This window comes from Homalodisca vitripennis, chromosome 1 (genome assembly GCF_021130785.1).
Source record: "Homalodisca vitripennis isolate AUS2020 chromosome 1, UT_GWSS_2.1, whole genome shotgun sequence".
NCBI lineage: Eukaryota > Metazoa > Arthropoda > Insecta > Hemiptera > Cicadellidae > Homalodisca > Homalodisca vitripennis.
In genome coordinates this window covers 106,950,530-107,022,618 of record NC_060207.1, presented here as the reverse complement: position 1 = coordinate 107,022,618, position 72,089 = coordinate 106,950,530, and the positions used below count along the sequence as shown (strand labels likewise).

The window sequence follows — 72,089 nt, the reverse complement described above, 5'->3', positions numbered from 1 at the left end:
GAGTCTCTTTGTTTCATTAAAGTTCTCTGCTGAAACGGCTCACTCTCGATTGTGTCTATATCCCTTTTGGGACTCCACTCTCGACGTATGGAGATTACTCCGAAGAAGTCTAGTCTAAGATTACCATTAAATTTTTGTGTAAAACGGTGTATCTAAAGCAGTTAAAAACAACAACAACAAAAATGAGGAATTTTAAAAGAATAACCAATCTACAGATATTTTATCAACATGTTAATTATGTAAGGACTAAAGTTATTGAATTTAAAAAATCCGTAACCCTTTAAACTCACAACATAATTATTCTTAATTACGTTCTGAACCTAATTTAACTCTTAATATTGCGATATATGAACTTGGTTTTTCCAATTACCACATGTACAGTAAAGATATCTGTAAATATTATCATTAACTGCAATAACCTGCAGGCTCACAATCTGTCCGGACGGGCCACAAATTTGCCAGTTGGGTTGCTGCTGATACTAGCACTGTGGTAATTATCGCACGAGCTCTGTCAGCGTAGACCAGACCATCATTACCGTCGCTCGCCTGCTTTTCTTGTGCAGCTACACGCACTACATTTCAAACAATCGGTTGTATCGCCTGAGCTGTAGGCACTACACAATATCTGAAATCGCTGCTGTCTGACAGAACGGATTACAGCTGTCACTGGAGATTCAACTTTAGACTATAGTTTGTTGTTGTATGTTTGTATTAAACTGTAAATAACTCCCTGTATTATATGTATATACGGTTGTTAACCCTCCAGGTGCTGACATCGCGTAGCGCGATGTTAGCGTACCTGTTTCCAGTGCTGACCTCGCGGAGCGCGATGTCAGAAACGCGATCTCTTTAAACCACGCTAGTGGCTATATATTACGGAATATCACGAACTATTTTATATAGTATTAAACTAGAAGAAATGCGGAACTCGTTATACTCTATGGAGCACGTCTTTGCTCAAAGACCGGCGCTATACGACAGCTGTTTCTAAGCGTATGTTTATTTCCAAGTCATACGGTTCGGTCGTTCTGTTTATTGCTGTTCCGTCGTTGTTTGCATCATACCTTTGGTGTTGTAGTTGACTATTACTGTTTTATATTGTGTTTTATTGTAAAAATGAGTGAATTAAGTAGGTCTAGTGCAATAAGGAATGTGAAAGGTGTTACAATGTAGTACACAATGTTTCAAATATCACTGATTTTTTTACGTGTTACAATTTATCGTTTTTTGCTCTGAGTGAATTCTGTCAATATGTAAACCCATAAGATGTATATACTTTTGGGTTCATTATTAAATTACCTACAACTTGTATATCTTGGATTTTTATTTTCATAACTTTGGTGAAATGATATCTAAGCTCAAAGTGAAAAAATAAAAACTTTTTTTTTTTTTTTGTCAAGATTTACATTCAGCAATATTTTACCATGTAAAGGTAAGTCATATAAGTATTATTATCATATTCTGTGATCTTTCCTGAAAATAATGATATATAATATGTAGTATTTACATTAAGGTAACAGTATATAAAAAAAAAACTTTCTAAACGCTTGCAAACATACTGAAAAATGCCCAGCACTTAAGGCAGTTCTAACCAGCACTTGGAGGGTTAAATTAAATATACCTTCCGGCTCAGTCAGAAGAAAGGTAGATCGCAATGGACCGTGGTCTCTAAATAATTTCAAACTGAAGACGCATTACTAGTTTAGATGTTTGATTAACACAGCACCGATTGGACAATAACCTTCAATATTGACTTGTTAATGTAAAATCGTAACATTTTCAAACTTTAGAAAGCCAATAATCTTGAAATGTCTTTATAAAAACAAGGATTTAATTTAGTTAAAATTAATCCAACATGGTTTGTAAATATATTAACGTATTAGGGTTCAATAAAATACTTCTATAATGTTAAACGGCCACCATTTTAAAACTCGAAAAATTATAAAAAAATAAATTGCTTGGATTACTTGACAATTTTATGAAAACTGTTGATTTTGATTTATCTCGTGAAATACACAAAATAAAAATTTGTCGAAATACGAATGCCGCCATCTAGAAACAGTGTGTATGTTAAGATTGGCTAACGAACTCATCCAAACTACGAATCCAACGCTTATTGACTAAAAAAGGTTTTTTAGATGTACACATGACGTATATATTTTCTTATAGGTCCAACAATACAAACATTATTACGACAACGGAAATACGTTACACCGAAAGAAGATTATAATTACCGAAATTTAACGCTTTATGACCGAAGTAGACTTTTCAAATTAACGTAAAGAGTTAAGAATGCCTTGTTGTACCAGGCGCAGTTAGGGCTAAGAAACCATTAATAACAAATCTGGGTATTAACGGCTAAAAGGTGATATCCGAAACACCACTAACGGCTAGGCAGGGCGCCGCTTACAAGTACAGGAATGCTCAGCGATCACCCATCCAACAGCGTCCACGCTTGACTTTGTTTGATTTGGTTATTTGACTATAACCGTCGTACCCGTTACACCATGTCATTAGCAACTTACATAATTTCTTGGTCGGATCAATAAAAATCAAACACTATTACTGCAACAAAAATAATTTAGATCGGAAATAAATTATAATCGCCGGATATTGTTTGCTTTTTGTCCGAAAAAAACACTTCAGCCCTACGACATATGTATATATTTTCCTAATTTGAGCAAACATGCAAATATCAGTTCGTTGCCAGAAATACTTTTGACAAATAGTGGATTACAATAGGAGAAGTAGAGGCTACTCAGGCATCGGGAATAACATAGATTGAAAGAAGATGTAAGCAGTGGCATAGCTACCTTGGGTGGCACCCGATGTGGAAGTTGGTGGTGTCACTCTATCGAAAGTAAAAAGCAATAAATTTTACATGATAAAGGTCATCGATCATTTATTATTTATAATATTGAAGAAATGGCAAAACAATAATAACTAAGACAGAAAAGGAATTGTTATACAATTAAAATTTCTTCTTTGTAGCTTTGACAGCTGCAAACTCAGCAATAACTTCCTTGAAATTTATATTTTGAATTGCAATTGTTCGATGGCTAATATACCAAGATTGCTAAGATGCGATTGGGTCATTGTTGCCTGCAAATAGTTTTTATTAATTTTAATTTACTGAAACACCTCTCACATAAAGCTACGGACATGCAAACCGTAATGAACAATTTCACTGCAATCGTAAGATTTGGAAGAGATTCTGTAAAATCCCATTCTACAATAAACTTTAAAAAATGTAGAGACACCCAATCTTCTATCACTATGGAATAATATATGTTTAACAATTCACGCCAACCAAACACAACGCACTTCACAAAACAAATGAGAAATGTCAAAACAAAACTGAACGTCAAAGATCACCAGTATGGAACGGTGAATCCCCCACGACAGCGTCAGGCTCTTTTGCGGGAATCCTCGAATTATATATAGAGCTGAGTTAGTGCTAGTGGAAGAATCCCCAAAAAAGAAATTTTTGTACTAGCGATTTATTTTTGTTTGTTTGTACATTGTTTTTAAAGTTGAGAGACCGGGTGGGTGTCACCCCAAAAAAGGCGACACCCAGTGCTGCCCGCCCCCGCCGTCCCCTTTGCTACGCCACTGGATGTAAGGGCCAAAATAGAAAATGTTTGACTAAAGTAATGTTCTTGCCTTCTACGGACTTAATATTTTTAAACTCTGGCTTAAAATAGTTCAAATGTTGCTGAAATTGGAGATATTCATTTAAATATTTATAGAATGTTACAGATAAATTTGTATATTTTATTAGTACTCATAAAAACTGCTGCACTCTCTGACTTTAGGGCCCGAAACATAGCTCTTTAAACTTTAGTTCTAAGTGTATTAGGATATTGGAATATCTTCCAGTAATCATCACTTATTTTTAGGAGTGTTTATTATACCATTTAAAAAGGATATGCATAAAAAAGGTAACTGCTAGTAAACAACAACAAAATGGGATGTGAACAGTGACATAGCCAGATAACATTTTTGGTGGAAGGGAGGATTTGAAATGTCGAAACGATTTCAGAAAGTTCTACCCCGCGGAAATTTTAGAGAATTGCAATTTTAGAATAATATTACTTTAGCAATGTTTCCTGCTTGAATAAATCCTACAGGTAAGTAAGTATTTAAAAGAAAAATTACCAGCTTGTCAATATTTTAAAGATTTGTGTTCTTAAAACTAGTTAAAAGGTTTTTTAGAAATGGACCACTCGTAGTTAAACTCAAATAAATTACTTGCTTTAAAGGAAATGTTTTTAACGTAAAGTAATACAGCTGCCCTTAATTTTACTTTACAAAGTAGTTTTTACAATCAGTCTCGATCAAATAACTATAATCTGTATGCTGTAACATGTATTCAATTTTTTTTTGTGTATTATAGAAAAATGGGATATGCAGACGCGATTAATGAATTTGAGTCGGTTGTAGAGATTTTTATCACCCTGGGAGAATTTATAGTTATTCAAATGTGTTATACTTTTTTGTAAGATAAGTTATAACAATGGCAAGTGTCTAAAATCCTACTATTGTTTCAGAATCTATAATTAATAGCAATATGACAGGCCACGTTTTTGAAAAAATATTAAATATAAATATAGCTGGAAAAAAACACAATTTTTATGTATTTTTACTTTATAGAAAATGTACTGTGCATACACTAGTATTTTGCTCGAGTTTTGTGCACACAAAGTCATTTGCAAATAAAATAAACAGCACGTATCCCTTACAGAACATTGGAGTACTCCGTAAGTGATGTTTCTAAAAATGCTCTATATAAGTCTGGTTACTGCAGTTGTGGTTAAGCCTTGTTGCTGCTAGGAGAACAAGGCTCCAACCAGCTTGAAGCAGCTGTCTACACAGCCGTCAACATGGCAATCAGAAATGCCTTGGCAATTATCTGATGGTTAATGAAAACAAGACTATTCTTGGGAAGAAAAAAAATAGCAAGGAAAATGACTAGACTTAGAGGAAGTCAATTCCACAAAATATCTTGGTTGATGAAAATCTCAATTAGACTTTGTATATAAACTCACCATACAACAAACTTAGAACAAGAGTACACGTGATTCGTAGAATTAAGCCTTTTAGTGACCCAGTGAATGCTAAGACTGCATATCACGCTCTGTATGAATTCTACTGTAATAAATGCAGTCTGGGAAATACTAAGAAAAAATACTGGGAACTATAGTGGGATATCTGCAACAAGTAATATACCATACAAAAAAGCTTGTAATCTTCGCCCAAGAAAGGCCTGCAGAGAAATCTTCAAAGCCCTAAAATTTCTCACTGAATATATATATATATATATATATATATATATATATATATATATATAGATAAATGTACAATCCATCATGTATATACCATAATCATTATTTTCATGTATTTCGTTTATTAAAAATGCAACATTTACGTGTTAAAATTGTCAAACTAATGCTATAACATATAGAAAAGTAATTAATTAAAATCTTGTACTACAACACATATTTATAAGTATTCAAGTCTATATTAAGTTTAAATACTTTACTTTATTCATTATATTTTCTTAATGTAGTTGTTTGATAAGGTCCAAATTTATTTAAATTTGGTATTCATCAGTTAGGTAATACAAATATTTGTCTATCCTCTATTTAATAGAGTAGGATCCATGATAAATTTTGAAGAATTTAGTGGTTACACTCTATGCTTTTTTATATAGGTGTTTATATAATTTTAAACTCTACTGAGAGGAAGCTGCCACAAAACCATCATGTAAATAGTAATAGTTTATCACCGACAAGGTGGCCTCATTTGACTCTATCAGTTATGAGGCCTCACTTTGACCTAATTTTCTCTTCTGTATCCTCAAGGATTCAATCCAAAAATTACTCACAATGGCCAAAGAAAACAAATGAAATAAGAATGGCTTACAATTTTTAAATTTTCGTGCTATAAATCAACAACTGGAGAGAGCTTCTCACACAATCATCCCTAAAAATATATATTTCAGCAGTTTATTAAAACATTTACATTCAAATCGAACTTAATCGATAAGCCTTAATAAAAAACCATCATGAGATCAAGAAACCAAGAGGAAATCAGTCTGAACTATATGTCAGCTGAATCATTACAAGGGTCTACAGAACTTTGTGTTGAAAACACTAATAGTAGTAGTAGCAACATGAATAAAAAATATTAAAATGGTATTGTAATCGTTTAAAGTTTGGGAAACCAGTTATTCATTTAACAATATACTGCAACACAAACTAGCTAGAAATATTATCATCTGTTATTGAAAACGAATTCCCAGGAGATCATCCTGACATTGTTTCTAAGGTACTTAAAGATAAACTTTTTGGTTGAGCGTTAGCGTAGCCTATTACTCGAGAGGGTTGACAAATTTTATTTATCTCTGTCTGTCTGTCCGCCCGTTATCTCAAAAACAAACTGACATATAGATTTGAATGTTTGCAGGATGCTTCATTTCTATTAATTTGATGGTGGTGCATGTCACTTCATGGCATTCTTCTGAGCATTAACGTATATTTTTACATAAGACTTATGGACAAGGAGACAAAGGGAGATAAATAAATTTCTAAATAGAGAACAATCATTTGAGAATTTTACATGCAACATTTTTATTCATAGAGTAAAAAATATTAAGAGTGGAAAGTCAGTGTTAAGTAGGTGACAAAAATGATTTGATTTCAGCACACTCTTGCGTTGTAATACTCTTCCTAACTCATCAGAGTGTTTATTATTTTAACACTGCTATAAAACTCAATGAACAATAATGTAAATGTATCAATTGGCAAAATATCTCGAGAAAGATTTTGCATTAAATTTTGCATGAAACCATTTTTACATATATGAATGAGTTCTATGCTGGTGCACGTCCAACCATGAAATTTGACTGAACGTAATTGAAGACTATCATTCAGTATGTTGGCATAATTCCTTTTCCTAGGGGAATGTAAATATTCTTGTGAAAGTAAAAAGCTATAGATCTGAAATTTTGCAAGCAACATATGCGAAACCTGTTAGTAATCTTGGCAAGAACACTACTTTAGTCAAAATTGTCTATTTTGGCCCTAACATCTTCTTTCAATCTACACTATTCCTAATACCCAAGTAGCGTCTACTTCTCGTGACTGTATTCCACTATCGGTCAAAAGTATTTCTGATGACGTAGTGATGTTTACAATTCTACCCTTACTAGGAAAATATATACATATGTAGGGCTGAAGAGTTTTTTCGGACAACAAGCAACTATATCTAACTAAAGTAGCTGGACAGTTCAAAGTTACAGCCTCAAACTACTAAAAAATGTAGTGATAAAATATTTATTATCATATTTTCAAGTCTGTTTTATACTTCATACTTGTATCTTAAAAACATTCTAGTTGTATAGTTCAATAGTTGAGTTATATTCAATAAATGAAGTAAAGTTTAAGTATCTAAGTTTAATGTTTACAAAAATACGTGTTAAGAAAATACCTTAACACAACTAAACTAATTTTGGTCAAACAGTAATAATAGCTTTACGTGGAAAATTCAGCTAGTAGGTCAATGAATTGAAAGAATAACAAAATTGTACTAGAAGTGGATAGTCAAATGTATGGGAGGAACTCGACGGAGGATATTTTACTGAGATCCAATGGAAAGAACAAGAAATCAAAAGACTTCATAAGACAATTAAAAACCTATACAGGATGCAAGAGATAAGACAATTACCGTATTCTGATTTTAAAGAGTTACTGGATAATGCCATGGAAGGAATTGCAGTACAATGGTGGCAAATAGCTGGGGAAGATGTTAAAATTATTGATAACATGGAAGAAGAGATAACGAATAAAAGTAGGAACAATGACATACAGAAGGGAATCAAATAAAGAAGAGAATAAAGTAGTAAAGTTTGGAAGGAGTATTAACCTGAAAAGTGTACTTTACTGATACAATCTTGATCTGCAAAATATTGCATAAAAAATGGGTGAGAGAGACATGGTGATCACTTTGAGTGAGCAGTTCAAAAGGGAAATACAAATTATTAAAGAGTACAACAAAAATTCGATAAAACAATTTGATCAAAGTTTAAACAGAGAGGATATAGATGAATGGAATGCAAAATTTAAAAGAAATTGTAAAGATATAGTTGGAAATAAATTCAGACGGCAAAAACAATTTAATTACTAAGAGAGGAGAGAACTTACACCGATAGAAAGAAACAAAAAATCACAGACTCTAGATTTAAACCAGCGGAATGGAAATCCAAGATATGAAAGAAAGATACCTTACTAGAGACATAACAATGGAAATAGGAGATACCATATTGGAGACAACCTTGAAGAAAAAGAAACGGATATTAAAAAATCTAAGTCATAATATTTATCTATCCAAAAATTAATTCAGTAATAATAAATTAAATTAATAATAAATTATAGGTGATATTTATTCTGCTAAAGAGCAAAACTGGATATGTACAAATTTCAAAATGGCCATCTTGTTATAAGTAGACTCCACAGTAAACTATAATCAGAAATTAATTTAGATTTTTTCACCTTTGTACCCAAGGAATTATACTTTATTTAATGAAATGGTATGTGCAAAATTAAATAACAAGTTCTTAGCAACAAATACAAATCTTAGAAATTATTTATAACCCACGAATTATCATAACAATATTTATTTAATGAATGTTAGAAATATTTTATTGATTGCGGTGTGGATAATGTCTGAAGCAATTACAAGAAGTTTTTAATATCTTGAAATATATGGCTAAACGAAATTTGAAAATTGATTGCAACCTGTGATAGAATGTAAATCAAATACTCATTCAACTATATAAGACTATATAGGAATTAACTGTGAGGGAAGAGATGATAAATTGGCATGTGATTTTGTCAAAATTTTACCAACAAGCACAGGAGGCGTGAAATATATCTCTGTCATCTCATATGTTTTACCAAGGTTATTTAGTTATATCCAGTTAAGAAGATAAACACGAATACAGTTCTAAATAAGGTTTTCAATGAATGTATTCCAATGTATGTAATACCTGACAGAGTTCAATCAGATAATAAAACTCAATTTATAAATAGTTAATATATTAGGAAATTAGGGAGCAGTGATGTTATATTTATATTTAGTACCATAAAGGAACCTCAAATAAACATGTCTGAGAAACATAGTTGTTCAATATACATGTCTAACAAATATTCAAAACATTTAAAGAAAAATTAGGAATATATGTTGTAGAGATAAGAAACAATTGTTTAATCATACACTCTGGATTAATAACTGTTTCAGCCAAATGGCATAGCAATACTACAGGATTTACTCCTAATGACAGTAAAGTTACTAGATTTTGGGAACCACATATTCATATGTTGCAAAATTTTTAATGTTACTTTTTTAATGTTACTAAATTTATTTTTCTCAGTAGGGAACTAAGAAGATACCAGATATGTATGTTAAATTAAACATACATGAGAAATGTACAGAATGAATTGTTATCAGTTCTCTCCTTCTCGTACAATTTTGTTTTTCTTTCAATCCATTGACCTCCTGTTTGATATTTTCTGTAATTTATTTTTGTTTGTCTAGTTTATATTTTCTTCTATGTGTTTGTCATTCGGGTTATATAGCATTTCAGCATTCTGCATGTGTTCTTATTTAACATAATTTTCAATGTATTTTATTTCTCAACTTATTTCCTCCTGAATTTTAGTGATCTTCCTTTCAATTTTCTAATCTTGCTCTTTCAACCTCTCTTCGACCACTTCCTTGAATACCATCTGCTCTGTTCATCGGTAATGATCCAGAAGTACTTAATAATTATTATTATATTTGTTACTTTCAAGATCTAACAGTGTCCTTTTTAGTGAAATCATTTATGATGTAATATGATGGAATCTTATGAAAATTTTTTCACTCAAATGCAGGCATATATCAGGTAATTTTTATTTTAGTGCCCATGGTTAAGAGGTTGAAAAGTTAAATAAAAGTTTTACTGGCTCATTTCAGATTTTGCATGTGTTGAAGTATACATTTTTAGTTTAATTAAGTTACATTTCTAATACCACAGTTGAGTCCCTATCCTAATATCCCAATCAAGGAAATACATACAAATAAAGGTCTCAGAAACTTGTTTTGATCAAAAACATATACTTCCGGCCCTTTTAATTTATATCCGGTGTAAGATATCTTCAGGGTTTAAGTTAAGTTTGTCTTATTGTCCCATTAAGAAAATATATATACCTATGAAGGATTGAAAAGATGGTCTATGACCTTTAACGAACGGTCTAAAAGTGTCTATGCCCACTGTTCATATAGTCTAATGCGGTGCCACAGTTATGTTTGCATTGTCCTTATAAAGAAAATGTATACATATGTTGCATATGTTGGTTTTTAAGCCCTACTCAAAAGTCTACTATCAATCCTTGTAATCTATTTCAGGTCTAAGATACTTCAAATGCTATAATTGGATTTGCCATTTTAATTAAAATTAGAAAATAAATAAACTTACGAAAGAATGAAAAGTTTCAGTCTTTAATATCTATTCTTCCTTGAAATACATCAAGGGTATTGATCAGTTCGTTTTCAAGACATTTTGCGGACAGATAAACAGGCAGATAGATAGATAAAGAAAAATATATATTTTCCAGCTCCTCAAGTGATAGGCTTTACTAACGCTAAGCTATCAAATAACTTTTTGCAATAAAAAGTATACTATATCAACGTATATGTCTCCAGGAGGGTTCACTCCTGGTTGGCTTATATCTTTTGATTTAACCCACACTGGGTATAGCAAAACCTGTTACTTAAATAAAGACAATTCTATGGATGTCCAGGAGTGGCACATCATTGACCAAAAATGTCTAGATATTGGGGTGCAAGGGTAGATCAATAGGTCAATTCTACTGCCGGAGATCACTGCCATGCAGTCATAAGCTAGACTAGACATAAGGGCGCCAAGGCTGGTACAGAGCCTCCTCTTACACATCTTGAATATCCTGTCTCTATGTAAGCAAGCTTAAAAATCCTGTTAAGACTAATTGTAATTAGAGATTTCTTGTGTCCTTGTGAAGAAAAACTAATACATTTTAATGTTATGTCAAATTAAATTTTTTTAGATTCAAGGATAAAAAGTTCAAGGAACTTAATGAATTAAATTCAATTTATTATTTATCAAATGTTATTATTTAAATATAAATAATATGTATAAAATATTTAAAGTTTTTTGAAACATCAACATTTGGATATTGAAACTGATACAAAGACTCAAATAAGAGCCATGTATGTTTTAAGATCTGAAGCTGTTAACCAAGAACAGGAATTTTGAAGTGAAATTTAAATAATTTCATGCCTATGTGTAAAAACTGTTTCACTCTTCAACATCAGGGTCCCAAACCACTGTTCTTTCAACTTAAATCTAAAATGGAAGGGGTTGGAATATCTTTGAGTATATTCCTTACTTAAGGAGTGTCTAGAATGTCATACAAAAAGAACATGTCAATGGAAAAACAAAGTAACTTTAACTTCATCCAACAACTGGTTTATTTGACTGACAATATTCATCTGCCAATTTCAGTGCTGTAAAGTATCTAAGCTGTTGGTTTGGATCTTCTGTAAAAGTTCCTGCATATAAGTAACACTTATATATGAAAACTGATAGGCGTGTCATTAGTGAGTCTAATAAATATATAGGGCATAAGACTGCTGATCCCTAAGTTGTAAAAACCCAAACTTTCATTACTTTGGGCATATACTTCGATAAACATGACATATTAAGAAGAGACATATTATTCTGGTTAAATGTTAGAGAGGGCTTCTTAGCTCTAACTTCGCCTGGTAAAATAAGACATTTTTATTTTACTTTTACTTTACATATTCATTTGATTTGACATATACTATTATAGGGTAATAATTGAACAACAACAAAATTTTTTAAACAGTTGTGTTTATTTACCAATATTTGTATATTGCAACATATAAAACATTAGTTTATAATTTAATGTATAAAAAATAAATACTTAAATAATAATAGTAGAATATACAAAATATTGATTGTTTCCTCGTCCTCTGCAGGAATGAAGACTGAAGAGCATACTCATAATCTAGAAATATCAAACAATCATATCCATCTTACAAGGCTAGAAATGAAAATTAAAATAAAATGTTTAAGTGAAACCTAATTACAGATGATAACCAAATATATTTCTTAACTTCACTAATAATATGAAATCAATAACATATAAAACAAATTAATTTGTTTGAGTAAATTTCTAGATATAGTTGAATCATAGTTTTCAGGCAAATTTTATTGAAACAAGTAAGTTCTTGCTTCTCATTGGGCAGCAGACGATATATTTGCGCAGTTAAATAGTCCCCGAAGAAAATAGTTTTTGTAGTTTAAATATTAAGAGAAACCAATAACCACTAATTATCATATTATTATCACATATTTAAGTTTATCCGACGTAATAGAATAAAATGTCAGTTATAATTCTATTTTATTGATTTCAATGTTTGTACTGCTCATTGATATTTCTATGTAAACGGTTTTGTTGTCTGCTTCTGCTAGCTGCTACACCAGAGCACTCTACAATCGTAGATTCTTCCTTTAATATTTGAACCTTGGATGGTGGCAGACCGTTCAGTTCGTGTCAAGTGGTGTGTTCGAGTGTTTCGCTTAAAACGTAAAATTTTTCTATTTTAAAGTGGCTACATATCTTCCACCATTCCGCAACTAATCAAGGGCCAGCCGAAAGGGTGGCTTCCTTCCAATAAGGTATGAATACTATTAATTTTTTCAGTGTTTTTGGAACCATAATATAACCTTATCTTGAAAAGTCTTGTTTTGCGGCTTGTTTGGTTACTCGTTCTTTACAGGAATTAGTTTATAAGTTCGTTGATATTTGTAAAATTAATTTAGTAATAGGCTATAATTTTTCCAATATTTTTTACTTTGGTAAACAATCAACACCTAGATACAACGTTGAAAAGTAGGCTAATTTCTTTAAATTTAATTTGAGACAAACGTCAGTATCCATATGGGAATTCATAACTTTTTTGCGTTTAGTTTAATTATTCAAATTTGTTCAGCAAAAGGATTTACAACGGATATTGCAACAAGTTCATAATTGTTACTTTTTCTATATTTTATTGTTTGGTTTGTGGCACAAGTATTACACAATAAGCGCAATATGAAGGTAATATTATTTACTAAATTTTAATACTATCTAATAGTACTATTAGGTAAATTATTGGTATTTATTTACAATACCGTGACCATGAAAAATGGACTTTTTTTCATGGGTTGGGCATTTATAGCCAAGTATTATTATCACAGGTGCATATAAACTGGGGGGAAAGTATATCATTGTATTATATTGATGCCTTTCGGCCATTATTGCATTAAGAATGGAAAATAACCGACAAAATTTTGTCGAACAACACTTGGAGGGTTAAGGATCAGGGGCATCACGTGATCTGGGATTCGACTTTTGCAAGCTCGAGTTAATTTTTTTTTCTAAAAGAGCAAGCAGTGCGCAGCACTGCGCAGCGGGCAGGCATCGTTGACAGGATTAACGTCATCATTTCAGTAAAATTGCCAGAGGTACTGTCAAAAACAGAGTTTTCAGAGGATTTCAAAAAATCGTAACTCCTTTGATTTTCGTTGCCGACGAATTTTTTCTTCACTATTGTTTTCAGGAAAAATTGTAGTTTTCAGGAAAAAAAAATTAACATACCTTTCCATGGTCACGATTTTGTAAATTGATACCAAATTATTATATTCATCTTTTCTTAAGTACATCTGTTTGTTAATAAATATTATTGATGTTCCGTAAGATAATGTTCTAATCCGCTTAAGAGTAGTAGTCTAATGATGGTCTGGTATGTTCTAAGGATCATAAATAAGGTTTTATGTTATTCTTGTGTATTTTTATTTCATAACAGCCTATGTAATATTTATAACAGTATTAGTCAGCTGAAAACAAGGTTGTACATAGTTACATTTAAAATTAATTTGATAGAGAACAACAGAACGAAATTTTGAGATTTTTCTGTTATTGCTTATTGTGTGGAAGGTGTAATTTGCCAGCTATTCTTAACATATGGTAAAATGTAGGTACAGATTTTATGTGTAAAGTCTTCTGATTCTAACCTTCAACAATTAAGGACTCTTCCGTTTTTAAACTCCAGTCTATAGGAGGAAGTTGAAACAAAATACTACCTGTATTGTATAGCAAAATTGTATTAGATTTAGCTTGTAATGATATGATTGCTGTATGCAATGATAACAATGACCTAACATTTAATTTCATGAAGAGATCAGATGTAAAATGTAAAACATATGTAAGGTAAATCCTAAGATTTGTTGTAATTTGACATATAAAAAGAAATTAAAAATTAAAATAGGCTAGAGAACATAAAATTATAGATCATTATATCATCAATATTTCTGATTATCTAAACTATCGAACAGAACAAAACCAAAATGTTGAACCAAACTACGTTGTAGCTGTTTTAAGTATATAAAATTACCATTTTTTATTTTAATATTGAATTGAATTAATCACAAATGAATGTTATAGCTCTTGATAATATCATTATTACGTATTTCAAAACCAATTTCCTTTCAAGTAACCGATTTGAATAATTTAAATGTACCTAATTGTTATTGGTATACCTACAGATCACAGCACAATCCATACCTATAGGCTCACTTACATACGTGTCTATTTTTATACATGTCCATTCATATGTCTCCAAATGAGTAATAGGACAAAATTATGAGTAGATACAAAATTTCTATGATGACTTGGAGTTGATGCTAAAACAACGTGGTAGGGTAAGTTTAAACTGCATATAAATTATTTAGATCCATGACCATATTTTGTAGGTGTAGTACATCATTAATGAACAACTTTTAAACAATAATTACATCAATTAATTCAATACATATGAATGTCTAATACCATTCTATAATCTTAATACGTGCTGCGTACATTTATTGCTCATGCACTCAGATAGGCATATTAATAATTTTGATGTAAGATTAAATTTGAAAATTTAGTAAAATGTTCCAATTTACTATATAAAAAGGCACATTTAAAATGTTTTAAGTGTGATAACCTAGTAATTAATGTAATAATTATATTACATAGTAAATTCTGTAGAATGTTAAATTTATATAGCCTATTTTTATTTATGGACTATCAAAAGTCCAATAACAAATCTTGTATTGTTGATCAGACCAAGGTTAAAAATTAATGCCATTCAATTGGAAGTAGTATTGAAGTTTTGGTGCCATTTTTGCAGGGGGTAAACACACTAAATTATGTCTCATCGGCTTATTTTAAATCTTCTAACTTTGTTTCAGTTTTTATGTTTAAACTGAAGGTATTTTCATCATACTGTTAGTTGATGTAGAACATGTTTATACGTGTTTATAAATTGTTTTTATACGTGGTGAATAATAGAGGTTAGTTACATACAGTTCTTACTAGATGTTTTTATACAATACTGTGAAAGTTAGAATCATCTAGTATACATTTCATGAAGCCAGTGTAATACTAGGTTGGATTATAGTATTATTTTTAACAAATATATTAATTTTTATAATAATTTTACAGTGTTGATAATCTATGTGTACTTGCAGTATAATTTTCCAGTTCAGTACTATAACGTGTTATGCAATGTGTATTTTTTCTCCAAAAAAGTGCTAATAAATGTTTAAAATGTGAAAATATATAAACTAATATCTAGAAGCCTAAAATGTGCATAATAATACTGTTTTAGTAAATTACAACTTGGTATATGTTTAGTGAATGAAATCCATTTAGGGATCATCAAGTCAGTTAGTTAGAATTAGAATTTGCAAGTAACAAAGTTGTCTTATTTTTATTAATTTATATTAATGTATTTAATATAAAACAAGTAATATTTTTATAAATAAATTATCTGAATAGTTTTAACTGATTTAATAAGTGTGAGGAAAATGTAATCCATAATTAAGAACAAAAAATATTATGATTAGCATAGGTATACCACAGATATCATGACAGAGAGCTATACGTAAATTAACATAAGGTGCAGTAAAAGACCTCATAATTGACGTAACTTGGGATCCCCTCCTATCCATGATAACGTTATCACTGCTGAGTTCGTGCGTCAGCTGCCACATGCCCACCTTCGACTTGCCTTGCTCTCTCAGCTTCTTCTTTCGTATCCAATTATTTTTGATCAATTAATCTGATTTTCTTTAATTACTGCGTATGCTTATATAATTAAATAGCAAATTGTTTAAAACTTGTATTAATTTTCTTATTATGTAACTCTTATATATAAATATCCCAGTAGATATTTACACTGTAGGGAATAGTGCTAATTATAATTTACAAAGAAGCCGAAGTAGGAAGCCGTAGAAGTTAAGTTTTTCATAAATGTTGGTGTCGTCAGTGAACCACAAATAGATTGGAGCTTGCCGCACTCAACATGTGGAGCTGTTAGCATTAGCTAGCTGCTGTACGTGGGCTTTCAGTTCAGTCACCATGGAGATTGGGTTACGAGTAATGGGAAACAGTGAAATAAAAGTTCTAACGTTGCAACAGCTCCGGGTCAGAGGTACTAAATCCACGAAATTGTAACAAGGTTGCGTATTATAATAATTTTAGCAAAATCTTATTTATCTCTACTTTTAACTCTTACATACTGTAAGGATTCGGTGTATTTCCATTAAACATAAGCTTATTTAGTCATCAAATTTCAGGGACAAGTTGCTTACAATTCAAGAACTTTTTATAAATAAGCCTTGTAAGCCAATTACAGATAACTTGGTATAACCAATGAGCGTAACAATATAGCGCATTCCTTGCAGCCTTTGTTCAAATTACCCTTAACAAAGTTTGAATGCCAGTGTAATGGATAAAACTTAGTTCTTTTGACAAATAACTTTAAAACATTCTTTAAACGTTATCACCTATCTCGGTACGTTATTATTCCTGTGATTCCTGTGACGGTCCGAAATTCCCCAACACGGAACTTGGGACTGTGATAAATACTGCCAGTTCATGACTTTTTGTAACCGTATTGTAAATTTCATAATGTGAGTATGATAAACAAATACAAATAATTCTCCATTCATTTTGTAATATAGAACAATTTATTTTGATATTAGCTGTAAATTACGATATTGTCTGTTCTTTCCATCTCACTAAGGTAGTTAGTTAACGTCTTCTGCAATATGCAAGTTTTGAATAACATTTAAAAATATGAATCATGTATAAATAATATTCAATTATAGATTAAATTTGTAGTGCTTTAAATACGCATTCGATGTTTTCCCAATTGATTTTATAAAATATGTATTGTCATGTTTTATATATATATATATATATATATATATATATATATATATATATATATATGACTTGAGAAAAAACCCACCCCAAACGACGGTTTAATACTTTTTTAACCATTTCTTGTAAAGCAATTAAACTTGGCATATCAATATTACCCATAAAAATACAATTGTCAGGATTTTATCTTATCAGGGGGACTGCCCGCAAGGATTCTGAAGAAAATCTTAAATTAGAGCATAGTTTGAGATGTACATCAAAATAATGGTCTTTTATAGTAGAACACAGTGCCGCAGACCTCAAAAGGTTTACTCTTTGTATATATATATTATAAATCATAGGCGCGAAACTAATACCGAATGCAAAATCTAGCCAACAAAAAAAGTTACGCGAAGCCGTTGTAACATCAATATTGAATATGACCTTCGCCCTAGTCATTTATAGACGTCACGGGTAGATTATGAGAGGGGACAGGAGACAATATTAGTGGTAGTCTTTTTTATCTACGGCTCTCTCATCAAGTTAATCTATTCTTAATTATCTCTCTTCTGGAATCCATTAAGTAATTTCAATATACAAAAATTAGTGCTTTTAAACTATTCAATAATTTATTTATATTTATTTTGCTTCTCTAAAAAAATCATCTGAGTAGTCCATTTGCTTAAATGATCATGTTTTTTATGAATTAAAAAAAAATACTAAATGATGAAACAAACATTATTTCAGAATTATATTTAGCTCAAGAAAGAACTGTTGTTAAAAAATCAAATTAAACTAAATATTTGTTTACAACAAAAATGTTTAATAAGTGAATCTTATAAAGTTTGTATTACCTAAGTAAGTGACTTAATTACAAATTTGAGTTTGGTTAAGCCGACGCCAGTTTCTTGACATACCACTATAGATTATTGAACATACACACTGTCAAACTTTTGGTCAGTGTGTCATGACAACTTTGTTTACCCAAATTTAGGGTTCTTAGTTCTCATCCCTTCCAGCTGCATCGGAAGGTCGTTGCCGCCTCAAGGCCGATATCGGGTGAGTCAGTTGACGTTTACCGCTTAGAACACTTGTTATCTGCTTGTGTATACTCATGTTATTGTAACGACAAATCTGTTTACACAAACAAAGGACTCACAGTACTCATCCCTCCAGCGGTTGGGCTAAAGGTCATTCATTGACTCTGGGCCAGAGTCGAGTGAGTCAGTGGACCTTATACCGCTCAGAACACTTCTTATCTTTTAGAAGATACCCAGGTTATCGCCACGTCTCCTGTTTGCTCCCATGTTGAAATAGGCCTATTTGGTTTGTCTGTGTGTGTTAAGCACACGTGGGAAAAGAAATTACACAGCCAGAGTTGGAAGGAAAAGCAGATGAATCATTCTTTTGTAAAACTCCAGTTTGGGTTCTTTAAAATAACATTGTACTGCTAGTTCAAATGAAATAGAATGAACATCTGGTACACATGTGATATATTTTCTCTGAAGTTTATTTCAATTATTAACCTATATTAAACTTGTTTATTGCTATACAGCTTGTGATAGATTTTTGGACAAAAATAAATTGGTATGCAGTTAGAAAATAGCAATTTATTAATAAAATAAACAATTACAAAACAAATTATTGTTTTATTTTTACTGTTATAAAAAACAGGATTTTTATCCACTTGATCAATTATAGTACCGAAATATTAACCAAACTGTTTCATTTTTTGAAACAATATTAGACGAAAATTAATAAAATAAGTTGTACAGAAAACCGATTTCTTTATATAAAGTACAATATTCAGTTACTATTGTGAGGATGATTTTTTGCAAGAGTTCAACTTGAAATGTAGTGTGGTGTGTTCATAAAATTTAATAGTCATTTGTACTTGGTCTCAAGTATTACAATTTTCTTGCTTTTTGATGTCAAAGTCTTGTCTTATGCTCAGTGTAAATGCGCTCTAAAAGGTATTAATCAAATGTGTACTTTGTGACTTTTAGAATTATTATTATTATGCATGGATTTTTAACTTGAGTCGATTTGTAAAGCAGTTCTGTACTGAAATTCACTAATAAAATTAAGATATTAATTATTATTAGTATCAACAGTTAAAAATATATAATATAGCGAAGAAAGTGTGCATAATAGGCAAACAACAGCAATTTCACAAATTCTGGGTTGCAATTTTAATAGACAATTAATGGAACATTCATAAATTTGTCTTTAATTTTAACATTGAATATATTGTACTAAATGCAAGCAATCTATATAGTACAATTAGTGCTTTATTAGTGATTTTTTCCTGATTGTGACCTTCTAACTGACATTCTCTTGCTTCCTTCCTTGTTTTGCCTTCCTTGTTAAGTTTGAGGTTTTAATACTCCCTTCTCGAGTGTAGGCATACAGTATTTACAGGCATACAGTATTTACGTGTAAGTTTAGAAAAATATTCAATTGCAATTTGTGTTCTGTACTGAAAGAAAATGGAAAATTTTAAGGCTAGAATAATGTAATTTTAAAGTTCTGTAACAAAATTATAATTTAGCAAAAATGTTAACTCTGAAAAATAAATAATGAGATTTTGTAAAAATAAAATGGATAGATTTATTTCAAGTTTATTTACTTATAATGTTGAGACCAAATTTATATTTTTACAATTTTGTAGAAAGACAACAAGTTTTTTTTTTCCAACTAGTCTTAAAACAGTTGTGGACTCTGACAATAAACATAAGTAATATGTCAACAAATTTACCCAGCTCTTGTGTGTGTTCACTATTGTCAACAGTGAAGTGTTGACAGTGATTGACATTCTCATGGTGGTGACTCATAAGGTTCCAAAGGCTAACCAAGATTACTAGGCCAGACAAAAACAATACTATTTGTATTTGTTTGGTATTGATAAAAAAAGAATCAATACTTTATCTTTTTATTTGAAATTCAGCATTTAGATGGTGGAAGAAAATTAAATACTTCAAAAGATTTGATAAGAACTTTGGTTTGGAATAGGAACCAAGTGAAAAAATCTTATGTTCTACGATACCAATTAAAAACTACTTTGCCCAAAGTAAATGAAATTGAAAAAATAAATGATGATTGTTTTTAGAAATACATTTGTATAGAAAAATTAAAACAACTTCTTCCACCAACCTATTTATTACTTTGTCCTGTTATTTGTTTATTCTCTTAATTTCTTAAAAAAAGTGTACATATGTTAGATTTTTTTAACATGAACATAAATATACTTATATATCATAATAAATGTATTGAGAAAAAAGTAATTAAATTAGACAATATAACTTTTATGGCACACAATTGCTCTGTACTACAACTTTTATTACTTAATCGCTACACTACCAAATATGTGAGACCAAACACACACGGATAGGTAACCATGTTGTTTCAGTTAAATTTTAATACTAAATGAGAACTTAATATTTTATTAAAATAGAATTATGCAATGTTGTTGTTTGGATGGATATCATTTCAACTATTTAATAGACTACAAGTAGTAAGGGTTAAATTTTTTCATGTTAGATTTGTAACATAATGTTAAAGAAATTGTAAATTTTATTGGGATAAAAATCTTATAAATGAATACTATAAATTGGTGAAAAAGTCTTCTAATGAGATATTAATAAATTATACATGTTTTGATTTGATTTACTGTAAATAAATCATCTGTGTGTTATCTATCACAGTTCAAGAATTTTAAATTTCATAAACACTAAATGTGATCAAAATTAGCTTTTTTGTTTGATTATCGTAAATAACCCTATTATAGTAACACATAATATTACACACACAATACATTACATAATATTACACACACATAACACATAACCTTATTATTTTAACACATATTAAGTATCATCAGTATTTTTTAATTTTTTACTTTGATGGAAAATGCGCTCAAAATATAAAAAAAGCAAACAAAACACAAATGTTATTGTTCTTTAATGATTACTGTTTATAAAAATTCAGATAAAAAATATCATTTTCTAACCTTTTTTAATTTTACCTAAATTCAGTTCGAAGGTGAATCAGCTAAAGGTGAGTTCAAATCTTTTAACTGAATTTGGTATTTTTGTGTATTGAACTTAACACAATTCTACTACAAAAATATATAAATACAATCTTTTCCAATATTATAAATATAAAAGTTGAAGTAAATTTTCTATTTTCTCTAATAAGATAAATCTGAGAGATCAATCTGGTTATTGAATACATTGATACACTTTGCTGCATGACATAGTAAACAGAGCTTTATTTTGGCACTTGCAAATAAAATAATGCAATACGTCCGTGAAAGCCAATATAAAGGATATTTTCTACTGTAATAGAATATAACAGTCGTATTATATTGTACATTTTTATAAAGGTTTCATTTCTTACACTATATAATGTTTTCATTATTTCACATTTTGTTAGAGATATTAAATGAAGCATTCAATGATGCAGTAAAGATATGTTTAGTGTACAAAATGCTTGTAAACACTGTGGTCTTTCCATTACCTTCTGAGAAGTCATAACAATATAATAAAGGTCATAGTATGATTGGATAATTACACAACTAATGTTCCATTTTCCTTCCACCACTTGACCTGTCTGTTTGGGTTCATCTTTTGAAAAGTTGATAAACGGTTCGTCAGTTGGCCCCCAATGATCTGAAATTACACTGTAACATTTGGATATAATCAACAGTTCAGATGGTGATAAACATGTGGGTTTCGTGTCAAGTTAATTGGGACGAGATACTCCACTTATCCTAGTTTGATTTATAACAGGTTCTTGTCATTTTTATTTTTTGTCAGTTCTAATATGTGTATATAACTAGAATTTCAAAATATAATAATATTGATAATACTATACAATATATGAAATTAATCAGAAATAAGCATTTTACAAAGTTATAATTTCTAGAAGTTTCTATTTAATAATTATATTAACAATGTTTACATTTCATTTAGATGTGTTAGGTCCTTTTTTACTTTGTTACTATTATTTTTAAAGTGCTATCTTCTACTTTTAAAAAAGCATAAAAATGTTGTATTAATTTTTTATAGTTTATTGTGGCTGCATTTAATCACGTTATGTACCTACCTACCTACATCTTTTATGATATACTGATATTTTATGAAAAACCAAAACTAAAAAAAGTTGGTTTTGAATAACAAACTTTGGTGTATAATAAAAAAACTTAGTATATTCTATATTATTGAATATTGAATAGACAAATTAAAAGGCTTTACTATTCACTATCAAATAAATATAATATTCTTTGTTTAAAGTTTGTTATTGAGATGGATGGTTGGAAAGGATAAGAATTCAGACTTTTGACATTGTTACATGTTACCCTATAATAGTGGCAAAAGGCTGGAATCCTATTACCCTTTCAAAAATAATATAACACTTAAACGAAAGTTGCATAGTTAGCAATTTAGGCTAATTTGGCTGAGATTTTATGCAGAGAATGGTAGTAGTTAGGATATTTGTTAGTTATATTTGTCAAGATGTTCTAAAGACCTACTTAACTGGCTCATTATTTCTGATTCTTGACCTTCAGATTACTAACACCATTGGCTAAAGACTACTAAAGAGATAACCTACAATATTGAAGTAGGCCTTTGGAAGACTAAAACAAGTGTAAAGGTTCATATTTATAATAGTCATCATGAATTTATGTCTTTAGTTTTTAATTGGGTTATTAGGATAACAGGGTAAGACTCATTGAGATGAAAATAACAAGTTGCCACGATATGGATAGATTATATAAGTAGATACAGTCAACATAAGTACATAGATGAATTGTCAAATATAGTAATATGAACTGTATTTACTGCAAAAAAATTTCTTTTAATATTTATAATTTAAACAGATAGTGTAAAAATTATATATTAATTAATAACAATATACATTTGCAAATAAATTAATTTCTGTTACATGTATAAGGAGTTTTTCTTCTTTGTGTTGAACCTTTAGAAATTGGAAGAATATGAATTTGAGTAGTATAAAAGATAACTTTAATTTTTTGTGTAAATTATACACTTGCTAACATATTTTATACCAAAAGAAATCAGTTAAACCAAATTAGGCATGGGAATTTTTGAGAAAATACCTAAATAATTTCCTTCTTGTTTATCATCAAAAAACTGCTTTAAAATAATAAACAAATTAATTGAATCATTGCCTTAATAATTTTAACTGATTAGTATTTATAACTGAATTTTTGTATCACTGAACAATGGCAAATGTGCTGTAAAATCCTGTTTCCTTCACAATCCTTCCATCGTCAAAAACAAACTTCAACAAAGAATATTTTTTATAGCCTATCACATATTTAAATTAAGATACGACCAGCATATATATATATATATATATATATATATATATAATTTAAAATCTACAAAAGATACAATTTTTGTTTTACATAAAATAAATGTGCAGTTTTTGTAAGTTGTTCTTGATACAGAACAAGCAAATATTCTAACTGTGATTACATTGGGCAGTTGGAAAATGTATTAATATATATAGAGAACCTTTCCACTGTATATCATATTAAAGCAGTAAATATTTTGAACACTAAATAAATCATGACTTTTACTTTAAAATCTAGAAACTATGAGTATGAATCTTTTATGACAGGCTTTAAAGAATCCTATGACATTTTAATTTTGTGTGGTCTATTATATGGTTTAAAATATTGCAAATCACATATACATAAATATTCTCTTATAATACATTAAAGAGTAACCATGCTCAAATATGATTTTTCATAACTCTACCAGAGTTAAATGGCGAAGTATAAGAATAAAAATAAATTTATTTTCTCAAAGAAACATTCTTACAATATTATACACAATATCTTTTTACAAATTCGGAAATTAAATTACAAATTACAAACTACGATTATCTTACAAGTAAATGTACAAAATTAATATTTCAAATAAAATAAAAATGCACATAAATGTTTCTTCTTTGAAAATACTAGAGCTTCAGAAGGCAAAAGTAGTTTTAACGTTCCTTTTCTAAATTAATTTAACTTAAAGGCCGCTTTTACTTAAAAATAGAAAATAAGTACAACTGTATAGAAACTAGCTAATCCTAACCTTTGTTCAACAATCAGATAAAAGTTAAAAAAAAATATAAATAAAGACAAATTTCTGAAATACAATTTAATTAAACCTGTATTTTAAAAATTGGATCAATGAATTCAAATTTAGTGAACCATAGCTTAACCCTTTTTGAGAATAGGTATACACTTTTACAAATGTATAGTGTCATCGGGAAGTTTATTACACACTTTTGAACCTAAAAAGTTTCTTCAGGTAAATTACCAGACAGTAAATGATTAATTTTTAAATCTTTAATATCAACATATGTTTTAGAGGAAGAGTTGTTTTGCCAAAGTAACAATATACAGTTTCCACCATAATTCAGTGTTATTTATTTATTTAAAATTGTTTTTTTTTATTCTATGTAGCCTATTAAAAACTCTGCAAATGAGTGTAGCCAAGGCAACTGCCCATGACAAGAAGAGTAAGAGGAGTGTAGAGCGAACCAGTTTGACTGGCATGTGCTTGTGTTTGGTCTGAGCAGTCAGTCTGTCCAGTGTCCTTGAACCTCATTGAAGGTCATCCTTTCATCCTTTGCTTTTTTGTGTCCAACTAATATTGATGGTGTTTGTATGTTAAGGTTTGCTACTCAATAGAATGATGAATTAACTGCCTTCCATTTCTGAAATATCCTCTAAACCCCCCTTCCTCCACAACACACAGTTCCAATGCAAAGTTTATGCTGTGGTTAAAGTAGACAATAATTAAAACATTACCAGTTCTGTTTTGATAATAAAATACATTTGATTTCTTTAAACATGTATCATAACTACGGGATAGTTGATTGAATGCAATGAAAGTAGTTAGTTCCTGCTTATTTGTTGCTGATTAGGAGTAGGCTACATTCTATATATTGAGTACATTCAACTGCTAATTGATAATCTATTGATAATCTAAATCAATTTGATTAGTTGTGTGCTACAATGAATTGAAGAATTCGAACAATTTTCTTCCACCTTATGTGATTGTTATGTTAGCAAACTAGTATTAATATACTGTTGTTTTAATTAAAACATTGTTTTCAGTTGTTGATTAAAAGTAGATGGTTTAATGTCTTAAAATTGTATAAGCCAATTGTCTTAAAGGGTAATAAGTCTTGGACACAAACATATGAAAATCGGTCAGAGACTAAGATGATATAATATAAATTGAATTTATTTCAGATATACTAATTTGAAATACATAATAATGTTAAGATTTTCTAACATTTTGTCTACCAACCTAATTTAATATAAACTTAATTGAATTATTTAACTATGTTGAAACTACCTTCAGATGATATTGATATATAGTTACTTTTGTAATTTTGCTCCTGATTACTAACACCAATAGGAATAATCTTAGGTGGACAACATGAAGGTGATAATTTGCATCTATTAAGATCGCATTCTACACTACTGAGGAGAAGCACAATATTCTATACATCAGCTAGCCGTTCATTGGATTCAGCCAAAAAATTAATTTATAGTAATTTCTATTGGTTATGTTTGAATAATGTAAATAGAGATTAGATTCAGTTACCCTGCTTCTTTAAAATTTTCCTTAAGTAACTAAATGTAGCATGCAATAAGAGGCTTAAAAATTTGTTAGTGGATTTATCCGTGCCCGATTAGGATGAGATATAAATTGTTATTGTCCATTTCTCTATACTTTTAATTTGGCATAAAAAGGTTTTGGGAGAAAAAAGAAATGTGGTGACATAACGGAATCCAACCAGTGGTTAATGTAAAATAAAAATTATCAACCCAAAATTCAAAGAATTAATTTCCTTTTGTATTTTAATGTAACATAATGACTACATATACCAACTTCCCCTATTTTATTGTATGGAATAGTTTAAATTGAAGATGTTAAGCATTTAGCAAAAAAGGCAATGTACCAGCTGATTAATTTTGGAATGAGAGTTAATAATATCAATAAATGGATTAACAATAGAATAATTTAATTAAAGGATTAAAAACTAGTGCTACTGAAATACTGTTATCTTAAGTATAGCAGAGCAAGTGCCAAGGCCACAGTTATCAGGTTGAGCTTGATGATGCCTCTGCCAAATGTTAGAAGGCCAGGTGGACTCCTTGTCCCATTTACCTTTGTGCTGCTTGACACATGAAAAAAATTGGCATTAGTGCCAAACTTATTACCTGTTTAATTATTAAACCAACAGGCTCATTATTTCTTTTTTGTATGTACGTTATTGTCCAAAATTTTACCAGTACTAATTTTGCGATGGTGTGATTTGAGTATAGACTATTTTTATGAACACCCTCACATGTAAAACCTTTCTGGTACCTATTATAGGGGACAAAATAAGACTTTTTCTTCCTATGAACATGGGTCTACAATGTAGCCTGTTAACCTCAAAAAGTATATTATTTTTCTCTACAGCTTCAAAGTCAATGAATTTAAAATTATAAAACTCCATTGGGTGGTTTGTATGAATTTAAAATTATAAAACTACATTGGGTGGTTTGTATGAATTTAAAATTATAAAACTACATTGGGTGGTTTGTATGAATTTAAAATTATAAAACTACATTGGGTGGTTTGTATGAATTTAAAATTATAAAACTACATTGGGTGGTTTGTATGAATTTAAAATTATAAAACTACATTGGGTGGTTTGTATGAATTTAAAATTATAAAACTACATTGGGTGGTTTGTATGAATTTAAAATTATAAAACTACATTGGGTGGTTTGTATGAATTTAAAATTATAAAACTACATTGGGTGGTTTGTATGAATTTAAAATTATAAAACTACATTGGGTGGTTTGTATGAATTTAAAATTATAAAACTACATTGGGTGGTTTGTATGAATTTAAAATTATAAAACTACATTGGGTGGTTTGTATGAATTTAAAATTATAAAACTACATTGGGTGGTTTGTATGAATTTAAAATTATAAAACTACATTGGGTGGTTTGTATGAATTTAAAATTATAAAACTACATTGGGTGGTTTGTATGAATTTAAAATTATAAAACTACATTGGGTGGTTTGTATGAATTTAAAATTATAAAACTACATTGGGTGGTTTGTATGAATTTAAAATTATAAAACTACATTGGGTGGTTTGTATGAATTTAAAATTATAAAACTACATTGGGTGGTTTGTATGAATTTAAAATTATAAAACTACATTGGGTGGTTTGTATGAATTTAAAATTATAAAACTACATTGGGTGGTTTGTATGAATTTAAAATTATAAAACTACATTGGGTGGTTTGTATGAATTTAAAATTATAAAACTACATTGGGTGGTTTGTATGAATTTAAAATTATAAAACTACATTGGGTGGTTTGTATGAATTTAAAATTATAAAACTACATTGGGTGGTTTGTATGAATTTAAAATTATAAAACTCCATTGGGTGGTTTGTATGAATTTAAAATTATAAAACTACATTGGGTGGTTTGTATGAATTTAAAATTATAAAACTAAAACTACATTGGGTGGTTTGTATGAATCATTGGGTGGTTTGTATGAATTTAAAATTATAAAACTACATTGGGTGGTTTGTATGAATTTAAAATTATAAAACTACATTGGGTGGTTTGTATGAATTTAAAATTATAAAACTACATTGGGTGGTTTGTATGAATTTAAAATTATAAAACTACATTGGGTGGTTTGTATGAATTTAAAATTATAAAACTACATTGGGTGGTTTGTATGAATTTAAAATTATAAAACTACATTGGGTGGTTTGTATGAATTTAAAATTATAAAACTACATTGGGTGGTTTGTATGAATTTAAAATTATAAAACTACATTGGGTGGTTTGTATGAATTTAAAATTATAAAACTACATTGGGTGGTTTGTATGAATTTAAAATTATAAAACTACATTGGGTGGTTTGTATGAATTTAAAATTATAAAACTACATTGGGTGGTTTGTATGAATTTAAAATTATAAAAACTCCATTGGGTGGTTTGTATGAATTTAAAATTATAAAACTACATTGGGTGGTTTGTATGAATTTAAAATTATAAAACTACATTGGGTGGTTTGTATGAATTTAAAATTATAAAACTACATTGGGGGTATGTATAACTTATAGTCTAAAGTGCATTCAATTATTGACATAAAATATCTGTATTAATCCTTTTAAGGTAATTTTATGATTGTTTTGGACTCACAGAAGACAAAATACAATAACATTAAAATAGTATATCTTATTTATTACACGTTCTGGGTATGATGCCTCTTCCTCTCTAATCTTTATCCTCACTTCTTCTACCCATCCACTACCCATTGTTCTGCTTCGTCATCAGCTGGGAGTGCCCTAGTCCTAATTTAAAAGTGCCTTTCTAATAGTGTGCTAGAGCCGATATAGATCTGAGACCAGCCTCGTTAGTTCTTGGTCAGGAAATGCGCAGTGAGCAGTTAGAGTTTCTGCTGCTATGGACGAGCCTGAGTCATGCGCGTATTCTTGTCTCAGTTAAACTAGTCAGATTTGAGCTTTGGAAAACTGTGGTAGGGTCTGTTAGTTTTTAAGCCTGAGGGTTCACCCATTCCTGGAGTTTCAACCTGCAACTCTAAACACAATGCGCTGATAGAAACTATATGGCAACACCCACAAACCCAAGGCACTGTGTTGTAAGCATTGACGGTGAAGGCAATCTGAAGAGACAGTTATCGTCTGACTCTATGGAAGAGGATAGAATGATAATCAAAGAAACATTGAGAAAGAAGAAGGAAAACTCCCCGCAACTTTGTCAGAATTCCTCGGTGATAACAATGCTAAAATAAACATTCTCTTCAGATTTCTTAGTAGTAATTTGTTAATAACCAGATTCTGAAAATTTACATCCCTGATTATTCTAGTCATTTATAACAGTTAGTCTGGAACGGGTGGGCCCCTGTACAGTTCACTGAAATGTATTGTTAACTAAAGCATTTTATTCATAACAAATTCACTCAAATAGCTTGGGGTCACGCTACAGCTGTAGTAGCAGAAATATTTATTTTAAGCCATCGATATAATATGATGTACTTCTGTATCAAAATTATATTTAAATGTTAAAGGTTAACAGAACGCAGCAATATTTGATGCCGCCATATATGCAAGTGCCAACGGAAAAACGTACAATGATAACATCTGTGTTTTTTGTCCTTTATACAAAAAAAGTCTGATTTATTACATTTTTAATAGTAAAAATAACATATATTTAAGTTTATTTTACAATGACAAACTATTAATGAGAAAATTGAGTCCGAGTTGAAAGCACTTTCTGGTGGAGTACAAATAGTTTGAACAATCAAATATTTTTCAAATCTGATGTGTATCAATGAAGAAAGTAGTTGGAGATCTGTGTTTATAGGAAAGACCTCCAAAATATGCTTTTGAGAGTCTTTATATGGATTCAGAAAAATTCTTCAATTATTTTTGTCACTTTAGACATGTTTGTATTTTGGGTTCAAAAACAGTTTATGCTATAATCATTTAATTTTTCTATATTGGTATTATTTTAACATACATTATTTTATCACTCATAAAATTTAGAATATGTCTTTGGAAAAAATAATAAATATGGGATTATTAATTAGATCAGTTTGATAGACATGATAATTTCCCTCAATTATAAAAGACTAACTAATTGAATTTGTAAGAAAAGTTATATTGTTTTTAATACATACCTTTTGGTTTAGGTTACATTTTAAAGAGGACTTCTTAACCGCAATTTCACTTGGTGAAAAAAAGACTCCTTTTCACTTTTTTTAATGTTGATGCTCATACAATCTTAGTAAAATAATATGGATAATATTAAAGGAGGAATTTTGAGAAATATTTCGTATCTTAGAAAGATTAAACATAGCAAATACATTGACAGTCTACGTTAACCTGCATGTCTCCAGTTATTTGTCACTATTAGAAATTAATTAAAGGAGTTTAGAAATTACGGTGACTGATAATTTTAATTGCAACAAGACTGCATTTCAAATGTAAACATTTTAAAGAGCTGCTTAAAAATAGTATTTTTACGAACTTAAATTTAGAAAATCTTTTTAATGCAAAGAGCCAATGTAACATTTTTTTGTTATTTTTTGTAGATAAAAAGCTTATTATTGCTTGCTTATGTATATGCATGTATCTAGCATAGTATATATTAATTAAAGTTTAATGAAAATATAACCAAGGTGTGTTGCAGTGAGTGACAAATTGTAAACTAGTTGGTTAATGTTGGCTTGTAAAAGATTGGGTTTAGTATCCTGGCTATTTAAAACTTTGCCAAGCTGTGCAAGAACAGACCATATTCAATAACTGTGATTGGTGGTTTTTTTGTGTATCTTGTAAGTAAAGATAATTATGTATCTGCAGTTGGACTTACATTGTTTAAACGGCATCACCACCTTTCTTTTTTTATTTTTACTCTCTCTGAAACTTCATATATTGCTATATGTTATATCTATTGTGAAAGTTACTAGAAAAATTTAATTGTAAAATAAAGCTACATTTATGAGAACTTTATACTCAAATAGCAATAATTTGTGAATAAGTTATGTAATACTGATTGATCTGTTGAAGAGGTATTAATTAAAAGTTTTATCCCCACTTGAGCGTTACAATCATAATCTTTAAGTTTTGTCTGTAATTGAACAATCAGTGACTACTTATTCATCAAGCAGTTTTGTAAAGTAAGAAATGAAAGTACAGACTTGCTAGGCTTTCTGTATTGAAGTGTAGAAAGAGTAAATATGAAACTGTTCCTAGAACAGCCAACCAGTGCTTTTGTTCAGAAATTGTTAATGGACGAGGTGATAGATGATGCAGGTGTAAATGAATTAACAAGAAAGGGATTAAGAAACATCCTGGTGATTAATACCTTCACTCCATGTGTATATGGCCAGATATACACTTACTCTACAGGAAGTGTAAATATCATTACCAATGAATCTTCACATGGGGCTGAATATGGGCTGGATAGTCTAGTATTGCTATTTCACACTTTCAACCCCAAGTGTTTGTTTTACTCTACAGTAAATGTAAATATCTTTACCACGAATCATCATGTGTAGCTGAAAGTGTTAGGAATTTCTTATTTAGATATGTTCAACCAAAATTAAGCATTCAGGTGGTGCCCCACCCATTCTTGTGTTAAAAGGCTAAAAACTGCTGTTTATCTCTTACAATATTTGTTTGATGAGGAAATCAACAACAACATTACAGATTACAAAATACATACATACGTGTATATGCATTATTAAAAGTATTCTTAATTTTCCACAGAATGAGATGTATTTGATACATGCTAAAACAATCACACGAATTGAAAAATTATCAGTGCTTGTGTAGTGGAAAGCAGCTATGCTATTTTAGAAGATTTTTGGAAATGAGAATTTACAAGAAGTATACAGTTACTCTGCTGCCTTATCTTGTAATTTTGTGTTTTTCCTTTTAAAGTTATAAGATTGTTCTATTCCCTTCTTAATATTTTTGTAATAAGAAAATGTTGACCAACTAAATTTGAAGAAAAACACTTTTTAAAACAGCTGGTCTTTTCCCTGTTTAAGTACTATTTAACACATTCAAAACAACATGCATATATTTTTTTTGTTTGTCTTGGTGGTTTGTTAAATATGAGCCTGTGATTAAAGAAATACCTCAGACTGTTGTGTATTCCGTAGGGGCGTATAATTACTTAATGTTTAGGTAAATTTTTAAGTACCCTTTGGGGTACAAGAAAAGCATTGGAAAAACCAATTTAAATAATTTTGTGTGTGTGCACAATTGCAAATCCTACATACTTCTTGTTATTTTTAGATGTTTAATGTTAAAAAACTTACGGTTTTTTATAATAATTATTGAAAAATTCGACGGCTTATAAAAAAGTCAGAAATTAGCCATTGTCATGAATGTTACAATACAGATTATGTCATAGACACATTACTGGACAGGTAAAACAATGAATTATGATGATCAGAGTATGATTATTAATGGTACTGTCATAAGGCAGGGAACTGCACCAACTGATAATATGTTGTCAAAGCCAAATCATCTTTATTTATGTAAACTTCAAGTTTAGTAATGGTGACAGAAAATACAACACAAAAAGCAAAACCTTGGTTGTGTTGGGTTTTCCATTCATAAAATTCTTTCGGTGTGTAGAATGGTTGGTTCTGTAGCCAGTTATTGAGGCTGTGTCCAAAGTATTTCTTGTCTGTTTTTCTAACTCGTTTGATAATATCTTGGACTTTTCTCAGTTGAAGTACACCAATGCACTGTCAGGCATTAGACACTGGCATATTTTATGTTTTATTCGTGCATCTGTGCATAATCCATTACCACTTCTGAATTTGATTTGAATTAAACCATGTGAGGTTGTCATCTATTATTTGCCCAAGTATGTAGTGGTACAGTATTAAGTACTCTCTTCGGAAAAATTTTAAATCCTCATAGAATCTTGAAGAAAGATGCAGTTTTGCTCATTGTGTTAAGTATCTAATCAGTTAAATCTATAAATTATACTTTATTTTTAGTACTATATTATATGATAAAAAATTAAAGTAATTATTTTTTTTTGACAAATTTCGTAATAGCCCTTTGTTGTAGAGACTAAACTAAAAATCCTTGTTAATGAATAACACATGTGTGAATAGCCTATTTTTAGTCATCTGCTTGTCAAATTTCGGTCAGAATTCAGTTTTTTTTGGATGCAGCTAATGCTCACTTATATACAAGTTGATATTTTCAGAGGCTCACACCATTGAATTGAATTTTTTAACTCATGACAACATTTATTATACATTTGTGTGAGAGAGAAAGGAAAAACAATAAATAAATTACATTTAATTATAGTGTAAAGAGAGACAATAGTTTTTTTCTTTACGATTTATGTATTTTGTAACTGTTTTAAATTGTTGCTTATGAGGCTGTTTGAGTAATTTCTCAGAATACTTAATTTTTACCCACTGCCTATCTAACTTGTGTAATGGGGGTTTAAGTAAATTTTAATGAAGTAGATACATTATGTTGAAAAGACCAATGAAATTCAGAGTCGGTAATCTGCCATGTGGAACAGTTTGACCATAAATGACATTGACTATTCAGTACTGTAGAGTGTGGCGTACAGAGTCAATTAACACAGGATCAGCTGGCCTTGCCAGAGAGGGGTCACAGATAGCAGCACCAGCCATCGGCCAGTTACATAACTCCTGATAGCACAGGGTGGAGCACTGATAACACGTATATAAGAGGCCTGCTTCTGGCCTGCCTCAGTTTTTCAACTTTGCGAATGAGTGTCTAGAACGGCTCGATCTATCGAGCTCCATTTTGTACCTAGGGCACAGCCGACCCCAGCCGTTTCTTCCTCTTCTTCTTCTGATTTTGAAAGTGGAGTTGAAAGGTACTTGGGCTTCAGAACCTCTCATAGCAGTCTTAATCATATAAAATGTTTAAACTGAGGACTCGTTAACATTTTTACATAAAAATTGTGTATATATCAGACAATGAAATATTATATTGAATTCAAATAACATTGTAATGGTTTTTTATATAGAGTGAAAGATAAAGTAAAGAAAATATATTTCGAAAATGCAAATTCACCCTACTTATATGCATAAAAAAGGACAATATTTTATGTATTAAATATTCATTGAAATATGTTGTAAATAACTGTAGAAGTATTATCTAAATTTTATGAATAGTATAGGATTTTTTATATACAGATTTGGTGTGTCAATGGAGTTAGATGTTTATAACAAATTCCACTGAGTGCTTTTGGGGGTTATTTCACTTCTGACTTTAAAAATAAATATGTATTCCTAGTTTTCCAGAACTACTGGTATTCTATAGTTAACTATAAGTACTTTCTTGATTCCTTGGAAATTCAGAATAGTCTTTCATTGCTATCTTTCCAATTTTATGTATGTAAATTTGTTTTGAGTCTTTTCCAACATTGTTTAGAAGAGTGTATTAAGTTTTTGAAACTTTTGTGTGTGGTTATAGCATATCAGTATATTAGTGTGTGCGTTTTCTTGATTTTATACATATTAGTTCATATTTTGTTGTAGAGGAAGTTTGATTAGTTATAAAAAGAAAAAGATGTATGTGTATTTGTAGATGTATTTTTGTGTGATGTGTTTTGAATGTGTTGTAATAGGAACTGAAGGCTCGAAAGAAATGTATAGAACATACACTTTTAATAGAATATTCTGGTAGTTGTAGCAGCCTTATACTGTTAAAACATTATCACTCAGAGATGGATGGTGAAGTATGGTGTGGCATAGATAGTCTCAAGGACTGAGGTAAGCCACCATGTGTTGATATGAACTGGCACTTCAGAAATAACCTCATCTAACGGATTTTCCTATAAAAAAACTTTATCCAGAGAAACTTTAAAATTGGTACCTCAACCTAATTAAGTATTGATTTTTGAAAAAAAAAAAAAAAAAAATGGTATGTAGTCTCTATTTACTTTTTCATGGTTTAAAGATTTTGTCTTCAATTATATTGAAAAGAGTAAATTGAATCAAACTATATTTTGTCCAACATTTGGTTCCCAAAAAATTATTGTAATACACTCCTACAGCAAGCCACATAAACCCTTCTATCTCCCTGCTTTGTTGCCATCTGTTACAATAGCGTACATAAACATAAATTAATAAAATGAATAAATGTCAAGATAGGGTTCAAAATAAGACTTTTTCTTTCCTTGATCATGTGTCTACAAGTGATTTCTTTTAGAGCTAAAAGGTTTCTAAAGTTATTCTACAAAATACTTTTTCATTACAAGTTACCTGATTATTCTACTTAATTAATGATGAGTAACTATCATTGTCATATATATATATTATTTTCTAATACTACCGCAGTACTGTGGTAATTAAAATGGCTACAAGTATGTATTTTAGTGCACAATGAGACCTCGACTTCCATTACTATGTGGAATAAAAAATACATTGTAAGGGAAATTATACATTTTTATAGAAAAAAAATCTAATTTTTGATTACAAATCCTCTAAACCACTAAATGTACTTTCCAATAATAATGCTTCTTGTCTCACATAAAAATTTCATATTATCACTCCCTAAATATATAGTGACAAAGTAATTAATTGATAAGACTGAAATTACTCCTCAAAAATAGAATGCAGTGGAATATTTGTAACTAGTTAAAAATACAGTAAGTGTCAAAAACTGATGATCACAGGACCAATCTTGAAAATTTCAAATTCAAACATCCATCATGTTGTAGAACACTTTAAAAGCAGCTATTCTTAAATGTGAGCATTATATGTAAAGAATGTGGACATTAAAGGAACCCTCCTGTTTTTCTTTAACACATAGGTTATGGGTCACTGGACTGTTATGGAATTATTGCAGATGTGTCTGCACTCGTGTGTTTGTAGTTTGCACATGCAACTGTGTGTGTATATAAATATACATAAAGGGTTTTCGAAGGATATTTCGAAAAGAGTGTCACAAACGTTTGTGGCTGATAGTATTGATGATTTCAAGCTAAAGACATCCTGTATACTTAGTTCGAGAAATATATCCTTTACGTGCTAGCCACTTCAATATATAAAATCTTCAATAAAAACAGAAAAATGAAACATAACAATTCTTTATATTTTGTTTAAAAACGACATGTTCAAGATATATAAATAGGATATAAGGCATATTAACAAAAGAAACATCATATTTTAATAAAACTAATTTTGAATTAGGTACAAAGAGTAAACAATTTTGCATAATACAAGGAATATAAATTTATAAATTCAATTTGTAGTTAAATGTATACTTTAATAAAATAAAATAAGTTCAAATTGTAAAGAATAATTTATATCTATAGTACAACTATCTATGCCTTAAATTTAGACCATCTGGATGTTTAGTTTGTAGGACCCTCTGATTAGCTGTTTCTAAATAATTCACTTTAAGTTTATGGGGAATCTGAATTTTGTTAATACTTTTTAAAGAAAAACACATCAAATTTTTTGTTATGCTCCATTGCATGGGCCGAAATAGGATCGGATTTAATTATAAGCTTCTATATATATACAATTCAAAAAACAAATCAAAACCCTGAGCTAATAATGGAATTGATGATTCCAAAAGTTGAATTAGTTCAAATTTACTTAAATTTTAAAGAATAAACATAACCAATATTAAATGTAAAATAGTTTTATTTAAATGAAAGAATTTTTGTTTCAAATTTGTACCACACAATATAATTTAAAAGCTATTGCATTTGAATTTTATTGAAACCATCTAGTATTTAGTAGTGTGTCCTTTAATTTATCTTAGTATTTCCTCAACATTTCTACGAATAAGAGTTGGTGCAGGATTTTTCCATTAAAATAAGATCTTTATAATTTTTAGACAGGCAAAAAAGTTCTTTCTAATACTCAGTGATGAGTTTTCAATCTTATGCTTGTTATCACTAAAGATAAAAAAGTGACAGAGAGAATTTGAAGGTAATGATAGTGGTGGTTCATTGACAAGCAAATTACAAGCAAGAGGCAAACTCAATTAGAGACTCGGTCACCGATTAATTATCACAGGCCGAGTTGGACAGTCAAGGGAACACCACATGGTTGTTTGACTACTTCCTATATCCTCAATCACACTCACTGCAGTTATTGAGCAAAAAGTACTATTTGCTACAGTTTTTTAAGTCATTAAACAAATTTGAAATATATTTGAAATTCTTATTTTAATAATTTAAAATAAATTTAGTCATATAGGGAGACAAAAGTCATACAGTCTTTCATTATTACTATGATTCTTTTTAAAACACTAAATTGTTTCCAATTGGTCAAAATTTTGTACAGTAACTCTCTAAGCTGTTCAAAATGTCTTTCAGTTGAAAATGTGGTCTGGTATTCTGGCACAACAATAAGATGATACATTTAATGTAATAGAAAACAACATAATAATGTCGTTGACCTTGCAAGAACAGACATAAGTGTTCATCATATCCTGTGTATTTTATTGTAGAACAATAAAATTACTGATATATTATGTTAAGAATTAACAGGAAGTCAGTGATGTTACAAGAACAGACAGAAATGTTTATGCACATACGTGCGTGCATGCATGCGTATGTGTGTGTGTCACTAAACTCCTCCTGAATTACTGGACCGATTTTGATGACATTTTTTGCGTGTGTTGAAGGGGATTCAAGAATGGTATAGATTCACAATTTGGTCCAATTTAAATAGTTTATGTAATTAATTTATAAATTGTTGATGTTGGAGTGTTTTACATTGGATAATACAAATTGAACTGATACTTAACAGCTGTTAACACTAAGCTGAAGTTTATCAAAGAGGCAGAAACATTTATTTACATTAAAATTTTAGTATATATTAAATTATTGTGAAGTGCTTGATCAGTAGTGTAATGCAGATTGCAAAGACGAAGTTATTTAATTTTAAATTTAGATTGCCCCAATGATCAATAATCTATCTAAAATGCAATGGAAATGCTATTTATACGCTGTTATAAAAACTACCTTATTGTATACAGCTGTGAATGTTTGCATATAAAGTAATTGAATCTGATTATTTCCTTTAACATTGTGTATGGTATTTTTACTGTAGTTATAGAAAAGCAAATGGGGATAACATACTCTTGCTCTTATACTAGAAGCATATACCCCTTATACATATTTATTGATCAGTAAAAATATCAAAATCACTTAATCACCAAAATTTAATCTAAGTTGGATTCCGAAACCAACATATGAGAAAATTTTGTCAGTTTAACAGTATAAATCAATTGTTGAACCGTAAATAGATAGACCGGGAGTGAATTTAAACTACCAAAACAGACTCGTATTGACCGCAGCAACTTTTGAGTTGCACGATACACGTTTGTCATTGGAATAAACAGACTAACTCTTATTGTTACTGAAATCATCGGAAAACTTCAATAAATTATCATGGAATGTTGGAGGGAAATACGAATATTATAAAAACTGTTTCACTTTACGACTTCAGTATCCCAAAACACTGTTCTTTTAACTTAAATTTAAAATGGATCAGGAGATAGGAATAGCCTTAAGTGACTATAGATTATCTCTAGACTGTTTATTATGTCAATAGAAAAAGAATACATGAATATTGTCCAGTTTTTCAACAGGAAATTTCATATGAAGCCGCGGGTAACTGCTAATATATATATATAATTCATTCTCATTACTTATAGCTTAATCCTCTAAGACAATGACATCCTTTATTTTCTGCAATGAATTACCCACATATCATCATATTGTGGTAGATTATGATCATTTATTACATTGCTGGTTTTGTAGTGTTATTCATTATTAGTCATCCATCAATTGCATGGAATTCTTGCACTGTATCAAAGAAAACCAGATAACTTTAATAAGATATGAACTCAATTGAATCAAAATGTTAATTTTCCCCTCTTACTCTAGAGAATGATATCAAAGATTGGTAGACGAGGGATACAACTTTAGAATCTTTTTGTTGAGCTTCATCCGTTTATTTTCCAAAGAGATCCATTAAACACAAAATAAGAATCATATTACAGATTGTTAAAAAAGGAGAAATTTTCATTCAGCCATTCTAGAAACCCTTCAGACTTTTCCGAATCAAATGACCCACAAAATCTGTATAGAGTTCATAAGAAACTGAGTAACATCTGTTGGCAACAGTTTGCACCACACTTTCACTCACAGAGAGATGACTCACTCATTCACAAAACGTGGGCGTGATCAGTAGAAATACATCACTTACTGAACTGTCTTAACAAAACCACAGAACAATTGACTATGTTCCTATATAAGTTTAGTTTATTAAATTTAGTATACAACATTTTAGTTATGTACATTTCTAAATTAAAAACAAAATATCTCCAATAAATATAAAAAATGTTAATAGGTATTATTGTTTTCATCTACATGATAATTTATTATTTTTTATGTAACATATAGTAGTTATTTTTTTAACTTTAATTTAATACATTTTAAAACTTAATTTGTTGGAAATTAATTCATTTGCTACCTGCGGAATATTTGCGATCCAAGCTCTCTTTAGAGAGAATGTTGGAGTAAATTAAAACTTTCAGTGAACATGAACCAGTAAATATTTCTCTTTAGAACTAAAGAATCCTAAGGTATTTTTTATTTCAACCATATAAATTACTGAAACAATGCACAGTTTATTACCTTGTCTAAAGGCAGCAATAAAGGTGTAACTAAGTTATAAACTCACCTAACCACAATTTCTTGGTAAAAAGTTTAATTTTTTGAGGCACATAACAATCTAAAACCCTGTATGATTGATCTTCAAATCTGTCCTCATAACTGTTTAACAAATGCTAATAAGGCTTACAATGTGCTACCACCTCAACCTTAATATTTACTCTTTCAGTACAAAACTGTGAATAGTAAGAAAAATTCTAGATACTTAATATTGGTTATTTTCCTATTTCATCACATTTTATAGGCAAAGTACTATCAATGATTGTTGGGCAATTTCTTCAATGAAGGTGGGCATATCTTTTATGCAGATAAGATACAGATGTGTTATTACAGTTAGTATTACATTCTAGTCTCTTAGAAAGACTAGTCGACCTCAGATCTTGTTAATAATCGTAACTGTTGTTTGACTTAAGGTGAAAACGATTTGTGTGAAGTTCTGTGAAAGAAAACATAATATATATATTGTAGGCAGTTGCTGTTGCGTTTGTGTCTGGTCCATCTCTTGTGTCGCCATCATAGTATTTTTAGCCTCTTCACTCCTACTCTCCAGAGATATAGGTTTGTTCTATAGGCTCACTTGTTCAATACTTACAATAAGAATAAAACTATGCCACTTTTATTTTTTGATAACAATCAACTATGTAGTATACAATTCGTTTTATTTAGTTTTATTAAACATAACTTTAAAATAATGAAACTAAAAATAACTTGTATAATATTAAAACTCTTAATTTTTCTTACAATATTATTTAGTGACAATAACCTAGTAACAGTGGCATTAAACTAATGTGAATTGTTTTGAACATTGTGTATTCTGTCTTTATGGACCTAGGTTTGACATGTTTTAATAAAAATAGTGTAAAAAAAATTACGAACTGACGTTGATGATGACGATGTGCTTTATTCAAGAGGGGGGCCATTAATATGTTAAAAACAGAATTAAAATATTTTAAGTACTACAAAATTACATAAACATATATATAACCACAATACTACAACTATACTACTAGTAGTAGTATATACTACTATATTGGTTGATTATTACTACAATATCCATCAATCAGCTGTACTTTTCAAAGTCAGTCCAAAAAATCAGATTGCCTGATATTTTCTCTGAAAATCAACAAACAAATGAGTTCCAGTTACTACTTCTTGCATAGCATTTACAGATATAACTATTTTTTCATATTATGTAGAGATTCAAATGAAAATATCTAAACTTATTACAACCAAATAAATGATCAACATTGGAATAGCTGAGTACAAACCTTTTATTTTGATCTAATTACAACTAGACTACAGTTACACTTTTGTATGGATAAAACAGCTCACTTGTTTAAAAAGAACTCATTTCTGTATATAATGAAAACAATAGGAGTTTATTACCCGGAACGCTTAATTTCAGTATGAGTGAAAGTGTGGTGTTACTATAAAACTTTGTTAGTTAATGAAAATTGTATAAGTCAATTTATTAGTGAATGTACATTATTACAATGAGTTATGGTTGTCCTCACAGTGAAGGATAGCGTCTGGCCTCTAAGAAACAGAGTGATAAAAAACAATTTAAGTACATTAAATTTGTAACTGGCAATGTTTTTTCAACTAAATGAATTGTTCTTAAATTTTAGTATTTTTCACACATAAACGTGTTTTTTTGTCTTTTATGGGGAACTTCTTTTCCTGGTTATCATAAAAGAAAAAGGATATACCTTTTGTTATAGAAATATATTTAAAGTTTAATTTGAAACTGGTAAACAAAATTTAACTAATTTTTACTATACTCTGCTTGACACTTTTGGAATTTTAATAAACGCTTCGAATAAAAAATAAAATAGCTGTTGTAGTGATGGAGCGTTAATAGTATTAGATTGTGAACAATTGCTCTTGTGTAACATGACAAACTGATACATTTTTAGGTACAGTTTGGTTTTATATTTCAAAATTTATTCCAATAATGTCAGCACTTTTGAGGTGCAACCATATAATGCAGAAAGTCGTAGTCTGGTGTGAGGCAAGGTAGAGAAACAACTGCTGTAAAAGGCAGTGTGTTAGTTTGAGACCTTGTACAGTGTAGGTCTACCTCACCACTGAACTGTAAGGTCTCACTTGCCTGTCATTGATTGTAGTTGATAGATGTGAATATCAAACTTACTTAATGAACTATGAAATGACATCTTGTCAAAAATCCATTTCTAAATAATTACCTATCTTTCTCCATACATTGTTTAATTTCATTATCTTGTATTTAGTTACAAGATTGCACCATATAATATAAAATTATTTCATCTCAAAAATATTGTGTTCTTTTCAATCTCCAAACTGTTCCAGTACTATAGCTGATACAGTTTCATGGTATGTTTGGGGATCCATATTATGGCGGTTGCTACACATGTAAACTATTCATGGGCATTATGAGTTAAATAGGAGCTTGTATCATTTTGCGTTCCTCTATTGTTTGTCTGCAGACCAGATTGTTTGGGACAGTTTGATTGGTGTGGTCCACCCTTCAAGGGTTCAAAGTTTGGTTTAAAGTTATGTAGGGGGTTTTTCCGGAAAAGAGGAGTTTGGTTTGGAAAAGATATGTTCAGAAGTATCCTTCTAGGTCCTGAATGTCTGGCCAACAATTGTTGTCTTGTCAGTCTCATTTACTCATCAATACTGGCTCCATGTTTTCCCATTCTTGTTCGGTTTGAGGCGAGGAAGAAATCCACTTCTTCAATCTCTGTGGTTTATACAGAAATGAACCAACAGCCTTCCTGTTGCCACAGTATTTGAAAGAAACACAGTAAAATATTCATTTCATTTAATGAGGGAAAATTAAATAACAATTGCATAAGGAGAACAATAAATATAAAACATACTGGTTGGTCACTGACTGCCACCTGCTATAAGGAAAATATCTTTAAAGAAAAATGGAAATTTAAGTCCACTTTGATAATCTTATGAACTAACTTATCTATGATGACCACTTAAATGTGTGATTAGGATAATGAAAAATCGGCAAGTAATGGAAGTCATAAATTTTATGCACTAATGTACCTGTACACTGCCATGGTGTCATTGGGCCTGAATGTGGTAAATAGTGTGGTATTAATTCACTTTTACAATTAAAATATAATAGCAATTAATGAAATTATGTAATATATGTCAGCATCATACATGTTTAAAATCACAAGGTCTTGTAAATACTTAAATATAAATGCACTCTAAAACATACTATTCAAATCATTTATAATTTATTGGCTTTTCTGCTGTTTTATTATTTTGGCCTTTTTAGTAGATTACAACTATTGAAATAGCACTATTTCTAAACCCAATATAATAGTTTTTAAGGGAAATCGATTTTTAAATCGCGTTTCCAGAGAAAAAATATGGAGTAAAATTTTATTAGTCTTTATTGTTTGGACAATTTTGTTATTTTACATTTATACATTGGTTAATTTTGTTTTTGTCGCCGTCTTCTCTTGGGTTTCTTCTTTGCCTCGTTAATGACATTGTGACCTCTTCTTTTCTGCTCTTTTCTATTTTTGTTTTCTGCAGGCTTATTTATATCCTGAATGTACTTATGAGTCTTTTTTCTCTGCTGCCTCACTGCATCCTCATCATCTGAGCTACTGTCACTGTTGTATAGTGGGTAGCTGCTGCCTTCCACACTGTGCTCCTTGGAGACTGAATCACGGTCCGGCCTCTTCAGGTGGTTCTTTGGTCGCTTTTCCTTCACAGGAGGTGGTGGTCTTACATCTTCACTGCTTTTATTCTCTTTATTCAAATTCCTTTCAGTGTTATTGGTTTCATCTGAGTGTTTTTCTATTCTCAGTTTATTACTTCTGTGTTTATATTGGTTTGTTGATTTATTTTTAAGAACTCTTTTCCTTGGGAGTTTTAGTCTTGTTTTCCCTTGTCGTGTGTGTCTTTTTATTATTGACATAGTGGCTGAAAATTTGTTTGGGTTGATAGGTTTTCAGGTTAAGTTTTGTCATGATATTTGGAGTATTTTTGTTGTAAATTGACAAATTCACTATCAGCTGCTATGCTTTCATGTTATTAATTATTAATGAATGATGGAAAACATTGGACAATTAACCATTATAGTAAAATCATAATGATTTTTTATGATCTGGTATTATTTTTTATGTATAAAATTTGTTTTTCAAATATCTTAAATATTTAAACTAAGTATAAGTAAGAAATAGATCAAATAAACAATTCTTACATTTTTATCAGAGTGATAGAACTATGATTGTTTGGCTACACTTATATTCATGACTGTTTTATTGTTCAAATATTGTTGAAGTTTGAAATTGCAATTTGTATATTACACATAGGTAACAAGTAGAATTAAATAATAAAATTTAGTAAGAAGCTGATGTTCCCAGAAATATCTTATACCACTTAATTCAACGTTCTTGCAAATTGAGAAAACTGAGATAAGTTATTAGTTAACGGAGGCATTTTAGTTAGAATAATTAGTTCATATGAAAAATAAATATTTGTAATACTAGATGAGTTATAATTGGTTTTGTTAATTAAACGGAACAAGATATTGTATCTGCTCATGAATAATGTGGGTCTTCTAGCTCACAAAAGGAAAGAAAAACACAATACTGTTGAACTATATAATTTCTTCTGATATCGGTGCTCTGAATTTAGAGTTCTCACGATTAATAGTTTCATATCTATTTAATATTTATTTATTAATCTATTTCACTATTACATTTTTTATATGTCAGCTAATACTTGTGATTTTGGAGAGTATTTTTTCTCTTATATCATTAAATTATTATAATTTAAAGATTCTGGCACAACTACACAAATGTAGGCAAATACTATTGGGGGATGAGAGTGATGGTTGAATGAGTTATAGCCTTGTTTTTAGCTAAGATTGATGCGTTCTTAGCAATATCCTAATAGCCAATAGGGTGCAAGAAATTTCTACAGTTGTATTTAGAACCCAAACTATGGTCTTGGCTATTGCTATATTCAGGTTTTGGCTGTATTTCGGTCTTAACTGTATTTTGGTATAGACTACATTCTGGTTTTGACTATTTTGGGTCTTGGCTATATTTTGGGAACCTGCTGAATCTTTTCCAGTGCCAAATAAGAAACTTAAACCCAATTAGTTCATTTATATTGTTTAGTTTCACCAATTATAACTTTTGTCTTACTTGTGAGTCTTGCTAACATATTGTATTTGTTGCAGGGTTCGGGTCGGCTGGTGTGCAGCCCTCTAAGCTTGGTCGACTGGCGTGAGGCACTAAACGGAGACCCCCCGTGGCAGTGCTGACAGCTTACACAAATTAACTATTATTAGATTTTAGTTAGACACAACTCTGTCCAAGACTGGACACAGGCTGCCTCTTTGCTCATTCGTACCAGTGACTTGCCCTCTACTGCACCCTACCCTCACCCCTAACCTCAACATGAGGAATGTCTCAGTGACCGACATGATCCACGTGCTGGACTCGAAAACCACCCCCCAGGACGTGCTGCGGGCCATCGCCCTCTCTGGAGTATGTATCTAGTAAATATATTACTTTTAAATTTAACGACTTAATTTACAAACCAAATATAGATAATATATAATTGAACAAATCTGTGCTACGTCAGGTTAAAGCAGGATTAGCAGTCACAAACAGGAAAGGCAGGTATTAGTCTTAACAGCTAATGAATGACTTTAATGTTCGACTGACTGGTTTTGGTCTATTTACTGAGACTGAAAACATATGGAACTATAAAATTATACTGAATAATTGGTGCTAACGTGGTCTAAAATAACTTGCTTTGTTAATAAGCTAAGTTATAAGCAAGTCTTTCTAATAGAGTTTGGAGTTAACTTAAAGTACACTAAAATAAAACAAATTACTACCAAAAGTTCTTGTATGCAAAAACTAAAAATCTCGAATGTTTATCATTAACATAATCAGAGCAGCTAGTAAGAAACTAGGAAACTATTTATTGATATTTATTTCATAGTCACCCCACTATTTAGAACCAAGACTCCTCAACAAACATAAGAAAAACAACAGTAGTTCATGTCAAAATAACTTGTCAGGGATCTTTTTCGGTATAACAGTGGTGATTAAATCCATTGTAGGATTAACTGTCAAAAATTAAAACCATTGTCACAATTCCGCTCATCGCAAACTAACTATTGGTATTGATCATCCATCTTTAGTACACTGACACATTATCTTAAACCATTATTAAGCATCTTCATATGAATTTTGAGTTGAAGAAAATTTAACCACTACTAAAAATGCATAAAATATAATTGATAATAGGCTATTATTTGGCGACTGTCTTCTTAGAAATAATTGAAGGCGACTGTCTTCTGATCGCTGCGCTACCCTCTTTCTTATGCCTCCCCCTACAGGCCTCCTGAAGTGCTCTGAGGCACTGTAGCAACTCATAATAAAATAGAAAATACACACACAAGAAGCAAGAATCTATCGCACAGTTAGTGGTTTCCAATAAAATAAAAAAATGTATGGTGAATTAGTTTTCCTGAATTATGGCTACAAATGAGTGGGAAAAGTTTTTTCTCAAAATTTATTTTCAGAGACACATTATTATTTTGTAATGGTGCTGTAATTTTGGACTTTTGAAAATTCTAACTATATTAATGATTCATGTTTAGAATGTGTTTTGAACAAAACTGTGTCTTCAAACTAATTACAATCTCTAGTGTTTTTTGAAAAATGTAAAATTGTACTTATGTAGAATAATGTTGTGTTATGTAGATTTTTGACAATCAATAGTTTGCCACCAATCTCATACGTAATGGAAGCTGCTGTAAGTTAGTTTTTACATTATAAACCAAAATGTTAAGATTGTTCCTGGTGATGGCATTGTCAGATAAAACGATACCTAACCTCACATGTTAACCCCTCTAAGACCTATGGCCATTGTAGCCATGCCCGTCAAATTTTACTAATTACTGGTTTTATTAACCCAAATGCAGTGGGACTCAGAATCGTTGTAATAAACATAAAAAATTCATAAAACATGTAAAAATTGACTTTTTCACCTTAGAAGTTTTTTAACCTCTATGTAACTGTTCATTAACAAATAATATAACTGCTTATATCATACGGGTAAGTAACTTTAACCCTCCAAGTGATAATTAAATCACTTTAAAATGCTGGGCTGTTTTGAAGCAAAATACATGGTTTCTTAAAAGCCACTTTTTAGATACAAATATCAAAAATCATGTGTTAAATATAATTCTTTTCAGAAAAACATGTTTTAGGAAATAAAGATAATTTAAAACAATTACCACTTTTCTTTAAAAAAAGTATTGACAAATAGTAGATTATTTTTTTCTTTTTGTTTTTTTTTAGATGGTGAGGTTGTAAATGTGTTTTAAAACATGGTTATAAATATTTCATAATATACAAATTGTTTCAAATTTCATTGTGAACAGTAAAAATGTCACTTTAAAGCCTTTTGAACAAAAACTACACACACAAAATATAAAAACTAAAAAAATGTTCCGCACATCAAAATTTGCACAATGGACACATTCAAAGTAAACACTTCTTAAACAATATTGGTTTGGATGAACATATAACCTCACAAAAGCTAAATGTCTGTTATAATAATTATGAATAGTAAAAAAAACTTTTATTATGGTCCTTTTGTTTATATACATATTTACATTTGACTAAAGAAACTTAGTCAGATTCTGATCGCTGCGCTACCCTCTTTCTTATGCCTCCCCCTACAGGCCTCCTGAAGTGCTCTGAGGCACTGTAGCAACTCATAATAAAATACACACACAAGGAGCAAGAATCTATCGCACAGTGAATAATAACACAGATCAAAACAATACGTCGCGGCCGAATGATAACTAACCTAGACGAAAACTACAACAAAGTAAAGCGCAGCGACCACGGCAACAGCTGTCTGTTATTTTTCATATTACTCAAAGGCTTACAAATAAATATTTGCATATAGAAAAGTGAAATAAGTTCTTGAATTAGGTGATTTTAATGAGATGCTATTTTCTTACTGAGTTAAAATACTTTTAATACTAATTGTATTTTTATAAAGACCATTAACAAACACTTAGATACTGCATATTAATAGACTTGTAGTATTTACCAAAAAGTTCATTTACACCTCTATAAGAAAGTGTCTTGAGTTTTGTTTCAATAATTTCTCCATTAAAAATCTAAAATATCCAGACTTTTTAACTAACTGTATATCTGTTGAAGCAAATGTTATAGCAGCTGCCTGTCTCCCCCTCCTCTCTTGTTTGTTGAGTGATAGGCTATGATATTGTTTGATTGGTGGTGGAGTGCTACAGTAGCAGGCAAACACTGAATGTTCAATATGGCTAGACCGTTTCAGTGTATAAATTCTACTTTGAATCCTTCTTTATCATAGTGGTTAGTGTTTCAAACCTTGTGGTTATTGGATTTTTATTAAAAATATACATTCTTGAAGCTCTTTTCTTGTTGGAAATTATATATATATTAATTTAAACAAACTTTCCAATAATACAAGTTTTTATTTTTATACTTTTTTAGTTATTGTCTTGTTTAAAAAGCACTATTCATTTCCTTAATCCTTCCACTACTGATTTTATTTAAAAAAATATGTAAATCTGTTTGATGGGTTAAATTGTTAGAGAAAGAAATATTTGTATAGTTTTATATTTATTTTATTATTTTTTAAATCTTTGGTGTTAACATATGTGTCCCAGTAGTAGTTAACACACTATTATCCTTACTGGGTAGCAATAAGGAAAAAAGATTTTATTCTAACACATGTTTATTATAATTTAAATCAAATTGCTTAAAATAAGATACAAACTTTTCTTTCTTAATGTGGCACATGGCAAAACAGTTTTTATAGATGAGAAAATTACACTCCTGGCACATTGTTTTGGTTCTTGTTTACTTTTGTTCACCAGCACAGTGTTTGCATCTTTTCGTTGTTTTCTCTTCAACAGCCAGATGAGTGCCCACGATGGCCATCATTTTGATTCTTTTTTATATTCTTCCAATGCTTGACTGCTTGAGGATTTTTTAAACCCTCCTCAAGGAGTTTTTCAGCGAGTGGTATCATGAATGTTAGAAGCAATTGTTTCCTATGTTGGACATCCTGGTATAAAATTCAGACATTGACTAGCAGCAGTTAAAAGAAGCTTATAAAGAACTTTCTTCCACCATAAAAAAGTCCATAAAAGTACAAACACTCACCTTTTGGCCCGAAATGTCTACACCTCCCATAATTTCATTATACAAAATGATGGCAGATGGACATGGTACTTTCTTCTTTTCACCATTTTGTTGCATTCTCTTAACTGTAGATTGACTGTTGGTGTGGCGATTGCTCAAAACAACAAATTATTTAGAATCCTTCCATGTTACTCCCAAGTACTCCTTCATTGCAACAAAATCACTTTCATACTTATCAAGATTTTTCAAACTGGGGAATATTTTCCCCTGTTTCCAATTTAATTAGCAACACATGAATGGTCTATTTTACACAGTAATTTGAAAGAAGTAAAAGAAAAATCAAAAGACAGCACAACTTCCTATTTGACACCTCAAAAGTTTCCCTACAACTTTTTCACCAAAAGAACCGTTATCGTTTTCCAAATCTTTGCCAGCATAAACATTCATATCATAGCAATAACCGCTGGCACATTCATACCTTTCCTGTATCTTAATGCTCCCCTTGGTTGTTGTTGTATAAAGACTTACTAGCCATGCCTACACTACTGCTGGGACATATACATCCCTCACTGAAATACTAGTGGGACACTTGTGTCCAAGCACAAAAATGTTAGAAAAACTTGTAAAAACGTTTAACCCTGGAATTGTCTATCAGAATTTCTGAAATGTCGGCACTTTTCATGCAATTTGCAGGCTCTCACGGTAAAATTCATAAAAAAATGTTTTTTTTATTTAAGTATAAAGTGTTATACATCAATGTTTTTGTTATAAAACAGAGAATAAAACTAAATAAGTTTTAATAGAAAACTTTTTAAAATTAAAAAATTATGTTACATAAAACTATCAACTTACAAAAATTTTAGATGAATAGAACATGTAGGATAGCCAAATTGTAGCAAATTTAGTTATAAATACAAAAATATATAGTTTTATTGGTTAAAAAATAAAAAAGTGATAGCAATTAATTATGTTTATACAGAAAAGTGCAAATTTGCCATTTTTCAGTTGCTAGGCAACACAATGAAATAAGTACTATCAAAAAAATATTCAATATGTTTCTTACCTTTTTTTATGTTTGATGATATAGAGCAATAATATATAAAACGGTTTTTAACATTTTAGAATTGAAGAAGAAAAAAAATATATTTACACTAGGTTTTTGGTCTTCTCACTCTGAGTCACTTGCTTCTTCTGGCAGTACATCAGATTCCATGAGAATATTATAAATATCACTAGGTCCACTTGGATCAGCCATTACTAGTTTTAAAATGAAACTAATTATATTAAAACTGGACACAAATCACGTATACGCACTCCCGAACAAACAAGAAATGATTTGTTTACAACCAGCAATCTCCGCTACACAGATACGATCGAGCACAATGACAGCTTATAAAGTTAAGCTGGTTACCATCTAGATACAGCACAAAAGATAATCAAAGACCACTAAACATTAAAAGCAACTCATAAGCAATAGATTGATATATAATTTAAAGGTCTGTGACTGGTAATATGCATTTTATCGGTATATTACGAATTGACCCCATTAGTGCTGATTGCACTTTAGAAGTGACCTCATCGACACCAAATGGATCGATCAAAAGTGTAACTGCAAGGCCAAAACAAAATCGCAACAATAAAAAAACTTGAGTGCTACAGCTGGTTGAGATACCAATACAGCAAAGTAAAAATACCAAAATTATGTGGCAAGGACAACATTACCCCCAACACTGGGTACTCTGTGTATCTAGATTTATTTTTTCGTTGCTGGGACATATTTGTCCCATTAGTAGTGAAAGGGTTTAGGTTTGTTTTAATTCAAACCAAACTGTTGTGTTGTGGACACGTCCTCCTCTTCTTTCAAAAATTTATAACTACAATAGGACTGTCCAACTTACAGAGGCCCGAGGGCCAAAAACGAAACCTACAACTTGACTTTGGGCCATATAGTAATACTCAAAATTTAAAAGAGCAATAAGAGATTATGTAAAGTTATAAATAAAACAAAAACTAGTATAATATTATTTTTATTGGTCCAAGTGTTCGTTTTACACAATTAAGAAAAATATTCAGATAAAATATTTTTGCTATCAATATTTTTAAGTTAACAAGAATCAAAATATATATTATTAATCAGTGTGAACATTGTGTGCAATCAGCTGCATTCACCAAAGAACGAATATCCACCTGTAGTTGAGTTTTAGCCAATCTCATGATGAAGTAGAGATGCATCAGAAAGCTTGATTCTATTTTGGTTTTTATAAACTTCATGGATTAGAATATACTTTCACATTAAGAGATACTTCCAAACATTTTAGATATGTTTTAGTCCAAAATCTCTCAAATCTTGCGAAATTTCTCTTTACAAAGTAATTTGAAAAAATCATGAGCCCTTTCTTGCTTTGTCATTATGAACATCTGAGCTTGCATATAACATAATTCAAGTTGTAGTTCAGGTGGTTGGTCATCAGTTGTAGCTACAAGAGGATTATTATAAAGTCTTAGACTACTTTTGAGATTTTCAATTTCATCAAATCTTGTATGAACTCATCAATTACTTCTTGGATTTTAGAACTGCAGCTTGAAAAATTGTTGTCTTTGAATTCTTTAGCTAATAGAAAACAACTAGGAAAGTGTATCAAGTTCTTGTTTTGCAATGTTTGTTTATCTTGTTGTGAAACCCATTGACATTGCTTATCAAATCTGATATTGTTTTGTTTTTTCCTTGGAATACTTAGTTCAAAATCTTAAGATAATTGGTTAAGTCACCAGGCTTTAATAAAAGCCAATTGAACAAAAAATTCTGGAGCTTCAAACTTCTTTTCAAGTTCAGTGGTGTCAGACGGCACATATTTATTAAGGAATGCAGGGATGTCTTTTCTTATAGCAAAGAATCGTTCCATGCACTTTCCTGCACTCAGCCACCTTACATGGTTGTATAATAGCAAGTTTCTATATTCAGCCTCTGTTTCTTGTAAAAATTGCTTAAGTTGTCTGTGTAAAAAGGGCTCGGTTTCCAGCTCTGATCAAACTTATAATATTATATTTGAGTGTTCAAGGTCTTTTATATGATTCTCAAATGATAAATTCAATAAAGTTAAGAAAGTATGAATCAAATGCTAATTAGTTACCACTATGTGAGTTAAGTTTCATAAGGCTGTGAAGTATTTTGAGGCACCTGAACAAATAAGCTTTCAGAAATTAAAACTGTGTGTCTAGGAGCTTATCTTGGAGTGGCTCAACTTTTACCTCCTACCTGATACAATTCTATTCTGAACCCTCTATCTGATATAATACTGCTCTAATCTGTCATCTTAAACTTTGTCTATGTATATTAATTGAGACTATAATTACATTTTATTAAAAGAACATTTTCATATTTATCCTCTTAAGGAACCATCCAACATTCTTAATCAAAGGACAACATTCAAGAAGAAACTGATTTAATTTTATGCATCAAACTTATGAAAAGCAACATGACTGAAACACATCGATAGTTCTCAGTAGGTACTTTAGTATTTACGAAGCTAAAAGGCATTCATCATTGGCCAGCCACAATAACAGAAGTAATAAAAAACAGAAAAAAGGTTGTTTAATACAATGTAACTTTGTTTGGTGACCAGACCACTGCAACCGTCAGAGAGTCAAGTTGCTTCCACTATTTTGAAAATATGCATGGCAATGAACCAAAAGAAAATTAAAAAAGTAAAAAATGTAATTTAGTCCTATAAGAAGCCAAAATTGCTTTCAAAACCTTAACACCTTGTAAGAGTTTGGACAAAAAATCAATTAGTATCCCTAATCACCAAGTTAACTTTGAATTTTCATTTTTAATAAATAAATAAATAAATAAAATAAATAAATAATGTCTTTATTTGGCAAGCGTTCATCAAAGTTGCAACTTTGCTTTTCATGACAACTCCTGTTAAATATACAAATTCAGGATATTAAAATTAGAAAATTTAATACATTTACAAATCAAAATGACTAAAATTTACCTAGACAAACATTTTAAAAACACTTTTTTTAAACCTAACAAGGCTTGAGATTTTTCAACTCAGAGGGCAAAGCATTGTACTTAGCAGGTCCAAAAATATCTAAACGCTTTTTTTCCCCGTCTCCAATCTTGTCCTTGGCAGGTGCAGTAGGCCATCCTGTCGAGTACTGCGCTTATTGACTTCATGTCTAAAAACCAGTTTTTTTCTTAGATATTTCAGGTTTTCCCGTCTGAATAGTTTTGTGCACCAGCTTGACCGTCTGCAGATTATAGTAATCTGTTACTGATAGTACCTTAGCACGTAATCTGTGTTCACTGATATGATCAAATTTTTTTAGTCCGTAAACAAATATTAGAGCCCTATTCTGCAGACGGGTAAGAACCATCACATTCTCTCTGCTTTAAGCAACTAGCAAAAGTTGGAAGAGCATAATTTATTGAAGGGAAAATAACTGATCTGACGATTTCTAATTTTGAAGCAACCGGCAAAATTGTACACAGCTTAGACAGACACTTCAGTTTGAATATAACAACCTTTGCATATGGATTCTACATGGTAAGAAAAATCGAGTTGGGAGTCAAAAGTGACACCAAGAATCCTTAGAGTACTGCATGCAGTCAAAACCCTACCGTTAACGAATATTCTATTATTTACACCACTACCCTCTTAACTGACCATTCAAAGACGAGCTATTTAGATGCAAAAAAGAACATTTATCAGAGTTCAGTAGAAGGCCATGATCATCAGACCATATCTTAACTCTGTCTAAGTCATTATTGACTTTTTGAACCGCTTCGGCTATCTCAGATGGGCGGAAAGACAACAACAGCTGCGAATCGTCAGCATAAGAATTCAATAAGCAGTGTCTCAACTGATCCTTCAAGTCTGCGGTGTAATAAAAGGAAGAGAGAATCGGTCCCAGGCCAGCTGCCCTGGGGAACTCCAACAGATCTAGGAAGAGCAGATGACAGCTGCCCGTTGACCCTAGTTCGCTGAGTTCGTCCAGACAAATACGATGAGAACCATCCAACTGAAGCTTCACTAAATCTATAAAAACTGTAGCTTTGCCAGGAGCAACTCAAAGTTTACCGAGTCAAAGGCCTGCGAGAAATCCAGCGCAGTCATCAAGCTCTCCAAACCCTTATCTTTAGCTGAAAGTATATCATCAGCCACATTGAGTAGGGCTGAACAAGTGCTAAACCCTTGCCGAAAACCTGACTGAGACTCCGGCAGCAATCCCTCATGCTCCAAAAACGAAACTAACTGTTCTGAAACGACTTTTTCCAAAATTTTGGAGATGACAGGTAGGATTGATATTGGCCGGAAATTTGAGGTTGAAGAAGGATTCTGGGTTTTTGGAAGAGGAATAACATATGCCCTGCTTCCAGCCTGTTGGAAAAGTGCCAGTTCTCAACGACACATTAATCAGGTGAGTAATAGAACCAATGCAATAAGGACCAAGACCACGAACCATATTTATAGAGATTCCATCAACGCCAAATGCGGCACTTGTCACGCCATTCATCAACTCCTTGACTTTACCTTCTGACACAGGTGAGAAACTAAAGGGAGAACTTATTCCTCTGCATTGTATTACTCTTGAAAAATTCGAGTTTATCCTGTGCTTACCTTCATGCTACCACCCATAGATGAAAAGTAGTTATTCAAATCTTCAGGCCCAAAAGAATGATTCTTTACTTCTTGTGGACCGATGACACCACCAGCTTTCAATGTATCCCAGAATTTTTTAGGATTTTTTCATATCTAAATTATCTCTAAAATACTTTCTCTCTTCGCTGCTCTTATCGCCACATTTAGTTCATTACGAGCCTTGCAGTAAGTTCTCAGTAGGTACTTTAGTATTTACGAAGCTAAAAGGCATTCATCATTGGCCAGCCACAATAACAGAAGTAATAAAAAACAGAAAAAAGGTTGTTTAATACAATGTAACTTTGTTTGGTGACCAGACCACTGCAACCGTCAGAGAGTCAAGTTGCTTCCACTATTTTGAAAATATGCATGGCAATGAACCAAAAGAAAATTAAAAAGTAAAAAATGTAATTTAGTCCTATAAGAAGCCAAAATTGCTTTCAAAACCTTAACACCTTGTAAGAGTTTGGACAAAAAATCAATTAGTATCCCTAATCACCAAGTTAACTTTGAATTTTCATTTTTAATAAATGACCCCTGTGAAGTATTTTTGTAATTTAGCAGGAATCTTCATTTACTGCAACAGTATGGATGTAAAACTTATTAACAACCTGTTGTTACAAAGATATTAGCATTAAATTCTAAAAGAAAATTGTTTGTATATAATGTAATATCTAATTCTTGTTAAAATAAAAATTGTTTCTCGGCTGAATAGTATATTTGTTTCCAAATGATAAATCAGAAATGTTTATAAATAGCATTGATTTTCCTATGTCTGTTTAAAATTGGATATCCAACATTGCCAGGACTGAGACTAGATGTCTGGCATATGCCAGATGGTTGGTTAACATTTATTCTATCACCACCAGGTTTATTTAATCTATTCCAGGTTCAGGAGAATGCTTCCTATGTCTTGGATGTTGTAGACATTGTAGTACTATGGTAGTTTTGTAAATTTATTATTGTAATTTGTAATGAACCAGCTGATGGTTTTGTAGATCTGATATTATTGGCTTAGTGCCAGTTTGCGATCGAGAGACTTCCTTTCCACTCCCCCCTTGCTCTGCTGCGGTTCATAACCCTTTCACTCGTTATTGAATTGCTACCACACTTGTGATCTATTCTGAACTGACCACTTAACGCCCATACACTGCAAGACCCACTGCTTATAGATAGTCAACAAATCCATTTGGATTGATGATCTTCAGTCATTGAATTTCTTTTTCTTTATTAGTTTAATTATTTGGATTTAATCATTATTTCTTATCTATCACTATTCAATTCTCTCATCATCATTTTCAAATACATGTCTAAAACTTGAGAATTATCTGAATGAGTAAATTTTAATACAAAGTGGCGAAAGAGTTTAATTAAGATAATATAATGGCATGAATCTGATTGGTTGTAGTGTAAAATATATGTTATATACCAGTTCCTTTCCTTCTCTTTGTTGGCTTTTGAATAGGTATGAATTTTCATATAACACTCATAAATTTATATTGCAGAAGGATTAATGTTAGGTCATTGTCAGACTTTATTGTAATAAATAGTAAGTACATCATATGATAAATTTTAATTTTCTGATACAATGGTTGAAGAGCAAGTTAGTGCAAATGAAATCATGAGTAGCCTAACACCAGCTAGTAAGGTAGAGCTGTTTCTTTCTTAAATAATCTGGTTTGTGGTCTATATGTAACTGTTCTTTCTTAGTATTGATTTATACTATAACTATTTCTGTTTATTGTTGGAATATAAATTAAATATAATAATTAAAGTTTTTTTTTTACTCATATGTTATTATTAAAAAGGTTATATTATTAAAAAAAAATATTAAAAGGGTTTTGTCTTGTCTGGCGATACTGATACTTATAAATGAAAACATATCCTACCATTTTTCAACAACTAAAGAAGTGTACATCAGGTTTTTAAAATTCATCCAGAGTTTATCTAAATACAAAATGATGTTTTTCTTTTTTTGAATTTCCAGCTAAATATGTTAGCTACATAAATATTAATGCACAAATTGCTTGAATAATTTAATTCTATAAAAACGTTATAAAACTTTGTTATTAGTTATCAACTATAAATATTCAAGTTTGCCTTATATATTTCAGGTTCAGGAGAATGCTTTCTATGTCCTTGATGTTGGAGATATTGTCCAGAAACACCAGGAGTGGAAAATCAAGATGCCCAGGGTCGAGCCTTTTTATGGTGAGTTTCCATCTAATTCTTCCTATCAAAAATTAATTAGTCATCTCTATCAATTAAAAATGTGTCTTATGAGGAAGAGTTTGGTTTTAATAATTTCACAAAATAAAATCATTGTAATTTCAATCCATGTTATAATTAAGGTGCTTTTAATAATTAATTAATTTTATTTTAGAATTTTATGAAGTTAGAGATTAACTGTTAAAACCCAGAGTGTAAAAAATGCTTAAATGATAAAATTAAAAATGAGAAAATTCTAATAATGAACCTGGAAAACTTAAATTTTTATTTAAATTTATTGAACTCTTTTCTGATGAAGAATTGACAATTGACTCATGAAGAACATTGCGTGTTATTCTTCATCCATAGTTGGTCCTCATCTATATTGTGGTGTGTAACCTATGCTAATGTAATTGTGACGTTTGATGCAGCTGTGAAGTGTAACGATAGTAAGCTGGTGTTGGCTGTGCTCGCTGCTCTCGGCACTGGTTTTGACTGCGCCAGCAAGGCAGAGATCTCCAAGGTGACTGAACTCGGCGTGGACACCAGCCGTATTATCTTCGCCAACCCTGCTAAGATGGCATCCCACATCCGCTACGCTGCCGCCAATGGAGTCACCACTATGACATTTGACAACGAGTGTGAAATTTACAAGGTCAAGACCCTTCATCCTAATGCCAGGTGAGTAATTATGTAGAACACAACTCCTGAAGGATGATGGATTTTATAAATTTTTCTTATTGTTTCTTATTAGTATTTCTAAATTATCTTCACAAGTGACTAAGATTTTTACAAGTGGAAGTCTCATTAAATTTCTTTGTTTATGTATTATGATTAATACATTTAATTCAAATATAATGTAGCTCAGAAGAATATTGACTAAACTATTACTTTACAGAAAAATTTCATGAAAGGCAAATTAGTGATGTGTCTTTAAGATAGGTTTCTTTAGACAATGTTTATTCAGCGTAATCCTGATGAGCAAATATGTCTTCTAATTTATACACAACTTTTCATAAGTTTACTTTGTTAACACACATCCCCATTTACCTCATTTTAATAATTACATTGGCAAATATTATAAATAAAAATTAATTGCGAAATGTGTTTCTAAGTGCTTATCTCGAGAACAGCTGGACTAATTTGGCTAATTCTTTTTGTAAAATATTCTTAGAAATTCCAGGAAGGTTTATAAGAAGAGAAAGATATAAAAACTTACCTGGAAAATTTTATTACTCTGAAAAAAATGTTAGTATTTATGTTTTACAATGCAAATTTAACTGATTCTTAATTTAACAGCTGTAGACAGTTTCAGATGAAGTTTGACAAATAGGCTGAAATATCTGTTTAAATTTAAATTTTATAAAATATGAATTGTATAACACTTGATCAGTACTTTAATCCAGATAGGAAAGACAAAGTTAATATCTGACTTTACTTTGGATTGCTCCAGTGACAAATTAAAAACATTAATGCATTGTAAATATTATTTGGACACTGTTGTAAAACCAACCTTCATGAACAAAACTGTGATTGTTTTCAAATACGGCACTCCAAACTGGTGGGCGTCCTTGACATTGTGATATGTCATTTTAACAGTGCCTTAAGGAAAAAAAAACAAATGTCACAATAACATCACTGAACGATCCATTTTCCAGGAATGTTCTTTCCGTAGGCTCCTCAGCCCTACATTGATGTAAATATCAAAGTAGGTTTTCTAGACCCATATATTTGTATTTTTTTATTTCAGGGCAACAATGTGTTCATCTGTGGTGTTAGAAATATAATTAATGCAAAACATGATGTAAGAGTCAGTTTAATCTTATTGATACTCTTTAGCATGAACACTGACAATGTGTATTTGATGTATGCCTACTTACATTTGAAAAATTTCATTGGACTCCCATCATAAGCGTTATTAAGTGTTATATGGTCTCGATTTTGAAAGTTATGTGAAGCTGTGGGTAACAGCTAATTTAAAATATATGGTGTAATTTATTTATGTATTGAAACCCATTATGGTGCTATTTCAATTGTATATTGTTTTTAAGTAAACTTAAAAAGTAAATTTTGTTTGTAATATACTGTGTTACCTTGTAAGATAAAAAAATGAAACAATAAAAATTAAATAACTAAATAATTGTAGCTGCCTATTAAAACTGCAATTTTATATTTTTATCTTGGTACTCAAGTCTATTGTGGAATGTTATTCCACAGGATGGTGCTACGTATCCGCTGTGACGCTGCTGTTGCTCAGTGTCAGTTGGGAATGAAATTTGGCTGTGATGCGGTAACTGAGGCTCCTCGCCTTCTCAAGCTGGCAGCAAAGCTGGGAGTCAACGTGATCGGAATCAGCTTCCATGTTGGCTCAGGTTGCCAGGATCCTCCGGTGTTCCGTCGGGCCATCTCAGCCGCCCGGAATCTTTTTGACCTTGGCTCACAGCTCGGCTTCAACATGCATCTGCTGGATATTGGTGGTGGCTACCCAGGCAATCGTGGCAGCTCCATTGACAAGGTGAGTTATTATACCCATTGGCAGATGTTCTCATCATTGTTGCTTGTCGGGTAGGAGGGAGTCCCTGGCATGTTTCAGGAGCACAGAATGTCTCAACACATTCGAGTAAGTTCCACATTGAATTAATGCACTGTCTTCCATTTGTATTCAGATCCATCTATTCCCTTGTTTTTCTTTTCAAAATTCTTCACAATTAAAAAAACTTCAAACCAAAGTTTTAAAAATTTTTTAATTTTTAAGTTTATTCTTGTTTTTTCATGAACTACTTTTGTCTTTAAAACATTTAATGGTTATTTTTTTTCCTTTTTAAAGTTTATCCCAATTAGAACACAATACAATTAGTATCTGTCAAGTGAGTTGTCATCTATTTTATAAAATTATATTTGTCACTTACTTGTGTTGTGTGTAACCTTAAACATGCGAGGTTCTTGTTGGTTATTGTTTGTTTTGTTAACTGAAACATTACAATACATATTATCGTATTGTGAGTATCTTTATTAAAAGATAAATGGGTTGCTTACTACATTAATTTAAGGTACTTTAGTGTAGGTTAAATTTGTATTTTATAATTTATAGTTTTTCATTTTCCTGGTAAACATATTCATATATATTTTAATATATGAATAAATTAATGGAATTTAGAGTAACTGCGATTTTCCTAGTAATTGTGACGTTTTTTTAGTTTAATTTAATTCTTCTGAAGATATTAAAACTATCCCAATTTTAGTCCCTCCTTTTCCAATTTCTTAGATTCTGTTTAGTTGTTTCCTTTTAAGTCTTCTCGGAATGTCTTCATCTTCTCTATGGTTTCAGTGTATAGCTGAATTTTCAGAATCTTCTTATAACTACCTTAGTGTGTGACTGTGTGTTAAAATTTCATTTATGCAATTTGAAAAGTGTTAAAGTGCGGGCTTGTTAAACATAACATTTGTACACTTTGTTGTGTTGAGGCAACATAACATCTATTAAAGAATATTTTACATTAAATCATACAACACTTATTCTGTTAGTCATGACCAATTTCATATAAAAATAAACAATCACAGATTTAAAAATACTTTTTCTTAACTTCTTGAGTCTATCTAAACTTTTCTAAATATTTTTGATTTTTCTTTCAATGTTTGTCACGTTCTACAAGCTTTTGAGTACTGAATTTCTGAAGTCTGTTGACTCTGAGTTGAACCAGTCTTCTTTCACCTTGTCATCATAGCGAAACACTTTACACCAAAAAACTTCCTTAGGCAGCAAAGTAAAAATAGTTGGCTTGGGGCCAAGATTCTTACTGTAGGTGATCATTATGTTTCCATGTAAAAAGATGTGATTAGATTTTGGGTTTGAATGGCAGAAATGGTTCTGGCATTGTTAAAAAAGACACCCCAACATCTTAAGTCGAAGTGGCCCCTTATTTTGTGTATGTCACGTTGACATTAAGTCAGTGAAGCGATAGTAACGGTTGCATTTATTGTTGACTTTCGTTTCACAAACTCAACTAAAACACTCTATGTCTATTTTAAACACAATAATTGTGGCAATTATTGCCACAACCTAGTTTGTTGAGATTGTCCCTTGGCCTTGGCTTTGAGTGGTGATGAAAATCCACATTTCATCTTCTGTTATTTAAAAGTTTCTTGTCTTTTTTATCATAGTGATTTCAAAAAAATCAAGAATTAAAAGTCTTCTGTCACTGGGTGTTCCTCAGTAAGTAGTCTAGGTATCCTAAGTGAGTATAATTTGTGAAATTGAAAATTTTAGAGACAAAGTTCTATAAAAGCTGTTCTACTCACATTCCAGTGCAGATTTTTAAACTGTGGGCAGCCGATCTTCTGTTCACAACATTGACCAAACCCTCAGTGATCACTGATGGTGAGCCTAATTGCAGTTCATCTCAAACATTTCTGTTGTTGCTGTAACGTTCCTTATTGTCAAAAACTGAAATAAAGAACATATTTCACAGTTGGTAGCCTAATCAATCGTTATAAACATTACAGACTGATATAACACAGAGCTTACTGGTGTAATACATAGTCAAATTACTGTGATTTTACTATGAAAACATGTTGGGAGCCAGTGTATATGTATGTTTCAATGATCATCTGTTTAGCTACGGTGAAATAAATCTTGCCTTCTAAGTAACCTTTGCAGTTTTATTGTGGTTTAATGTAATGATACATAACGTTAGAAATCCTGAATGGTGAAATAGTGCTAAACTCAAGACTTGCATTAAATCAACTCTTCCCACCATAGCTAGGTAATGTGTAAAACATTTTACTTTTATGGATGATTTTCAATTTATAGAATATAACATGGAATAGGACTTGTGTTTACTAATATCGACTTTTTGTTATTAATATAAAACATTACATGAAGCCATGTCCAATTCACCATTTGGAAGTTTTGTGTTAGTTAAAGGAGTGTGGGGTTAACGTTTCACTTTTTCAATTAATCTGGTAGAATGTTGGTTTGTAGAGGTAAATGTAATTGATAATTAATCATTTTTATTTCATGTATGTATTGTTTTGTTTTGCTTTAAGTTGTACTGTACTCTTAGTTATCTTACGAGAAAAACCACTGGTTATACACTACGTATGTTATAAAATGTTTGTGATCTTATTTTTAATGCATTTTATTATTTATGGGATAATTTTTTACTAATGTATCAACTTGTAATAGTTAAAGTAGCCATAATTTTGATCGAAGTTTAACTAACCTTAATTTAAATTATTGCTAGTAGCATGATGACACTGCATGAAATTGCAAGGCAGACTTAACTGGCATAGTGCCAGGAAACTTTCCTCCTACCTCCTTATTTTTTTAAGGAAGGACTGCAATTATTTCAGAAAGGTAAGTTACCTAGTTTGTAATCGGAAAATCGTAACTATTTAGAGTTTCCAAGCTTCATCATAATAATCTGACTTCAAACATCATACTTAGTTTATAAATTAAAGGAGGGAATCATACATGATGCATTGTGTTAAGGCTCATCAAGATAATGTTCTCTTGGTGCAGTTTGTAACACCTCAAAGAGTAACTTTCTTCTGATGCAGTTTTTAACAGTTCTTCAAGACTAGTATTTTCCTGATGCAGTTTGTAAGAGCTCTCCAAGACTGATATTTTCCTGCTGGGGTTTGTAATAGCTCTCTGATATTAGTATTCTTGTGCTACATAACTCCACTCCAAGACTAGTGTTCCCCTGATGCAATTTGTATTTTAACAGCTCTCCAATACTAGTACTTATTTTAAATGTTTTGTGACTACTCTCCAAGATTATGTTTTCCTGATGAATTTTATAACTGCTGACATTTCTCTTGTGACATTTTTTGATAAAACTAAAAAACTAGTCTGTGGACAGCTTATAAAGACTAGATTTTTTTATGCACTGTGTAACTGCTCTTGAGACTGGTTCCTCTGTTGTAGATTATTAGAGCTGTCCAATATGATTGTTTCTCTTTATCAATTTCCTAACAGAGTCCCAAGACTAATTTTCATTTATAGATTTCATAACAACTCCTCTACACAGGTATTTCTGTGACAGCTCTTGTAGACTGATGTTTGTATTATGTGCTTTCTAATAGCTCTAATACTAGAACTAGCATTTCTTAAACATATTTTGTATCTTCTTTCCTAGACTTCTGTTTGATTGATGGAGATGCATTGGAACAGTTCCCTAAGACTTGTTTCTCTGATTTATTTGTAAAGGGTCTCCCAGAATGGTAATTATCTAATATTTGTAACAATTTCCCAAACTCGTGTGGCTCTGATATAGTTTACAACTCTCAAAAACTGATGTTTCTCTGCATTTGTAACAGCTCTCTCAGACTAGTATTTCTGTAATGTATTTTGGAGTATTGGTTTGTGAGATTTTTCTGATGCAACAATTCTCTAAATTGGTATTTCTCAGATGTATTTATAACAACTTTCCAACAGCATTACTCAGATGCATACTTTAACAGCTCCTGAAGACTGGTATTCTTCATAGTGTATTCACTCTTTTAAGAGTTTCATATCAAAAGCACTAAGAATATATGACAGATTTCATCGGTTTTCTGCTTATAAGCACTAAGAATTTGTATAGTTTTTTGTTGTAAAAAGAAATACCTGATACCTGCTGCTGTACAATGTCAATATAAAGAGTAATGTTTCCTAGCTGCTATACCGGATAGGTCTGCACTTGTCACTGTGATGGTAGGTTAGACTAGTTCATTCCGAGTCCACAGGAAGGTGAGTCAGTGGATTTGGGTGTCGCCTACTTAACCTGAACTCAATGTGATCTATTTCCAGTTTGGAGAAAGTGTGAAACTGGAAGCGCAAGTGTGAGCTAATCTGCAGAGCAGACTAAAGTGGCTAAACGAGGAGCAGAACATAGCGAATGAAATGGGCTAAGCGAGCCTCAGGAGCAGACGTGAACGAAACGGGCTAATGCAAGGCCTAATGGGCCCGGCTTTAGTGAAACATTTAAGAGTTGCATACTGCACAAGTTTGTATTTAGGTGAATTTTAGATTTTAAGTTATCTAACTCTTTTAGTATTAACAATATTCATTTTTTCATTGTAAATATTGATTGTCTTGTGGAATTCTAATCATTTGATCTTCAACTGACGACTTTACTGTTAAAAACAGTATCTATGTAGATAAAGTTTGAAGTGAAAACTCCCAAAATCAATATATTGGAATATATCAAAATTATCGTTAGTTGTTAATTTGTTTTTTGCTACTGCTGTGAAATATTGTTTTTGGTTTGATAATTGAAAATTTATGAAAATGATATGCTAGTTTTCGACTAAAAGTGCAATTTACAAGTTATGGTACATGGTAAAATACGGTAAAAACCATAACTACTGTTATTTATACAGTTCAAAATTATAAAATTCACTTCAATATTATCATATAAACTGTTCTTAAATTTGTTTTTATTATAACCTGAAGTTACTTAATTTAACAACGAACAGTGGACATTTGTGTTTTATCAACTGTGCAAAGGCTTTCAAGGTATAATATAAGCATTAGACATTGGCATTAGAGCAATGCAATGTCAGTAGTTTTGGATTGACAGAGTGACTTTTTGGAATTTTGTATGAACACACCAAATTGCATAACCAAAGGTTGGACATGTTTAATTTGCAGTCTGTATTTTTCATACTAAAATAAAATCATGATTCACAAACTGCTATAAGTAATGATGAAATGTAAAGTTACTTGATTAGTTATTTTCATATGTGAATCTAAATTCATACTTGCAATCAAAATATTTCCTCTTGTTCAAATTTGTTATACAAATATTTTAGCCAAAATCCACCAAAGCCTACATAATAACACAAATAGTTAAGAGTCATAAAGGTAGAATTCCTAAAAAAGCATAACATTTTGTACCTTAATTGTTAGGAACTGTTCGTTTGTTATGAACGATCTTAAAGAGTGAAGTACTAACCATTTTGTCCTTCATTAGTGCTACATTTTTATATTTTATACCTTTTGGTTTTCATGAAATTGATGCAATTTTTGTTTGTGAATTATAAATTAAAAAATAGAAAATACCAACAAACAGTAAAGTAAACAATCTTCTGACCCATAGTTTATTACTGATTCCATTTGAATTAGGAAATACCCTGATATTGCTTTAACTATTCCTCAGACCTTGACAACTATCATCATATTTTGACTGTCTTCGCCTAATTATGGACTCTTTTTCTTGTTGTGTGGCCACTGATCAAAACTTCTAAAGACTATTATCCTGTGATAGTAAAGGACCTCATTTTTATTATGCATTTTACTACATGTGTTTCTTTATCTAAGTATCATATTTCTATAAACTATCAATGTTACGTTTCAACCCGATATTCAAAGATTATCTTTGGCTTTTCATAATTGCCACTATCTGGCTTGTTTTCTATTGGAAATTTCCTTGACAATCAATATCTAACTTAAATCATTTCTATGTAAAATAATTCTAGTATGAAATAGTATAACCTCTTATAAGTTCATCTGTGTGTCACTAACCAATATTACCATTTCAGAAATGCCGAGTTTGACTCCATGTCCAAGTATACATAATTTTTATATGTGGTTTCAATCAGTTTAAATAATTGATTTGTTCTGTTACTTCTATAGGCTCTATGAACACTTTTTCTTTGTTGTTGTATGTTCCTTTGTTATCCTTTCAGTGGCATTATTTTGTCTTTCGCAACCTAATGCATTGTATTACACAAATACATTGATAGTCATTGTGTTGGCTATTTCAATTGTATTTCAACTCAATAGATTGTGTTCTTTACTACATACAATCTGTTAATATTTAATTTGTTCTATTTAAATGTTTTAAAATATAGGATATTTCTACATTTATTACGCATTCTTATTGGATGCTATATTAATAAATTTAAAATTAAATCAACAAATAAATATTAAATTCCTTTGACATTTCAAAATTTATTGTTTATGCCATTGTTGATTGTAATTCGGTCAATATAAAAACATTTTATATTTTACTCATCGAATTAAAATTTGTATAGAGTAAAAAATTAACATAATTAAGGAATCTCAGTTACTACAGAATAGATCCTTAAAAACTTGCATGTGTGTATTTAATCATTTTTATTTCTGAAATGTGGAGTTTTGTAATACAATATCAGCATATTTAAATCAATAAGCCTCCAATATTCTTGGTAAAATTCACAACAATTAAAAAGTGTTCGTAGCTGCTCTTCAGTTAACTAAAGTAAGTATTCATTACTAAAAAGTAATCTATTAACGTTCAGCCTAGAGTGGTTTTGTTCAATTTTGTTTTGTCGTTTCTCAAGTGAAGCTTTATGTTTTATTTTATGTCATGCTTCTTGGACATTGTGGATTATTATACTATTTATAAAAACATTGCATTTATATGTTAGGAATTTATCAATCAAAACCATGTTACATAGTATTAAAATAACAACAAAACACAAAGTATTAATGTGATAAATTCAACATTTAATAATTATAAAGCCAACAAACCTAACTATTTCCTGTATTCTATTTTCTGTTAATGTACGGATTGAAATTTTTACTAAATTGATTTTTCAATTTGTAACTTATACTGTTATAACGTGTATAAACACACTATTTTCAAAATTTACAATTTATTTCTAATATTAATCTTGCAATTTTTGTTTATCAAATACCATTATCTAACATGGAAAAAACTTACTAAAATGAACACTTCTGTAATAACGTATAATCTTGATTCATACAATTTACAATTTCTTATGATTTTTAATCTGTTTTTGTTTTTTAATTATTTGCTATACATTAATTTACTTTTGTATATAATTGTAATTTTGATAAAAAAAGTTATACTTTAATTCTGAAGCCATAAATAATGTTATATATGTAATGTTCCCCTTACCAGCGTTATAATGGCTAGCAGTACTATAGTAACCACATTTTTCTGTGTTGATCTACAGATTGCTGATGTGGTGAATGCTGCCTTGGATGAATTCTTCCCATTGACAATGGGTGTCAGTGTCATCGCAGAGCCTGGTCGCTTCTACGTCGCATCCGCATACACACTTGCGACGCTGGTTCACTCCAAGCGTGACACCATGTACTACATCAACGATGGAGTCTATGGTTCCTTCAACTGCATCCTGTATGATCACGCTGTCGTCAATCCCATCCCACTTGTTGTAAGTGTAACAAATTTTAAATAATTGAGATTTCTCCTTATTTGTACCATTACTGTTATCTAGTTCAGAGCTTCCTATACAGCTTAAATTATTCACATGACAGATAATTTGTTAAAATGTTGGATATTTATAATAACATTACAGAATTTTCAGAATGGATATTATACATAATAACAACTAATGGATTAGTGAAACATCAGAAACAAAAACAGCCGAACAAATAGCAATACATTAAATAAGTAACAAAATTGTGAACTATCTGAAATGCCATTTACCTAAACTGTGATAAAACAATCATACTAAACATTCACAACATACAAGCAAATGAAGAATAAGTAAAGCTAAACATTGATAAAGATAATAATATACCAACAAACAACATTTTTGGATATAATATTAAATAACACTATGAAATGGAATGACCATAATGACATAGGAGAGTTATCCTATAAGTAAGGTCCGGTTAAGAAAAAAAATCCAAATTTTTTCCAAAACAATATTTTTAATTCCTCACATCTTTCTCTATTTTTCTATATAGTTTTCATATTTATTTAAACATTTTCACATTGTCTCACAAGCTTTTGAATGCCTAAGTTGTAGAAATCGGCCACCTGTGAAGATAACCAGTTTTAACTGCTTCTTTCACTTTATCATCTGTGTTGAAGGGCTTGCTGCTAAGAAACTTCTTTAGGTAGCAGAACAAGTGGAAATCATTTGTCACTGTCATGACTGTACGGTGGGCAGTCTATCTGTTCCCATCCAAATTTCTTGATTAAAGTTTGCGTTTCTTTCGCAGTATGGGGTCTGATGTTATCATGTAATAACAACACTCCAGACGACAAAGACTGCGTCGCTTATTCTGGATCGCTTGAAGAAGTTTAGTCAGGGTAGCGCAGTAGTTGTCTTTATTAATAGTCGCCTCTCTTTTTATAAAGTCGACTAACATTACTCCATGTCTATCCCAAAACACGGTCGCTATAACCTTGCTTGCTGAGATTGTCTGCTTTGTCTTGATCTTGTCTGGCGATGACGTGTGATGCCATTCCATTGACTGACGTTTAGACTCGGATATTATGTGAGAAACCCATGTCCCATCCTCTGTGACAATATAGTTTAATATAGTATAGACAATATAGTCTGTCACCTTTCTTATGATATCACTCCAAAGAAGCAAGAGCAGAAGCCATTCTTTTCATTTGTTGGGACTCGTTTGAGCCTGGGAACCCAACGGACACTCAATTTTCAAAAATTCAAATGTTCAGATACAGTTCTGTACAAAGTTGTTCTATTCACATTCAGGAAATCCATATCTAAATCTGAAATAGGAAATCGTTGATCTTCACGAATTTTTTCATCAATCGCATTGACCAAATCGTCTGAAATTATTGATAGTTGGCCAGAGTGTGGTTCATCATGCACATTTTCCTGTCCTTCATTAAAAGCTCACACCCACTTGTGCACTTTACTGTAACTCATTATGTTAGTATCGTAAACTTCAGTAATCTGAATTTCCACAGCTGAAATGTTTCTTGCAGACAAAAACCATACATCATTGCCCTTACTTCACAATTGGCGTGCTGATTAATTGTATTAAAAATTGTGAACTGACACTATAAAGAGCACACAGCAACAGTAACAACGCTAATTGCGGCACTTGATGCGCAACACATGCAAGGAGTCAGCATAGATGTGCGTTTTGTCCTTGGCACCAAATTCAAATAGTTACGGCGAATTGGACCTTACTTTTGAATAATCCTTGTATTATGCATGAACTAAATAAAGCTATTAAAACTGTATCAAGACTGAAGGATTTAGAAATATTAATCTTATTGGTAACCAAAATGGCAATGAGAAAATACCAGAATAAGTAAATTGTAAACTAAGCTCACTCATAAATGATTTTTTTATGTGATGTATTAACACACGTGGCCTAACCATCCCAAAACATACGTCATTTCAAGAAGACGACTAGGTGTGTAGACATTTATTACTGATATGAAACCCAATTTAAAGAACAAAAATGTAAATGTGTCATGTGGATCAGATATCTCGAGAAAGATTTCATCTGTAGACTTGAAATTTTCTATGAAACTTCATTTCTATATTCTATAGTTCACAATGACTGCTTATTTCTGGACTTTTTTTATTTGCCTTTGAATTTTTCAATACTAATGGCAAAAAATTAATCTTTTTTATGTTAAATGTCTAAGTATAATGAGAAATGTATATAGGCTTCCCAATTTTTCACAGAAAAATTATTTCAATATATTTTTTGTGTACCCCAAGTGATACTTAAACATTAATTTACCTTAAAAGTTAAAGCCATTGTGCGCCCGACAGTGTACACAATAGTCTAAAGTATTTATTTAAGCGTGGGATCAAATTTAGTAAACCACCAAGACAGGTAAACAATAAACATGAAATGCATAGCAATCCCATCGAGCACAAGACGTGCTTTAAGAAAGCCTGGTGTGTATTCAGTCGGGTACACAATGGCACTTGTGAAAGATCCCGTTGGGGTACAAGCCGTCATTTAAAATATTGTTAAATTTAAACACATGTAGCTTATTCATGCAGTAAAAATAATAAATAATGGAGAAAAAAATCAATGTTATATGTCAGTAACAAGATTTTTGCGCTCTTTTGCATTGCAGTACTCTCCCTATCTCATCATAACTTTTATTGTTTAAAAATTGTAAAGAACCATGACTCAGTGAACAAATATGTGATTGTTTAATGTGGCAAGATATCTTGAGAAAGATTTAATTTCATGAAATTTCATTTCTATATAGAAGGAATGGGTTCTATGATGGTACATGTCTAAACAATAGAATTTGGCTGACACAATGTATTGTTTTGTGTGTTTTTTTGTATTATTTTTGGTTGTCTATTATTCCCTAGGACATCTTTATGATAAAATTATCTATTTAATTGAACATTTGTATGCAATCTCAGAGAAACCTGTTACGTGACACGTTCCTCCCTTGTTTATTCCATGTTGTGAATAAAATTGTGTTATTGATTTCACTCTAATGTGTACAGAACAAGCCGGGAAAACTGCAGGAGAGTTCTGTGTGGGGACCAACGTGTGACGGTCTGGACCAGGTGGTAACCAGTGTGATGCTTCCTTCATTAGACGTTGGGGACTGGCTGGTCTTTGAGGACATGGGGGCCTACACCCTCCCTGTTGCTTCCACCTTCAATGGCTTCCCAGTGCCCAAAGTGCACGCTGTCATCAGTGAAGATCTCTGGTCAGTAGGCTATGCTGTTCATTTCTTAGATAAAACAATGCAATACCTGATTGAACCTAGTGGCAATAGCTATTGTGTGTATTTATAGTAGCAATCTGAGTTATGGAGGATATTTATGGACATGTGTAAGGCTTTAGAACACGAGTTATTTTTTTTCCTAATATTTATAACAGTAATAAAGTAATTGTCATCAGTAATTGAACCTGTCATCAGGCTTCTGCCTTTTGCATACCAACAGTATTGTGTATAGAGGGGTGTCTAACGTTTTCACACTTTAAAATTGTTTACATACTATCGGCTTTTAATTATGCTTTATTTGTTATGTCCTCATTCAATTTTAATTCAATGGCTAGATTGATTTTATACTTTATATTATTTTATTGGCTAAGTATTAGCAAAGGTGGGCTGGGGAAGTTTATGTTACTCTCCTACCTTGTTTAATCTATGTTGTGAATAAAGTTGTGTAATTTGTTTCACTTCGTTAAAATACAAGAAAATTTGGATATAGCAATTCATTGGAGTAATGGTAATTTGTAAGAAATTAACAATGAAAATTGTTGTGTTAAAAAACAGTTATAAAAAAAAACAGTTTTAAACTAATTTAGTCATCTTTTATGTTTGGCAGGAACTCCTTGAAGAACTTGCTGCCACTGACTGAGGATCATTTCACTCTCCAGAACAACAACTGGGAGTCAATTTGGGACATGCCCTCCCCTCCCCTGTCTTCTTCTCCCCCCTCCCCCTCATCCTACATGTATGAGCTCATCGCTTGATCGGACTTCTGGCTACAATCCTGGCACCCTCAGTTGCGTTAGCACAGACTGCCGCCATCATTCCTTCTCTACACGAGACCGCCTACACGTACACTTAACATGTGTTCATCAATGTTCTGCATTTAACAGATTTCTAGATTTGCATTGGATGTAGCTTTTTATTTCCATAACTGTTAATAAAAGTAACTTTTTATTATTGTTTTAAAAATATCTATTTACTTTGGTTACAAATTGTACGTTAGGCGTGCTTGTGTGGTATAGTGCTATCACAACTTATTCGGCTTGTGATTTTCGGTTTGTGGATGATTATTTTATCTCTTGGTCTTTTAAATCATAGTCTGATTATTTGAGTCACCTTCGCACAATTGTTATCGTATATATTCTTGTTTACTCTATTATTGTTTTTGTTTAAACAGGGTACTTACTTGATGGAATTTGTTATTTTGATTTTTTACTTCTTTGTTTGTAATTTCAATACAGGTGACAATGAATATTGAATAACATTCTATAATCTTTTTTAGATATAATCTTTATTGAATATTTTCAGTTTTATTTTTCTAGTCATCAGCAAAATATTGCTAATAACAAAAACTTAGCTTTGTTATATGTTGAAAATTTATAGATTTTGTAATTTAATACTAACAGCTTGAAAGCATGCTGTACTAATTTTTACACCATGTACAAAAATAATTAAATACATTATTTAAAAGCTTAACTAGCAGTTATAAATGATGACTAGAAAACTGAAATATTAGTCTACCTAGCTGACAACCATTCCAGATCAATTTACGTTGTTTGTTCTTTATATATTTGTATGTTTCTATCGGGGTTGTGGGTTGGTAGGATAAGTAGACGGCGCGTAACAGCCCTGGTGGCGCGGGGCTTGCGGTTCGAATTTGTGAAGAGGCAGCTTTGGTGGTAAATCAAAGGAAATAATAATTTTATGTTTATTTAAAATATTAATTGTGTGTAAATGTAACATTGTGTAGATGTAGCAATAAAATCATGAATATTTACTATTGAGTCTCTTTTGTCTACCTTGATATATTATTATGTAGTACACATGTATTGAGTCATCATTTGAGGAAAATACCAGATAATGTAATTGATCATTGATCAATACTTTCGAAAATGTCATACTTTTGCACTTATCCTAGATTTCCAATGTTAGAAAATCAATATTATATATTCAAATAATTATAATAATAGTAAACAT

General features: G+C 30.8%; 2 protein-coding genes across 3 annotated transcripts; one reads left to right on the top strand and one right to left on the bottom strand.

Annotated features, from left to right (window-relative positions):
- The first annotated feature begins 12,604 nt into the window (after positions 1-12,604).
- Positions 12,605-71,889, top strand: LOC124368768 (ornithine decarboxylase-like). 2 transcript variants are annotated; one of them, XM_046826124.1, is made up of 8 exons: positions 12,605-12,784; positions 44,839-45,148; positions 56,586-56,682; positions 57,111-57,360; positions 58,897-59,194; positions 66,628-66,849; positions 69,892-70,100; positions 70,726-71,889. In XM_046826124.1, the coding sequence occupies exons 2-8, from the start codon at positions 45,059-45,061 to the stop codon at positions 70,871-70,873; spliced, it is 1,314 nt and encodes a 437-aa protein (XP_046682080.1). In that variant the 5' UTR covers positions 12,605-12,784; positions 44,839-45,058; the 3' UTR covers positions 70,874-71,889. The 2 variants fall into 2 exon arrangements, with proteins under 2 accessions (XP_046682080.1, XP_046682089.1); XM_046826133.1 differs by lacking the exon at positions 12,605-12,784 and adding an exon at positions 33,673-33,809.
- On the bottom strand, positions 43,075-43,566 carry LOC124374751 (uncharacterized protein DDB_G0279979-like). Its single transcript, XM_046832938.1, has one exon. The coding sequence runs from the start codon at positions 43,564-43,566 to the stop codon at positions 43,075-43,077; it is 492 nt and encodes a 163-aa protein (XP_046688894.1).
- Positions 71,890-72,089: the final 200 nt, after the last annotated feature.

Excerpts from the sequence above, each read along its gene's own strand:
- LOC124368768 (XM_046826124.1), top strand. The coding sequence starts at position 45,059 with ATGAGGAATGTCTCAGTGACCGACATGATCCACGTGCTGGACTCGAAA. Across the intron at positions 57,361-58,896 it reads ACCCTTCATCCTAATGCCAG|GATGGTGCTACGTATCCGCT; the intron begins GTGAGTAATTAT and ends GTTATTCCACAG. Across the intron at positions 70,101-70,725 it reads GTCATCAGTGAAGATCTCTG|GAACTCCTTGAAGAACTTGC; the intron begins GTCAGTAGGCTA and ends TATGTTTGGCAG.
- LOC124374751 (XM_046832938.1), bottom strand. The coding sequence starts at position 43,566 with ATGTCAATAATAAAAAGACACACACGACAAGGGAAAACAAGACTAAAA.